Source organism: Heptranchias perlo, chromosome 3, assembly GCF_035084215.1.
Source record: "Heptranchias perlo isolate sHepPer1 chromosome 3, sHepPer1.hap1, whole genome shotgun sequence".
NCBI classification, from domain to species: domain Eukaryota; kingdom Metazoa; phylum Chordata; class Chondrichthyes; order Hexanchiformes; family Hexanchidae; genus Heptranchias; species Heptranchias perlo.
Genome location: NC_090327.1, coordinates 7,124,067 through 7,183,502, shown reverse-complemented (window position 1 = coordinate 7,183,502; position 59,436 = coordinate 7,124,067). Strand labels below are relative to the sequence as shown.

At 50.6% G+C, this 59,436-nt stretch overlaps 2 protein-coding genes across 3 annotated transcripts; one reads left to right on the top strand and one right to left on the bottom strand.

Annotated features, from left to right (window-relative positions):
• Nucleotides 1–24,363: 24,363 nt before the first annotated feature.
• Nucleotides 24,364–33,104, bottom strand: LOC137309930 (zinc finger CCHC domain-containing protein 3-like). Of its 2 annotated transcripts, XR_010960024.1 has the most exons (3): nucleotides 32,727–33,104; nucleotides 27,136–29,863; nucleotides 24,364–25,166 (listed from the first exon to the last, which is right to left on the bottom strand). XR_010960024.1 is itself a non-coding variant. In XM_067977933.1 (2 exons), the coding sequence occupies exon 2, from the start codon at nucleotides 27,829–27,831 to the stop codon at nucleotides 27,436–27,438; it is 396 nt and encodes a 131-aa protein (XP_067834034.1). In that variant the 5' UTR covers nucleotides 27,832–29,863; nucleotides 32,727–33,104; the 3' UTR covers nucleotides 24,364–27,435. The 2 variants fall into 2 exon arrangements, 1 of the variants encoding a protein (XP_067834034.1); XM_067977933.1 differs by having other exon boundaries at nucleotides 24,364–29,863.
• ttc19 (tetratricopeptide repeat domain 19) lies at nucleotides 32,822–55,148 on the top strand. The gene is made up of 10 exons (XM_067977922.1): nucleotides 32,822–33,048; nucleotides 34,052–34,143; nucleotides 38,725–38,835; nucleotides 42,906–42,944; nucleotides 43,553–43,609; nucleotides 44,432–44,493; nucleotides 44,988–45,082; nucleotides 45,906–46,060; nucleotides 52,223–52,385; nucleotides 53,590–55,148. Exons 1-10 carry the CDS (start codon nucleotides 32,880–32,882, stop codon nucleotides 53,742–53,744), a joined length of 1,098 nt encoding a protein of 365 aa, XP_067834023.1. The 5' UTR covers nucleotides 32,822–32,879; the 3' UTR covers nucleotides 53,745–55,148.
• Nucleotides 55,149–59,436: the final 4,288 nt, after the last annotated feature.

Sequence of the window (59,436 nt, the reverse complement as noted above, 5' to 3'; positions counted from 1 at the left end):
TTTTTATTGTCATTAATAATGTAGTCCTTTAATTTGATCCCACGCATGAAAGGGCCTATTGTTGAGGTTATTGTTCAGTACCTGCCCTACAGTGACATGCCTAACAAGCAAATTTGCTGAGAATTTGCTGTAACAGGGCAAAGAACTTTAGTTAGATTTGCCCTTTGCCCGTTTAATCTCCACGAGACTTTGTGCCGCAAATTGCTGGAAGTGGAGATGGAAACGGTGCGGTGCCCCCTACAGGGCATCTGGGACCTGAGTGAACAGGGTAAGCAACTGAGTATCTCCTGACTTTGGCAGCATCTTCTTCCTTGGTAAAGACAGATGCAAAGTACTCATGTAGTACCTCAGCCATGCCCTCTGCCTCCAAACGTAGATCTCCTTTTTGGTCCCTAATCGGTCCCACCCCTCCTCTTTTGAATTCCCTTTTATGTTGGTCGCCAGTCTCTCTCTTTGCCCCTCTTATTTCATTTTTCACTTCCCCTCTGAACTTTCTATATTCAGCCTGGTTCTCACTTGTGTTATCAACCTGACATCTGTCATACGCCCCTTTTTTCCGTTTCATCTTACTCTCTATCTCTTTTGTCATCCAGGGAGCTCTGGCTTTAGTTGCCCTACCTTTCTCCCTCGTGGGAATGCGACTCGACTGTACCCGAACCATCTCCTCCTTAAAAGGCCACCCACTGTTTAATTACAGTTTTGCCTGCCAATCTTTGATTCCAATTTACCCGGGCCAAATCTGTTCTCATCCCACTGAAATTGGCCCTCCTCCAATTGAGTATTTTTACTTTAGAGTGGTCCATGTCCTTTTCCATAGCTAATCTAAACCTTATGATACTATGATCGCTGTTCCCTAAATATTCTCCCATGGACCCTTGCTCCACTTGGCCCACCTCATTCCCTAGAAGCAAGTCCAGCAATGCCTCCTTCCTCGTTGGGCCGGAAACGTCCAGGTCAAGAAAGTTCTCCTGAACACATTTCAAAAATTCCTCCCCATCTTTGCCCCTTACACTATTACTATCCCAGTCTATATTAGGATAGATGAAGTCCCCCATTATCACAACTCTATGGCTCTTGCACCTCTCTGTAATTTCCCTGCAAATTTGCTCTTCTATATCCTCACCCTTTAATATCTGAGTAATGCCAGCTGCTTGCCCCTGATTTCAGCCCATTTGCATCACCTCCTACATTAATCACAACAGTGACTGCGAGTTCAGTGGGGGAGGGGGGGGGTTGCGGGGAGCAGGGAGGGGGGGGGTTGCGGGGAGCAGGGTGGGGGAGCCTCGAGCTAACATAGCCCCTCTGGAGTTAGGCCTGGACTATTTTAACTACTGTGCCTCCTCATCATCCATCTCACCAGTCAATGAGTCTCCTGCCTGTATCCCGGCAGGAATCAGTCCCTAGCCTTCGGGCAGAGGTGGATGTCAGGCGGCAGGGGGCCGTTGCCAGGGACTCGCGGTCATAGACCCCCAACTGGCAAACGAGTGCGTTGGAGTGGGGGGAGCAGGCGGTCCAGGGGCGATGGCAGTCGGGGACGGGGAAGGCTGGGATCATTGGGGTGGGGACCCCAAGGTTCCTTGTGGGGCTCGGTGGGAGCACTCCTGCTTGTTTTCTAGATCACCTGACAGCCCTCTTCTCGGCCTGCTCCTGCTTGGCGCCAGGTCTCCCTAACGAGGCTGGGGGTTGCCAATCCTCCAGGGTTGCCTAATTCTGCCTAAACTTAATTAGGAATTAAAGTTTAATCTCCAGGACACTGCTGCGAGCAACATTCGAGGGAAAAAAAAATCATAGGGGTATTAAAAAGATGGTGTTTTATTCATTTTCTTTGAACGCTTTTGTATATTAGTTATAAAAAGTTATTAGAGGAACAAAGGCTGTTTGACGGACAGTCAAGAACCATCCAATCGGGTAATGAAGAGTCCGTTCATTTTTCCGATTGGCCGTGGGAAGGCGGGGCTCCGCGAGGGTTGACGTGTCGGGCGACCAATGGCAGGAACGTTGGGGGGGGGTGGCGGGGGGGGGGGTTGGAGGCGGGAGGTCATGTGATGAAACCTCCAGGGACATGCCCAGCCAGAGTTGGCGACCCGAAGCGATGCCAGCACCGAGCGCCAAACGTGTCTGACCCCGAGCTTTTCACAGGTAGATGGCTCGTGCCTCTCATTTCACACGTTTCTCACAGATAGCCTCCTCACTACTGGCTTTAGAAGGAAAATTAAACAAACTTCTTAAGGCCCAACACTGCCTGAGAACACGCCCGTTAAAAAAAGGCACGGGGTGCGCCAGTCCCACGCGAACAAGGTGTGTACCACGCTGCCGACATCTTAACTCTGCCAGTATCCTAGAAAGAAACAACTTGCAATTATATAGCGCCTTTCACAACCTCAGGACATCCCAAAGCGATTTACAGCCAATGACGTACTTTCAAAGTGCAGTCACTGTTGTAATAATGTAGGAAAATGGGGCAGCCAATTTGTGCACAGCGAGATCCCACAAACAGCAACGTGATAATGACCAGATAATCTGTTTTAGTTGGTTGAGGGATAAATATTGACCAGGACACCGGGGAGAGCTCCCCTGCTCTTCTTCGAAATTGTACCACAGGATCTTTTACGTCCACCTGGGAGGGCAGCGGGGCCTCGGTTAAGCATCATAGAGTCATAGAGTCATAGAGTTATACAGCACGGATAGAGGCCCTTCGGCCCATCGTGTCCGCGCCGGCCATCAAGCCCAGTCTAATCTAATCCCATATTCCAGCATTTGGTCCGTAGCCTTGTATGCTATGGCATTTCAAGTGCTCATCCAAATGCTTCTTGAATGTTGTGAGGGTTCCTGCCTCCACAACCCTCTCAGGCAGTGAGTTCCAGACTCCAACCACCCTCTGGGTGAAAAAGTTCTTTCTCAAATCCCCTCTAAACCTCCCGCCTTTTACCTTGAATCTATGTCCCCTTGTTATAGAACCCTCAATGAAGGGAAAAAGCTCCTTAGTATCCATCCTATCTATGCCCCTCATAATTTTGTACACCTCAATCATGTCCCCCCTCAGCCTCCTCTGCTCCAAGGAAAACAAACCCAATCTTCCCAGTCTCTCTTCATAGCTGAAGCGCTCCAGCCCTGGTAACATCCTGGTGAATCTCCTCTGCGCCCTCTCCAAAGCGATCACATCCTTCCTGTAGTGTGGCGACCAGAACTGCACACAGTACTCCAGCTGTGGCCTAACCAGTGTTTTATACAGCTCCATCATAACCTCCTTGCTCTTATATTCTATGCCTCGGCTAATAAAGGCAAGTATCCCATATGCCTTCTTTACCACCTTATCTACCTGTTCCGCCGCCTTCAGGGATCTGTGAACTTGCACACCAAGATCCCTCTGACCCTGTGTCTTGCCGAGGGTCCTCCCATTCATTGTGTATTCCCTTGCCTTGTTAGTCCCTCCAAAGTGCATCACCTCGCACTTTTCCGGGTTAAATTCCATTTGCCACTGTTCCGCCCATCTGACCAACCCATCTATATCGTCCTGCAGACTGAGGCTATCCTCCTCGCTATTTACCACCCTACCAATTTTTGTATCATCAGCGAACTTACTGATCATACCTTTTACATTCATATCCAAGTCATTAATGTAGACCACAAACAGCAAGGGACCCAGCACCGATCCCTGTGGTACCCCACTGGCCACAGGCTTCCAGTCACAAAAACAACCTTCAACCATCACCCTCTGCCTTCTGCCACTAAGCCAGTTTTGTATCCAAAGTGCCAAGGCACCCTGGACTCCATGGGCTCGTACCTTCTTGACCAGTCTCCTGTGGGGGACTTTATCGAAGGCCTTACTGAAATCCATATCTGAAAGACGGCACCTCTGTGTAGCTCATCCTCAGTACTGCACTGGGAGTGTCAGCCTGGATTTTGTGCTCAAGCCTTTGGAGTGGGACTTCGGCCCATGACCTTCTGACTCAGAGGCGAGAGTGCTGAACCAAGGGCTGACACCAGGTCGATGCTCCTCCCTCAACCAACATCCCCAAAAGCAGATTATCTGCTCACTCGTTCGTTTGCTGTGTGTTATAATTGCTTACGCAGCAACACTTGGAAAGTAATTTATTGACAGTGAGGCACCTTGGAGCGTCCTGAGGCCATAAGAATTCTTTCCTCAGCTCATTACAGATATCCCACCCAGCTAGGGTCCCTCCCTCAAGTGTCTTTGAAGCTCCCCTGGAGCAGTCGCACCTTGTGTGAGGCCTTTGTTTGCGTTCTATCTGGATTAAAGTTCTCAGACAGAAACTTGTGAGTCATAAAAAAGGTGTGGAGGGTTGGAGAATGAAACTATTTCTTATCACAGTACGGGGTGGTTATGTTACCAGACTAGTTATCCAGAGACACGGGATTTCAAATCCCACCAGCGCAGTTTGGGTTTTGGGCAAGGTTTTTCATCGTAACGACGCCAGCACACTGGGAAGCGGTGGGGACGAGCAGAGAGTTGGTTGGAGAGGCTGTGATGGAAGGTTCGATCACATTCTGTCCGGCTTACACCCGGTCCCCTAGTTTAATTTCAGCAGGAAATCTAGTCTCAGGTCCTTAAAATAATGAAACCATCCCATGAACAGCAAAGTAATATCAAGCCCTGTTTTATAACGAGAAATAATAAGTAAAACAGAACAAGGAGTACAAACTAGTCTCTTCATACTGAATGATTTTCAGTGAGAGTTAGGATTTGAAAGGTTAGATCAAACTCCTTTGCTTGATTCCATAACTCAATAGTGCCACCTATAGCTGCCAAACTCAAAAAGACAATTCATTATAGTTATCATTTATCTTAAGTCTTATTCAGAAGCTTTAAAGTCCTCAATATTTCCTTCCAGAATTTATTATGTTACTTTATTTCAGAAGCGCAGCTGACAGGAACGGGAGTAGGCCATTCAGCCCCTCGAGCCTGTTCCGCCATTTAGTTCGATCATGGCTGATAACTCCATCCACCCGCCTTGGTTCCATAACCCTTAATACCCTTTGCCTAACGAAAATCTCAGTCTTGAAATTTTCAATTGACCCCCAAACTCAACAGCTTCTTTTGGGGGGCGGGGGGTGGGGGGCGACTGATAATCTTGCAGCACAGAAGGAGGCCATTCGGCCCGTCATGCCTGTGCCGGCTCTTTGAAAGAGCTGTCCGATTTATGTCTGTTGGCGACATTGGCATTGTTGATGTACCTCCTCTGCCAGGATCTGCTTGGGGTTCTACCAGGATCCGTCCATAGGGGTTGCCAACCCTCCAGGATCGCCCTGGAGTCTCCAGGAATTGAGGATTAATCTCCTGGACACTGCTGCGAGCAAAACACTCGGGAGAAAAATCGTTGGGGCGTTAAAAAAAAATTATACGTTTCTCTCATTTTCTTTGAACGCTTTCATTTATTAGTTCTACATCTATTAGAGATGGGGGGAAAAAAGAGGTTGTTTGACCAGGCGGGATCGTTGGAGGCGGGAGGTCATGTGATGAAACCTCCAGGAATACGTCCAACCAGAGTTGGCAACCCTATCCTTACACCATCAAACGAGCAGATTATTTCTCACAACATTCTTTCACACAACAGAGAGACCTGTTGTAACTATCACTAATTACCACAGCACATAATATGTCTCAAAGACACCATTTGATGTGGGGTCTGAAGTGGCATCTTGAAGGCAGGTACGAACTCGAACTTGCTTTAAAAGTTGTGCCTGATCATGTATCCAACTCTCCTGTACGAACAACTCCTCAGAAAAGAAGAAACAAAGATTTGTTGCTGTACCAGGAACATCCTTCCTTACATATATTTGCCTTGGAGGCGGTGCAGCGAAGGTTCACTAGATTGATTCCTGGGATGAGAGGGTTGTCCTGTGAGGAGAGATTGAGTAGAATGGGCCCATACTCTCTGGAGTTTAGAAGAATGAGAGGTGATCTCATTGAAACATATAAGATTCTGAGGGGGCTTGGCAGGGTAGATGCTGAGAGAATGTTTCCCCATGGCTGGAGAATCTACAACTTGGGGGCATAGTCTCAGGATAAGGGGTCGGCCATTTAAGACTGAGATGAGGAGGAATTTCTTCAATCTTTGGAATTCTCTACCCCAGAGGGCTGTGGATGCTCAGTCATTGAGTATTTTCAAGGCTGAGATGGATAGATTTTTGGACTCTAGGGGAATCAAGGGATATGGGGATCGGGCACGAAAGTGGAGTTGAGGTAGAAGATCAGCCATGATCTGATTGAATGGCGGAGCAGGCTCGAGGGGTGGTATGGCCTACGTTTTCTTATGTTCTTATCAGATGACCAACTGATTGGTCTGTATCAGGCAGACAAAAAGGACTTTTGAATTGATGCTGAACCAATGGGTTTACCGATCACTCTGTGCCACGAGAAGAAGCCAAGGTTTTACTGAATCATTCTAGATATTGAATGACTCGAAGAGGAGCAGGGGAGTTCTCCCCAGTGCCCTGGGGCCAACATTTCAACCAATAGCACTAAAAAAACAGAATATCTGGTCATCATCACTTTGCTGTTTGTGGGACCTTGCTGTGCGTAAAATGGCTGCCGCAGTTACAAAGCAAAACCTCTAAAGAGGAGAGAGAAAAGTTGGGAGACAGACAGAAAGACACTTAGGACAGACTGAAGTTGCATCTCTTTCTAATACAACTTTGCAGGGTTTTGTCTTCTGTTCTGCCTCTCGCTCACTCCTCCTAAAATGTCTGTCTGTCCTGGTTGGTGTTTGCTGCAGGGTCCAAACTGCCCCCGTGTTTGTTTCCCCGTCTGTTGTTGAGCAGGGGAGAAAAATTCCAGGCATTTGTTTCTACCTGGGTCACTTTTTTGTTGCAGTTTATAAAGCAGATGAATCTAAAGAGTCAAAGATTGAGAGACAAACTTTATACAAAGCCACAACAACAACTTGTAATATACAATATAATATACTTATATATACATCTTTATTTATATTATCCATTTATTATATTTTATATATATTTAGATAGTACATAGAATACAGCTTAGAAACAGAAACAGGCCATTTGGCCCAACTAGGTAAAGAAGTTTCTCCTGAATTCCCTATGTTACAATAACTTTTATATATATATATGTTTATATATTTATGTATTAGTACTACAACGAGCCCCCATAAGGGTTGTGGGGAAAGAGTGGAGGGGGGGGGATGGGACTAATTGGATAACTCTTTCAAAGAGCCGACACAGGCATGATGGGCTGAATGGCCTTCTCCTGTGCCGTACCTACTATACTATGAACAACAACTTCAACGCCGTGAACCTGAAACAAAATGGCCGCCAGTAAGGCAGCCATTTCACTGAGTGGCAAGGCGGCCATTTTAAAGAAAATAGCTGACCTGAACCTGAAACAAAATGACGCCAATGAGGCAGCCATCTTACTGAGGGGCAAGGCGGCAATGGCCACCAGTGTCCCAGTGATCCCACGGTGTTCCAGTAGTCCCACAGTGATCCCACTGTGACCCCAGAGTGTCCCTGTGATCTCACAGTGAACCTATTGATCCCACAGTGTACAAGTGATCTCACAGTGTACCAGTGATCTCACAGTGTACCAGTGATCTCACAATGATCCCACACAGTGCACCCAGTGATTCCCACGGCGATCCCAGAGTGTCCCAGTGATCCCACGATGCATCCAATAATCCCACAATGATCAAACAGTGTCCCAGTGACCCAGTGATCGCACAGTGACCCAGTGATCGCACAGTGACCCAGTAATCGCACAGTGACCCAGTGATCGCACAGTGTCCCAGTGATCGCACAGTGTCCCAGTGATCGCACAGTGACCCAGTGATCGCACAGTGTCCCAGTGATCGCACAGTGACCCAGTGATCGCACAGTGTCCCAGTGATCGCACAGTGTCCCAGTGATCGCACAGTGTCCCAGTGATCGCACAGTGTCCCAGTGATCGCACAGTGACCCAGTGATCGCACAGTGACCCAGTGATCGCACAGTGTCCCAGTGATCGCACAGTGTCCCAGTGATCGCACAGTGACCCAGTGATCGCACAGTGACCCAGTAATCGCACAGTGACCCAGTGATCGCACAGTGTCCCAGTGATCGCACAGTGTCCCAGTGATCGCACAGTGACCCAGTGATCGCACAGTGTCCCAGTGATCGCACAGTGTCCCAGTGATCGCACAGTGACCCAGTGATCGCACAGTGTCCCAGTGATCGCACAGTGTCCCAGTGATCGCACAGTGTCCCAGTGATCGCACAGTGTCCCAGTGATCGCACAGTGACCCAGTGATCGCACAGTGTCCCAGTGATCGCACAGTGTCCCAGTGATCGCACAGTGTCCCAGTGATCGCACAGTGACCCAGTGATCGCACAGTGTCCCAGTGATCGCACAGTGTCCCAGTGATCGCACAGTGTCCGAGTGATCGCACAATGTCCCAGTGATCGCACAGTGACCCAGTGATCGCAGTGACCCAGTGATCGCACAGTGACCCAGTGATCGCACAGTGTCCCAGTGATCGCACAGTGACCCAGTGATCGCACAGTGTCCCAGTGATCGCACAGTGTCCCAGTGATCGCACAGTGACCCAGTGATCGCACAGTGTCCGAGTGATCGCACAGTGTCCCTGTGATCGCACAGTGACCCAGTGATCGCACAGTGTCCCAGTGATCGCACAGTGTCCCTGTGATCGCACAGTGTCCCAGTGATCGCACAGTGTCCCAGTGATCGCACAGTGTCCCAGTGATCGCACAGTGACCCAGTGATCGCACAGTGACCCAGTGATCGCACAGTGTCCCAGTGATCGCACAGTGACCCAGTGAGCCAACAGTAACCCAGACACAAACTCACATGAGCCGCATGGATGCAGCCTGTGGTGTAGGCCTCGGCCAGTCCCCAGCGCAGAGAGAGCTATTTGTCCAAGCTTTCCTCCTCCCTAAATTTCTCTTTCCACATCTTGATGTTGCAGCATTTCCACAAAAAAATCCTCTGGAGGGAGAGAGAGAGAGAGAGAGAGAAAAGGAATTGATTAAAAACAAAGCAAGAGATTAACAAGGCACAGCAAGAGCCCAGAGCTCCCTCACACACACTCACTCACTCATTCCGTTACATGGGCAATCTCTCAGCTATAAGTCTCTAATCCATAAATCCACACCAACTAAAGTTAAGTCTAGTAATTAGCTGCGTAAGTACCCTTTTAATGACGAGATAATTGTTAACGATGCCAATCAACCTCTCTTGCCCAGAAAGTGAACAATTAGAAGTGTGGAGTCTCATTCCTTTAGGTTGTGAATTGTTTTAGATTCTTAAAATGTCAACTCTTAAATTTTAAAATGTTTTTCTTACTTTTCCTTTCTGTTTTTTTTTTCTCTCTCAATCCAATCTTTCGTTCCCTCTTTATTTCTCTTCCTGTACCTGATTTGATATTGAGTTCATCCTGCGATTCTCCAATTCTGGCCTCTTGTGCATCCCCCGATTTCCTTCGCCCCTTCCATTGGCGGCCGAGCCTTCAGCTGCCTAGGCCCTAAGCTCTGGAATTCGCTCCCTAAACCTCTCCGCCTCTCTCTCCTCCTTTGAGACGCTTCTTAAAACCTACAACTTTGACCAAGCTTTTGGTCACCTGCCCTAATATCTCCTCATGTGACTCGATGTCAAATTTTGTCTGATTGCACTCTTGTGAAGCGCCTTGGGACATTTTACTACATTAAAGGTGCTATATAAATGCAAGTTGTTGTTGTATTATGTAGGCAAACATGCAGCACAGAAGATAAATGAACCGCTAATTTGCTTTGGTGACGTTAGTTCGAAAATAAATGCTGGCCAGGACACTGAAACTCAGAGGCAAATTTAGGAGAAGTGCCTGAAAGTTGACTGGCTTGCTCGTGACCCTCCGTTGAGGTTGGCACATGAATAATACCTGTTTGGGTAAGGTTGTACCGTCCACGAAACCAAAGAGTCAACATGTTCAGGAGTGGAAGGGACAGGGAGAGAGAATTTCCAGAGAAAATTCGTGAGGGAAAGAAAAATAAGAAAAACACAAGTGTTCAAAAATGGAGAGAGCAAAGTAAGACAGAATATAGGTGGTAATATCTGGAGAGTACGCCAGTGGTGGAGACCTAGTAACGAGCGAAAAATTCTGGATGAAGTGGCAAGAGAGGTTCGCCACGGTCAGTACATACTCACAATACTACTTGTAATTAAAAAATACATGATCAGGCTTTTTTATGAGTTGATTGATAAACTCATAAAGATTTAATTTGTGCGATCATGAATTTATTTTGTTAAAAACTTGAGAAGAATTCCTGTCAGGAATTCATTCTGTCCGCAAAATGTGCAGCAGTTGGCCGGCTTGCCGATTCGTTACTTCCACCACAGGCACTTGAAATACTTCTCTGCTATTTGCTCCTTCGCTAATCTCCCCTCTTCTCCGCTGGCCTTCCTCCTCCCCTTCCCTCCCCATCCGTAACCCCTTTTTCTTGCACCAGTAGGTAGGGGCAGACTGTATGTAGCATCCCTAGTGCCACGATGTCTAAGATCATAAGACCATAAGACCATAAGACTATAAGAGATAGGAGCAGGAGTAGGTCATTCGGCCCCTCGAGCCTGCTCCGCCATGTAAGATTCTCAAAATTCACAGATCCCCCAAAACTCGGAGGAAAACCCTAAAGAAATTCACCTTTTTCCCTGAGTATGGATAAACTTTGGCCATTGACCAAAATCCTAAGATGGAAGGATAGGTGAGAGGTCACCAGACGAATCAACAACACACACATTGAATGTGGGAGAATTACTGCTTCAGACATGTCTCTGTTTTAATGCAAAACCTACAGCAGGTGGTCAACACTCACTGCCATTGAAAGAGGCAACTGCTCCAGACGTGGTGGGGCCATGTCTTTGTTTTAAAGCAAAACCGATCAACACCTAGGACGTTGGATACAAAAGGAAGCCTTGTGTGACAAGCTCTACAAATCGGAATTAACAATGACCCATCGGGAGAAGCAATTGCAACATGATGAGGGACCATCAAAAAGCCATCAAAGATTCTTAAGGACTTTGTAAGAACTGTTTAAACAGACATGAAGTGTTTTTTTAAAGTGATGAAGACCATTGCAAGAGAGGGATCTAGAAGTGGAAACTCGAAACCTCTCTCACTCTCTCTCTCTGGCTCTTGCTGGCGCTGGTGTTCTGCTTCTCTTGTTCTGCCTGTCTCTGGAAGGAAGAGCAGCTTCCAGCGAACAACAAGGCGAGGGGGCAACAGGAGAGCAGTTCGACAGGGAAGGTCAGCAGCTCTGGAAGCAGGCCAACACACAAGAAGAAACCAGAGCAACAGCCCCAGTGACCATCAGACACCTCGCGGCAACAAGGGCCTTACGAAACAACCAACCGAATATTGCCACCAACCAACCGGGTAATATTGGGCCACCGCGACCAAAGAAAACCAACTCGGGAGAAAACCGAAGATCCGTAAAGTTTCCACTCTACGATCTATTTCTGACTTAACGCTGGATGAATTACTGTCAAGGATTCGTTTGGTGAGCATTATCTCTGGCCCTTTAGAGTCCAACTTAGCTAGTACAGTGGGATTGGGAGGGGTGAGGTCTCTTTCTACTGTAATTTCCCTCGTGTGTACCGAAGTGTTCCCCATTTTATTAGAGTGTTAAGATTGTTGTGTTGTATTTTCTCTTTTGAATAAAGGTCAAAGTTTCTTGCACCAAAACCAGTTGTCTCTGCACTTTTGTCACAACCCCCAAATAAGTCCAAGGTCTGTAACCCAGGGAGTGGGAGCGATTCGAACTGCTCAGAAGTCAGAGGCGAAGCTGACACACACCACCACCCCCGACAGCCATTCAAAGAGATCATGGCTGATCTGATTTTTACCTCAACTCCACTTTCCCGCCTTTTCCCCATATCCTTTGATTCCCTTGCTGATCAAAAATTTGTCTAACTCAGCCTTGAATGTATTCAATGACTCAGCCTCCACAGCTTTCTGGGGTAAAGAATTCCAAAGATTCACGACCCTCTGGGAGAAGAAATTCCTCCTAATTTCCGTCTTAAACGGGCGACCCCTTATTCTGAGACTATGCCCCCTAGTTTTAGATTCCCCCATGAGGGGTAACATCCTCTCAGCATCTACCCTATCGAGTCCCCTCAGAATCTTGTATGTTTCAATAAGATCTCCTCTCACACTTCTAAACTCCAATGAGTATAGACCCAACCTGTTCAATCTTTCCTCATAAGACAACCCTTCCATACCCAGAATCAGCTAAAACCACAGGACAGTATTCCTGCTATGCACGACTCAACTGCACATTGAACTTGCTGAGGCCTCTGCTCCTCTTAAAAGCAACTGACCCAGAGATTCATTCAAATATTAACATGCAAAGCCGAGTTGAGGCCCCATTTCCACTTGGGAATGGAACTGCTCCATCTTTTGGAAGTCGGTGGAACTGCAGGCTTGAAGCTTTAAGAAAAATAACAAAGGGACAATTTTACAAAAAAATGCGTTTGATTTGAATGGATTGGAAGTTGTGGGAAGCGCAGGCCCAAGTTCCAGAAATGTGCTTCCCTCTGGGAGAAGTTCAGCACTGGGAGCACAAACACTCAGTGTAATCCGTTGGTTGTAAACAACAACAACTTGCGTTTATATAGCGCCAAAATGGTATGGGGAAAGGTCGGGGTGATGGAACGGCGTGGATCGTGCTTTGAGAGCTGAAAGAGGTTCCACAGGCTAAATGGTCTTGTGTTCGCAGAAACAACAGGCTCCTTCCTAACAGCCGAGACAGTCGTCTCATTTTCCCGACGGTTTGTAATTAACAAATACAAGAGCCACAGCAGAAAAAAACACAAAATTACAAGAACCCCTCGTCAGGGCGATTGGTGGAAAGGGAAAACTGGGGAGAAAGATTTTGTGTCAAAATATTGCTGAATAATGAAAGTGAAGGAATAAGGCAATATTGACAGAAGAGAGTGCAATGAAAACTAAATCGTCAATGACTCCCTCTTGAGGTAATTAGATGAATGTTAAGTTTTGATCATCCATTCGATCTAACATGGGAAGGAGATGAGTTGAGATTGGTTGCTACGTCATTAAGTACCGTTACCAATGAAAAAGGCAGCAATGCCATCATAGATGTTTGGTCTACTTTTGTTTGCAAACCAGGGGCTGGTGTGAACGCGGTCCCCCACTATCACAAATTCTACAGTCGAGCATCCCGCATTTGGGGACATCACAAGCATCAGCACACCCAGAGTGCAATGGGCTAGCCTCGTCCTGGGAAAACTATCTTTTTTAAACTTCAAAATATACTTTATTTCATAGAATTTAAAGATACACACAGTTCAATGTAAATATCACAATTCAAAACCAAAACAATTACAATTTAAACACAGTTCATTTCTTATGATTCATGGTGTACAGTACAAGGTGGGGTGGCCTTATACAGTGGCCTTTCCCCATAGAGTCTTTGCAATGGGCTAGCCTCGTCCTGGGGCCCGGCCTTTTTTTTATATTTCAAAATAAACTTTATTCATAACATTTGTAATGGTACATACAATGCAATTCAAGTCACGCATCAAACAATACAATACAGGTCATACAATTTGCAAAGGTACATACAGTACAATTCAACGGTCCTGGTACAATCAATAGTTACGCAGCATACATTGTAAATACAGTTCATGGCACCCTAGGGTGCCTCATTGCATTACAGTTGTTACCAGTTACAGATACAGTACATTTCGTTACGTTCATTTATCATTTTACATTCTATCCCGAGGGGTTTTTCCCTGATCTCAGCCCCTCGGTGTACAATGGTGGGAGAGCTCGAAACGGCCTTTCCCCATTGGGCCTTTGCGCAGGTCGCACCTCGCCTCAGTGCGCTCCCGCAGTACGTACTCCTGGACCTTGGAATGTGCCAGTCGGTAACGCTCGGTCGTGGACAGCTCCTTCAGCTGGAAGACCAGCAGGTTTCGGGCGGACCAAAGGGCCTCCTTCACCGAGTTGATGGTCTTCCAGCCGCAGATGATATCTGTCTCGGTGTGCGTCCCGGGGAACAGCCCGTAGAGCACGGCGTCCTGTGTTACTGAACTGTTGGGGATGAACTGGGACAGATACCAACACATCTCTCTCCACACCTTCTGCGGGAAGGGGCAGCCCATCAGGAGGTGGAAGACGGTCTCCTCCCCGCCGCAGCCTCGAGGGCAGCTCGCGCTGGCGCTGAGATTCCGTGCGTGTTGGAAGGACCGCACTGGGAGGGCCCTTCTCACCACCATCCAGGCTACATCCTGGTGCCAGTTGGTCAGTTCCGGTAATGAAACGTTCTGCCAAATGGCATCGACCGTCTGGTCGGGGAAGAAACCGATCGAATCCACCCTGTCAGTTCCTTGCAGGTCTCAGAACGTTTCGTACCGACCGCTGTCTGACGGCCTTGTGGTCGAAGGGATTCCTCCTCAGGAACTTCTCCACCTGGGACAGGTGGGGGGGACGGTCCAGCTGGACGGGACGTCCAGCGTCTGCTCAACTAGCGTGGCCAGACTCAGTCTTCTCAGTGTGATGGACAGGTAGAAACTCAGCACGTAGTGACAATTGGGGCTCAATCTTGAAATGGTGGCGGGTTGGCAGTAGTTGGGGGGGGGGGGGGGAGGGGAGAGAAAGAGAGAGAGCGAGACCTTATCCGGCGCTGGAACAGAAGATCTGGGGGGGTGGGGAGAATAGAAGATCGGCGGGGAGAGGGGAAGATCGGGGGGGGGGGAGAGAGGGGAAGATCGGGGGGGAGAGAGGGGAAGATCGGGGGGGGGGGAGAGAGGGGAAGATCGGGGGGGGGGGAGAGAGGGGAAGATCGGGGGGGAGAGAGGGGAAGATCGGGGGGGAGAGAGGGGAAGATCGGGGGTGGAGAGGGGAAGATCGGGGGGGAGAGAGGGGAAGATCGGGGGGGAGAGAGGGGAAGATCGGGGGGGGAGAGGGGAAGATCGGGGGGGGGGAGAGAGGGGAAGATCGGGGGGGAGAGAGGGGAAGATCGGGGGGGAGAGAGGGGAAGATCGGGGGTGGAGAGGGGAAGATCGGGGGGGAGAGAGGGGAAGATCGGGGGGGAGAGAGGGGAAGATCGGGGGGGAGAGAGGGGAAGATCGGGGGGGAGAGGGGAAGATTGGGGGGGGAGAGAGAGGAAGATCGGGGGGGAGAGGGGAAGATCGGGGGGAAGAGGGGAAGATCGGGGGGAAGAGGGGAAGATCGGGGGGGAGAGGGGAAGATCGGGGGGTAGAGGGGAAGATCGGGGGGGAGAGGGGAAGATCGGGGGGGAGAGGGGAAGATCGGGGGGAAGAGGGGAAGATCGGGGGGAAGAGGGGAAGATCGGGGGGAAGAGGGGAAGATTGGGGGGGAGAGGGGAAGATCGGGGGGGAGAGGGGAAGATCGGAGAGGGAGACAACGGACATCGGAACGGGGGCTGCAGGTGACATCGGTGGAAAGATAGGTTGATTTTGTTCTTTAACTTTGGATAATGGTTTTTTAATTAATTAATTAATTTTATTTTTTCCTGATCCGGCCCGGGTTTCACCAGGTGTGAATCAGAAGCCGTGGGAAAACAGCCCAGGTAAGTTTAAAATCGGTTTAACTATCTACTATGTCAGAAATAAAGTATCTTAAGTACCTCAATGAGGTACATTTGGTTCTTTAACTATCATCCTGCCGGCTTTAATTGCTGGCGGGACTTCCGGACTCGGGAAGCGCACACGGACGGGTCTGTGGGAAACCCGGAAGTCGGCGGGATGGAGCCGGCTTCCGAACCTGCTCGGGATTTTCGCCATTTTCCCAGACCCCCGCCCGCTCCCAACGCACCCACAATTTAATTTTAAAATTGACCCGTTGGTGTTTGCCTACTGGGGCTCTACACACATCCTGAGGCAGCCACACACAGAGGTGGCCATCAGGATCAGAGCGGTGTTGGGGACGCTCTTCCCCCCTTTGTCTGGGGTCTTGTACACGGTGGCCCTGCAGACGCGTTCTACCTTGGATCTCCAGACAAAGTGGAAGATAGCTCGGGTGACTGTGACGGCGGAGTTGTGGGGAATGGACCAGACCCCTGGTCACGTAGAGCAACACCGCGAGTATCTCACACCTTATCACCAGGTTCCTGCCGGTTATGGAGAGGAATCGTCCCACCCACATACCAAGCTACTGTTTGGCCTTGGCGATTCGCTTTTCCCTGTTCTTTGCGCAGGCCAGGGACCCCCCCCCCCCCCCCCCACCCCCGAACCAGATCTCCAGCACCTTCAGGTAGTCGGACCTGACGATGAAGGGGACAAGGGATCGGGTCTCCCACCTACCAAAGAACGTGGCCTTGCTTTTATTTCGGTTCACTCTGGTCCCCGAGGCCATCTCGAAACGATCGCAGATGCCCATCAGATTGTGGACCGACTGCTGGTCGGAGCAGAAGACGGTGACGTCATCCATGTACAGGGAGGCCTTAACCTGAGAGCCTCCCCCCATACCTGCGTCCTTCCTGATGGACGCGGCAAATGGCTCGATACAACATACAAACAAGACCATGGAGAGAGGACAGCCCTGCCTGACTCCAGATCTGATCGGAAAGCTCTCTGACTCCCACCCGTCGATTAGGACTGCGCTATGGATGTCCGTGTAGAGCAGTCGGATCCAATCACGGATTCCTCCCCAAAGCCCATTTTGGAGAGCACGTCCATCGTGTACATGTGGGATATTCTGTCAAAGGCCTTCTCCTGGTCTAGGCTGATGAGGCAGGTGTTCACCCCCCTGTCCTACACATAGGCGATCGTATCCCTGAGCAGCGCAAGGCTATCGGAGACCTTCCTGCCGGGTACAGTACAGGTCTGATCCGGGTGGATCACCCGCTCCAGAACAGACTTGAGCCTGTTGGCAATGGCTTGGGAGAGAATCTTGTAGTCAACATTTAGCAAGGAAATGGGTTGCCAATTTCTGATTTCTTCCCTCTCCCCCTTCCGCTTGTAGATGAGGGTGATGATTCCTTTCCTCGTGGACTCTGACATACTGCCCGCCTGAAACATACCCCCGGACACTTCCAGTAGGTCTGGGCCTATCCAGTCCCACAGAGCCGAGTACAACTTGACCGGTAAACCGTCACTTTCGGGAGTTCTACTCTTCTCGAAGGACTGGACGGCCTTTGTCAGATCGTCCAAAGAACGTGGCCTTGCTTTTATTTTGGGGTACGGTAGCATCGTGGTTATGTTACTGGACTCGTAATCCAGAGGCCTGGACTAAAAATCCAGAGTCATGAGTTCAAATCCCGCCACGGCAGCTGGCGAATTTAAATTCAATTAATTAATTAAATTCAATTAATTAAATAAAAATCTGGAATTAAAATACTAGTGTCAGTAATGATGGCCATGAAACTACCGGATTGTCGTAAAAACCCATCTGGTTCACTAATGTCCTTTCGGGAAGGAAACCTGCCGTCCTTACCCGGTCTGGCCTATATGTGACTCCAGACCCACAGCAATGTGGTTGATTCTTAATTGCCCTCTGAAATGGCCTAGCAAGCCACTCAGTTGTAAAATCTCGCTACGAAAAGTCATAATAAGAATAAAACCGGACGGACCACCCGGCATCGGACCACTAGGCACCGGACACGACAACGGCAAAACACCAAGCCCAGTCGACCCTGCAAGGTCCTCCTTACCAACATCTGGGGACTTGTGCCAAAATTGGGAGAGCTGTCCCACAGACTAGTCAAGCAACAGCCTGACATAGCCATACTTACAGAATCATATCTTTCAGCCAATGTCCCAGGCTCTTCCATCACCATCCCTGGGTATGTCCTGTCCCACCGGCAGGACAGACCCACCAGAGGTGGCGGTACAGTGATATACAGTCAGGAGGGAGTGGCCCTGGGAGTCCTCAACATTGACGCTGGACCCCATGAAATCTCATGGCATCAGGTCAAACATGGGCAAGGAAACCTCCTGCTGATTACCACCTACCGTCCTCCCTCAGCTGATGAATCAGTCCTCCTCCATGTTGAGCACCACTTGGAGGAAGCACTGAGGGTAGCAAGGGCACAAAATGTACTCTGGGTGGGGGACTTCAATGTCCATCACCAAGAGTGGCTCGGTAGCACCACTACTGACCGAGCTGGCCGAGTCCTGAAGGACATAGCTGCTAGACTGGGCCTGCGGCAGGTGGTGAGCGAACCAACACGAGGGAAAAACTTACTTGACCTCGTCCTCACCAATCTACCTGTCGCAAATGCATCTGTCCATGACAGTATTGGTAGGAGTGACCACCGCACAGTCCTCGTGGAGATGAAGTCCCGTCTTCGCACTGAGGACACCATCCAACGTGTTGTGTGGCACTACCACCGTGCTAAATGGGATAGATTCAGAACAGATCTAGCAGCTCAAAACTGGGCATCCATGAGGCGCTATGGGCCGTCAGCAGCAGCAGAATTGTATTCCAGCACAATCTGTAACCTCATGGCCCGGCATATTCCTCACTCCACCATTACCAACAAGCCAGGGGATCAACCCTGGTTCAATGAGGAGTGTAGAAGAGCATGCCAGGAGCAGCACCAGGCGTACCTAAAAATGAGGTGCCAACCTGGTGAAGCTACAACTCAGGACTACATGCATGCTAAACAGCGGAAGCAACATGCTATAGACAGAGCTAAGCGATTCCACAACCAACGGATCAGATCAAAGCTCTGCAGTCCTGCCACATCCAGTCGTGAATGGTGGTGGACAATTAAACAACTAACGGGAGGAGGAGGCTCTGCAAACATCCCCATCCTCAATGATGGCGGAGTCCAGCACGTGAGTGCAAAAGACAAGGCTGAAGCGTTTGCAACCATCTTCAGCCAGAAGTGCCGAGTGGATGATCCATCTCGGCCTCCTCCCGATATCCCCACCATCATGGAAGCCAGTCTTCGGCCAATTCGATTCAATCCACGTGATATCAAGAAACGGCTGAGTGCACTGGATACAGCAAAGGCCCCGACAACATCCCAGCTGTAGTGCTGAAGACTTGTGCTCCAGAACTAGCTGCGCTTCTAGCCAAGCTGTTCCAGTACAGCTACAACACTGGCATCTACCCGACAATGTGGAAAATTGCCCAGGTATGTCCTGTCCACAAAAAGCAGGACAAATCCAATCCGGCCAATGACCGCCCCATCAGTCTACTCTCAATCATCAGCAAAGTGATGGAAGGTGTCGTCGACAGTGCTATCAAGCGGCACTTACTCACCAATAACCTGCTCACCGATGCTCAGTTTGGGTTCCGCCAGGACCACTCGGCTCCAGACCTCATTACAGCCTTGGTCCAAACATGGACAAAAGAGCTGAATTCCAGAGGTGAGGTGAGACTGACTGCCCTTGACATCAAGGCAGCATTTGACCGAGTGTGGCACCAAGGAGCCCTCGTAAAATTGAAGTCAATGGGAATCAGGGGGAAAACTCTCCAGTGGCTGGAGTCATACCTAGCACAAAGGAAGATGGTAGTGGTTGTTGGAGGCCAATCATCTCAGCCCCAGGACATTGCTGCAGGAGTTCCTCAGGGCAGTGTCCTAGGCCCAACCATCTTCAGCTGCTTCATCAATGACCTTCCCTCCATCATAAGGTCAGAAATGGGGATGTTTGCTGATGACTGCACAGTGTTCAGTTCCATTCACAACCCCTCAAATAATGAAGCAGTCCGAGCCCGCATGCAGCAAGACCTGGACAACATCCAGGCTTGGGCACATAAGTGGCAAGTAACATTCGCGCCAGATAAGTGCCAGGCAATGACCATCTCCAACAAGAGAGAGTCTAACCACCTCCTCTTGACATTCAACGGCATTACCATCGCCGAATCCCCCACCATCAACATCCTGGGGGTCACCATTGACCAGAAACTTAACTGGACCAGCCATATAAATACTGTGGCTACGAGAGCAGGTCAGAGGCTGCGAGTGACTCACCTCCTGACTCCCCAAAGCCTTTCCACCATCTACAAGGCACAAGTCAGGAGTGTGATGGAATACTCTCCACTTGCCTGGATGAGTGCAGCTCCAACAACACTCAAGAAGCTCGACACCAACCAAGATAAAGCAGCCCGCTTGATTGGCACCCCATCCACCACCCTAAACATTCACTCCCTTCACCACCGGCGCACTGTGGCTGTAGTGTGTACCATCCACAGGATGCACTGCAGCAACTCGCCAAGGCTTCTTCGACAGCACCTCCCAAACCCGCGACCTCTACCACCTAGAAGGACAAGAGCAGCAGGCACATGGGAACAACACCACCTGTACGTTCCCCTCCAAGTCACACACCATCCCGACTTGGAAATATATCGCCGTTCCTTCATTGTCGCTGGGTCAAAATCCTGGAACTCCCTTCCTAACAGCACTGTGGGAGAACCGTCACCACACGGACTGCAGCGGTTCAAGAAGGTGGCTCACCACCACCTTCTCGAGGGCAATAAATGCTGGCCTTGCCAGCGACGCCCACATCCCGTGAACGAATTAAAAAAAAGTGGCCGATCCATCCTCTCCCGCTGTGATAGACAGGAAGGACTGGGAGGCCGTGCTGTCTGTGGGCTTCATGTCGTACAGCCCGGCATAAAAGGATTTGCTGATCCTCAGTGTGTCGGCCTGCGAGGACGTCAGCGAGCCGTCTTCCTCCTTCAGGCTGCTGATCACAGAGGTCTCTTTGTGCAGCTTCTGGAAGAAGAAGTGTGAGCACTTCTCGGCCTGCTCCTCGGAGCGGACTCTGGACCGGAAGATGATCTTTGAGGCCTCGGAGGGGAAGAGCGAGGCTTGCTGGCCCTTCACCTCTCGGAGTTCCTCCCTGACATCAACCCCCATTGACTGCAGCTGGAGCAGATCCTGCATGCATTTCTGGAGTTGTGACAATTCCCTCTGCCTCTCTCTTACCTTCTGAACACCTTTGAGGATGAAGAACCTCTTGATGTTGGCCTTGATCGCTTCCCACCAGTGCACCGTGGAGTTGAAGAGGGGTTTCACGGTTCTCCAACGTGTGTAATCCCTCTCTAGTTCCTCAATGTTCTCCGGGGTCAACAGTCTCACGTTCAGCTTCCATATCCCCCTGCCCGCCCTCTGGTCCTCCTGTGATTGACAGTCGGTCAGTAGGAGGCAGTGGTCAGAGAAGAACACCGGCTGGACGTCGGTGGATCTGACCTTGAGCATTGGGGACACAAAAAGGAAGTCTCTCCTGGAACGGACGGACCCGTCTGGCCTGGACCAGGTATATCTCTGCGGCACTCCGTCTGCAGGGTTGCTGAAGGCATCGCGAAGCTTTGCGTCATCCACCGCCTCCATCAGGAGTTTGGACGTGGTGTCCAGTATACGGCCGCCCCTGCTGGATTGTCCAGCCTCATTGATGATGCAGTTGAAGTCTATGGCCCGAGGAACGATTATCGTTGCCTCCCGCCCAGATCGACTGCCCCTGGGCCCATATGTGTGAACACTGCAGGTAGTTGCTAAGGTGATCCTGCACTCCTGCAAGAACAGACGGTCCCTCTTGACCCTGAACAGATAGTCCAGGATAGCGGCACATCGCGTAGTCGATTTGATGCTATGAATGATTATGGATTCAATTTTAAATCCATTTTAAAATACAAAGGAATCAAAAACATTCAGGTTTTACTATTGCATCAGTCGGGGGTCTACGTTACTGTCCATTTGAGACCCTGGGTCCAGATTCTGCATTTATGTGGTGTGAAGGAACTTCTGGACGGTCCTTGGGCTGAGGAAGGAGGCCTGTCCTCCATTGGGGGAGGGTCCTCGTTCGGGGGTCGACGGTGGGGTCCCATGGGGCGGTGTGTCCGTGAAATCCACAACCAGGTCCGGCTCCTCGTTCGACACCGGGGGATCGCTCTCTGCGTCCATCGTGCTGCTCCGGTTTCCTGGAGTTGGGGGATCTCGCTCTCCGCGTTGCTGCTCCCGGTGCCCTGGAGTTGGGGTTATCTGGGCACGGCGCTGCTCCCGGTGCCCTGGTGTTGGGGTTGTCTGGGCACGGCGCTGCTCCCGGTGCCCTGGAGTTGTGGTTATCTGAGCACGGCGCTGCTCCCAGTGCCCTGGAGTTGGGGTTGTCTGGGCACGGCGCTGCTCCCAGTGCCCTGGAGTTGGGGTTATCTGAGCACGGCGCTGCTCCCAGTGCCCTGGTGTTGGGGTTGTCTGGGCACCGCGCTGCTCCCGGTGCCCTGGTGTTGGGGTTGTCTGGGCACGGCGCTGCTCCCAGTGCCCTGGAGTTGGGGTTGTCTGGGCACGGCGCTGCTCCCAGTGCCCTGGAGTTGGGGTTGTCTGGGCATGGCGCTGCTCCCAGTGCCCTGGTGTTGGGGTTGGCTGGGCACGGCGCTGCTCCGGGTGCCCTGGAGTTGGGGTTGGCCGGGCACGGCGCTGCTCCCGGTGCCCTGGTGTTGGGGTTGTCTGGGCACGGCGCTGCTCCCGGTGCTCTGGAGTTGGGGTTGTCTGGGCACGGCGCTGCTCCCGGTGCCCTGGTGTTGGGGTTGTCTGGGCACGGCGCTGCTCCCGGTGCCCTGGTGTTGGGGTTGGCTGGGCACGGCGCTGCTCCCAGTGCCCTGGAGTTGGGGTTGTCTGGGCACGGCGCTGCTCCCGGTGCCCTGGTGTTGGGGTTGTCTGGGCACGGCGCTGCTCCCGGTGCCCTGGTGTTGGGGTTGGCTGGGCACGGCGCTGCTCCCAGTGCCCTGGAGTTGGGGTTGTCTGGGCACGGCACTGCTCCCGGTGCCCTGGTGTTGGGGTTGTCTGGTCACGACGCTGCTCCCGGTGCCCTGGTGTTGGGGTTGGCTGGGCACGGCGCTGCTCCCAGTGCCCTGGAGTTGGGGTTGTCTGGGCACGGCGCTGCTCCCAGTGCCCTGGTGTTGGGGTTGGCTGGGCACGGCGCTGCTCCGGGTGCCCTGGAGTTGGGGTTGGCCGGGCACGGCGCTGCTCCCGATGCCCTGGTGTTGGGGTTGTCTGGGCACGGCGCTGCTCCCGGTGCCCTGGTGTTGGGGTTGGCTGGGCACGGCGCTGCTCCCAGTGCCCTGGAGTTGGGGTTGTCTGGGCACGGCGCTGCTCCCGGTGCCCTGGTGTTGGGGTTGTCTGGGCACGGCGCTGCTCCCGGTGCCCTGGTGTTGGGGTTGTCTGGGCACGGCGCTGCTCCCAGTGCCCTGGAGTTGGGGTTGTCTGGGCACGGCGCTGCTCCCGGTGCCCTGGTGTTGGGGTTGTCTGGTCACGACGCTGCTCCCGGTGCCCTGGTGTTGGGGTTGGCTGGTCACGGCACTGCTCCCGGTGCCCTGGTGTTGGGGTTGTCTGGTCACGACGCTGCTCCCGGTGCCCTGGTGTTGGGGTTGTCTGGGCACGGCGCTGCTCCCAGTGCCCTGGTGTTGGGGTTGTCTGGTCACGACGCTGCTCCCGGTGCCCTGGTGTTGGGGTTGTCTGGGCACGGCGCTGCTCCCAGTGCCCTGGTGTTGGGGTTGGCTGGGCACGGCGCTGCTCCGGGTGCCCTGGAGTTGGGGTTGGCCGGGCACGGCGCTGCTCCCGGTGCCCTGGTGTTGGGGTTGGCTGGGCACGGCGCTGCTCCGGGTGCCCTGGAGTTGGGGTTGGCCGGGCACGGCGCTGCTCCCGGTGCCCTGGAGTTGGGGTTGGCCGGGCACGGCGCTGCTCCCGGTGCCCTGGAGCTGACTGTTGCTGCTCCAGGTTCCTGGAGTTGGAGCGCGTTGTCGGTGTCACAGGTCACCGCTGCATTTTGCCTCTTCCTTTGATGAAGGTGGGGTTTCCCCCCCTTTCCTTGGTCATCATCCGAGGAGCGGTCGTTGTTGTCTGTTGGGGACTCTAAGCTCCTCTTGCCGCTGGCCACACCTTTGGTGTCCGTGCCTCTGGTCCTGCGGGACTTCCTCTTTTTCTTTGCTTGTATCATCCATCCTTCATCTGTCCCTGGTTTGCCTTCCATTGACTGCGTTCTCAGGGGTAGTTTCAGGGCTGGGTGTCGGGGTTTGGTTGATTTCCTCGACACTCCCTTCCTGCTCCTTGTCCTCCTCCTGGTCACTGGCCCTTTCACGTGGGACCACAGCGGGGGGGAGGGGTCTGGCCTCCTTAGGGGCAGCTACGATAGCTGCTCTCTTCTCCTTCGTCACCTCGCCCCTCGCTGCCCGTGCATAGCTCAGTTTGCAATTTGGGCAGCCTCTCCGCACAGGTGACCAGCCTCTCCGCACAGGTTGCAGCACTTGGCTTCCTTCCCCTTGTCCCTGAAGGCCAGCGAGAAAGAAACCGTCTTCACCTCACTGGAAAAAGGCTTTAGACCGGTCCCCGGCCAGCATTGAGATCCACCTCTACGTCAGTAAATATCAAACAGGTTATAACTGGTTCTACTCATCCTGGAACCCTTTTATTATTTCAAAATATACTTTATTTCATAGAATTTAAAGATACACACTGTTCAATGTAAATATCACAATTCAAAACCAGTACAAATCAAACCAAAACACGACAGATCGTACACCAAGCGAACTTAAAATTACAATTCAAAACCAGCAGGTTTCAGGCGGTCCAAAGGGCCTCCTTCACTGAGTTGATGGTCTTCCAGCCGCAGGTGATATCTGTCTCGGTGTGCGTCCCGGGGAACAGTCTGTAGAGCACGGCGTCCTGTGTTACTGAACTGTTTGGGATGAACCGGGACAGATACCAACACATCTCTCTCCACACTCTTTGCGGGAAGGGGCAGCCCATCAGGAGGTGGATGATGGTCTCCTCCCCGGCACAGCCCCGCGGTGGCGCTGAGGTTCTGTGTGTGTAGGAAGGACCTCCGCGACTGGGGTGCTGCTCCCCGTTGCCCAGAGTTGGGGGACCTTGCTCTCCGCATCACTGCTCCCGGTTGCCCAGAGTTGGGGGCCCTTGCTCTCCACGTCGCTGGTCCTGGTTGCCTGGAGTTGGGGGACCTCGCTCTCCGCCTCGCTGCTCCCCGTTGCCCAGAGTTGGGGGACCTCGCTCTCCGCCTCGCTGGTCCTGGTTGCCTGGAGTTGGGGGACCTCGCTCTCCGCCTCGCTGGTCCTGGTTGCCTGGAGTTGGGGGTGCGTTGGGCACATCGCTGCTCCCGGTGCTCTGGAGCTGGGTGTTGCTGCTCCCCGGTTCCTGGAGTTGGAGCACAACAGTTGGTGTCGCAGGTCACCGTCACCTTTTGCCTCTTCCTTTGATGAAGCTACGACTGCTGCTCTCTTAGAAACATAGAAATATTTACGGCACAGAAGGAGACCATTCAGCCCAACATGTCTGTGCCGGTCGAAAAAGAGCCATCCAGCCTAATCCCACTTTCCAGCACTTGGTCCGTAGCCCTGTAGGTCCCGGCGTTTCAGGTGCATATCCAGGTACTTTTTAAATGAGTTGAGGGTTTCTGCCTCTACCACCCTTTCAGGAAGTGAGTTCCAGACCCCCACCACCCTCTGGGTGAAAATCTTTTTCCTCCGCTCCCCTCTAATCCTTCTACCAATCACTTTAAATCTATGCCCCCTGGTTATTGACCTCTCTGCTAAGAGAAATAGGTCCTCCCTATCCACTCTATCTTGGTCCCTCATAATTTTGTACACCTCAATTAAATCTCCCCTCAGCCTCCTCTGTTCCAAAGAGAACAACACCAGCCTATCCAATCTTTCCTCATAGCTAAAATTCTCCAGTCCTGGCAACATCCTCGTAAATCTCCTCTGTACCCCCTCTAGTGCAATCACATCTTTCCTGTAATGTGGTGACCAGAACTGTACACAGTACTCAAGCTGTGGCCTAATCAGTGTTTTATATAGTTCCAGCATAACCTCCCTGCTCTTATATTCTATGCCTCGGCTAATAAAGGAAAGTATTCCATATGTCTTCTTAACCACCTTATCTACCTGCCCTGCTACCTTCAGCGATCTGTGGACATGCACTCCAAGGTCCCTCTGTTCCTCTACACCTCTCAGTATCCTCCCATTTATTGTGTACTCCCTTGCCTTGTCTGACCTCCCGAAATGCATTACCTCACACTTCATAGACTGAACTCCATTTGGCATTTTTCTGCCCACCTGACCAGTCCATTGATATCTTCCTGCAGTCTATAGCTTTCCTCCTCACTATCAACCACACGGCCAATTTTTGTATCATCTGCAAACTTCTTGATCAAGCCCCCCACATTCCAAATCATTAATATATATCACAAAAAGCAAGGGACCGAGTACTGAGCCCTGCGGAACCCCGCTGGAAACAGCCTTCCAGTCACAAAAACACCCGTTGACCATTACCCTTTGCTTCCTGCCACTGAGCCAATTTTAGATCCAATTTGCCACTTTCCCTTGGATCCCATGGACTTTTACTTTTTTGACCAGTCTGCCATGTGGGACCTTGTCAAAAGCCTTGCTAAAATCCATGTACACTACATCAAATGCGCTACCCTCATCGACCCTCCTTGTTACCTCCTCAAAAAATTCAATCAATCACACGAACTTCCCTTAACAAATCCATGCTGACTGTCCTTGATTAGTCCGTACCTTTCTAAACGATGGTTTATACTGTCCCTTAGAATTGATTCCAATAATTTGCCCACCACCGAGGTTAGACTGATTGGCCTGTAATTACTCGGTCTATCCTTTTCTCCCTTTTTAAACAATGGTACAACGTTAGCAGTCCTCCAATCCTCCGGCACCATGCCTGTAGCCAGTGAGGATTGGAAAATGATGGTCAGAGCCTCCGTTATTTCCTCCCTTGCTTCTCTTAACAGCCTGGGAGACATTTCATCCGGGCCTGCTGATTTATCTACTTTCAAAGATGCTAATCCCCTTAACACTTCCTCTCTCACTATGTTTATCCCATCCAATATTTCACACTCCTCCTCCTTAACTACAATCTCTGCATCGTCCCCCTCTTCTGTGAAGACAGACGCAAAGTATCCATTAAGAACCATACCCACATCGTCCACCTCCACACATAGGTTACCTTTTTGGTATCTAATAGGCCTTTCTCTTTCCTTAGTTATCCTCTTGCTCTTTGTGTATTTATAAAACATCTTTGGATTTTCCTTGATTTTACTTGCCAGTATTTTTTCATGCCCTCTCTTTGCTTTCCTAATTTCCTTTTTAATTTCACCCCTGCACTTTCTATACTCCTCTAGGCTTTCTGCAGTCTTGAACTCTCGGTGTCACTTTTTTTGCCTTATCTTACCCTGTATGTTCCTTGACATCCGGGAGCACTGCCTGGCCTCTCGCTGCCCGTGCGTAGCTGTGTCTGCGGTTTGGGCAGGTCTTGTACAGGTGACCAGCCTCTCCGCACAGGTTGCAGCACTCGGTCCCCTGACAGTCCAGTGTCTGGTGGCCCTCCTTCCTGCAGATCACCACCTTGCACGAAGCCACTTTGTGCCCGGGTTTGCCGCAGGATCGGCGCACTCTGGGCTGCCCCGGGTACACCGCGTACCCTCGACTCGTCCCAATCGCAAAGCTTGATGGTGGGTGAATGATGTTTCCATCAGCGTCCACCCTCAGCTTCGCCTCGATGCTCCTCTTGCTGGTCCAGATCCCGTGCATGTCCTCGATGTCGATGCTCCACTCCGTCCACGCATCGCTTGAGGAACATCAGCACATCCGCGACGGGCACGTGCGGGTTGAACATGTGGACCGTTAGCGTCCGTTCCTTCTCCTGCGGGAGCGCGGAGAGCGGTTCCGCGTTGAGGAGCGACAACGGCGCCTCCTTCCCCTTCTCCTTGAAGGCCTGAAATATCTTCAGGCATCTTTCGACGTTCTTGAATGTCATGTCGAAATATCCGCTTCTCGGGAAGTCCTGCAGGCAGAAGATGTCCGCTGGCTCCAAACCACGGGCTCCCAACAGAACCTTCCTCACAAAGACGTCCCGTTGCCGTGGCATGGGTCCTTCACCCGTCTTTGCGGTCAGCCTGGCCGTGTTGCGCACCCCGTGCTCCGATGCTCTGGAGCCTCTGGGCGCGATGTCACCTGCGAAGAGACACCGTCTTCACCTTACTTGAGAAAGTCGTTAGACCGGTCCCCGGCCAGCACTGAGATCCACCTCTTCATCTGTAAAGCTACAAACAGGTTATAACTGGTTCTACTCATCCTGCTCGTCCTGGGAGATCCGCCTTCGGGATCTCAGATTCTCCCCTGCCCACTGCCACTCCCCTCAATCCTGATCCAATGTGACGCCTCTGCCTGATAGTCATCCTTACCCAATGCACCGCATCCATCGGGTGAAGACATGCCTCACAGCCACTCATTGGTCTGTCGTTCCCCCCGTTGCAGGAGAAGAGAGCAAAAAATACGAGGGAGAGGGCTGGAGGTGGGCCGCCGCAGATTGTGGAGCAGAGATCCGGAAGAGGCCACGGAGATCAGTGGCATCTCTGCATCCTTGACCATAGGGGATGGAGAGACTGGGACTTCGCAGCTGCCTGGTGACAGAATTAAAAATATCTCCAACCCACATCTCATACAGTCATGTAGACTTGATTTCAGCAACGAGTGAAACATGATCAGCGTAATTATACTGAGCGGCAACATTTTTACATTGCCAATACGAATTCATCCCCGACTCTTCTCTCCTCCAGGGCCTTCTTGCAGCCCGTGGACTTTCCTTACGTCATTTCCTCAGAGGAGATGATTCCTTCTGAGGGGGCACCGTCACAGGACGTATTACCAGGCACCAGCGGAGATACTCGCAGTTCGGTGGGTCCTGTTAGAGAATTAGGTGGGATCTCACCTGGTGAGTCACAGTTCACAAGTGAGCACGAGCAGAGAGTGGTGGCAGGGACAGCTGCGGAGAGTCCGCGTCAGAGGGCGTGCTCCTGTCCAAGCCTCTCCCACACACGGCACTCTCCTGCACTTGAGTTTTTTCCCATATGAAGTATGGAATGCTCAGTGTACCTGCTGCTTACATGAGAACAAACTCCCGCCTCCAGCGCACTCTCAGTGTAACAACCTGCCTTCCCATCTCACTGGTCCATGTTCAGGCCTGTTTTACAGTCTCCAACTTCTCAATATCTGCGTCTAACTGTCTCTGCAAGTTTCCTGGGTGGATTGGTTTGCAGGTGGGAGGAGGAAGGAGTAAGGGAGTGCTGTTCTAACTGGTGTAAGATTCTCAAAATTCACAGATCCCCCAAAACTCGGAGAGAAACCCTAAAGAAAAGGACTTTGGACTCTTTTCTAACCATTTCAGGGTGATGAAATATTGGGCCGATTCACACACGCGCCACACCAGGAAGCATCAACCAGGGAAAAGTACTTTCGAGGAATCCACGTCTTTTAAGGGACTTAAGAATTCTGGGAATTCACCTTTTCCCTGAGTATGGAAAACTTTGGCCATTGACTAAAATCCTAAGATGGAAGGATAGGTGAGAGGTCACCAGACGAATCATCAACACACACAGTGGAATGTGGGAGAATTACTGCTTCAGACGTGTCTCTGTTTTAATGCAAAACCTACAGCAGGTGGTCAACACTCAGTACTAATTCGAAAGGCAGTCGGCCATTGAAAGAGGCAACTGCTCCAGACATGGTGGGGCCATGTCTTTGTTTTAAAGCAAAACCGATCAACACCTAGGACGCTGGATACAAAAGAAAGCCTTGTGTGACAAGCTCTAAAAATCGGAATTACCAATGTCATATCGAGAAAAACAATTGCAACATGATGAGAAACCATCAAAAGACATCAAAGATTCTGAAGGACTTTGTAAGAACTGTTCAAATAGACATGAAGTGCCTTTTGTTTAAGTGACGATGACCATTGTAAGAGAGGGATCTAGAAGTGGAAACTCGAAACCTCTCTCACTCTCTCTCTCTGGCTCTTGCTGGCTCTTGTGTTTTGCTTGTCTTGTTCTGCCCGTCTCTGGAGGGAGAGCAGCTTCCAGCAAAACCAACGACCCCTACGTGAGAGAACCGGTCATCCAGACCTGCAAGGGCAAAGGATTGTTCAGTTCAGTTCAGCCAGGAGTTTGACAGCTCGGGAGGCGACAGTTCAACAAGGCGAGGGGGCAACAGGAGAGCAGTTCGACAGGGAAGGTCAGCAGCTCTAGAAGCAGGCCGACACACAAGAAGAAACCAGAGCAACAGCCCCAGTGACCATCAGACACCTCGCGGCAACAAGGGCCTTACGAAACAACCAACCGAATATTACCACCAACCAACCGGGTAATATTGGGCCACCGTGACCAAAGAAAACCAGCTCGGGAGAAAACCGAAGATCCGCAAAGTTTCCACTCTACGATCTATTTCTGACTTAACGCTGGATGAATTACTGTCAAGGATTCGTTTGGTGAGCATTATCTCTGGCCCTTTAGAGTCCAACTTAGCTCGTATAGTGGGATTGGGAGGGGTGAGGTCTCTTTCTACTGTAATTTCCCTCGTGTGTACCGAAGTGTTCCCCATTTTATTAGAGTGTTAAGATTGTTGTGTATTATTTCCTCTCTTGAATAAAGATCGAAGTTTCTTGCACCAAAACCAGTTGTCTGCTGCACTTTTGTCACAACCCCCAAATAAGTCCAAGGTCTAGAACCCAGGGAGTGGGAGCGATTCGAACCGCTCAGAAGTCAGAGGCGAAGCTGACACACACCACCACCCCCTACACTGGGTCGTTGGAGGGAATGACAAACATAAGAGACAGAGCGAGAAATTCAGAGAAGGAAGCAGAACGAAACAGCGAGAAAGAAAGAAGGTCAGAGAAAAAGAATGGGAATGGGAACTGGGGGGTGAAGGGCTGAAACCAGCCCCCGGCTTAGAGTGAGTCAGTAGCTGATCTGTGTGTGGGCTGTAACACACACCAGGGTCTAATTTACATCCCTCTTAACCCAGCGACACCGCGGCCGGTCTCTGAATGGGCATCGGGCCCTGCGCATTTCATGAAGTGGGGACCTCACAAGGTGTAATGTTTTAAAAGGAAAATAGTAAACGGGTAGTAAGAGGAGGGGTGAGGCTGATTAGGGACCAAAAAGGAGATCTATGCATGGGGGCAGAGGGCATGGCTGAGGTACTAAATGAGTTCTTTGCATCTGTCTTTACCAAGGAAGAAGATGCTGCCAAAGTCACAGTAAAAGAGGAGGTAGTTGATGGGCTAAAAATTGATAAAGAAGAGGTACTAGAAAGGCTACCTGTACTTAAAGTAGATAAGTCACCCAGTCTGGATGGGATGCATCCTATGTTGCTGAGGGAAATAAGGGTGGAAATTGCGGAGGTACTGGCCATAATCTTCCAAACATCCTTAGATACGGGGGGTGGTGCCAGAGGACTGGAGAATTGCAAATGTTACACCCTTGTTCAAAAAAGGGTGTAAGGATAAACCCAGCAACTACAGGCCAGTCAGTTTAACCTCGGTGGTGGGGAAGCTTTTAGAAACGATAATCCGGGACAAAATTAATAGTCACTTGGATAAATGTGGATTAATAAAGGAAAGCCAGCACAGATTTGTTAAAGGCAAATCGTGTTCAACTAACTTGGTTGAGTTTTTTGATGAGGTAACAGAGAGGGTCGATGAGGACAATGTGGTTGATGTTGTGTATATGGACTTTGAAAAGGCATTTGATAAAATGCCACGTAATAGGCTTGTCAGCAAAACTGAAACCATGGAATGAAAGGAGCAGTGGCAGCATGGATACGAAATTGACTAAGTGACAGGAAACAGAGAGTAGTGGCGAATGTTTGTTTTTCGGACTGGAGGGAGGTGTACAGTGGTGTTCCCCAGGGGTCGGTACTGGGACCACTGCTTTTCTTGATGTATATTAATGACTTGGACTTGGGTGTACAGGGCACAATTTCAAAATTTGCAGATGACACAAAACTTGGAAGTGTAGTAAACAGTGAGGAGGATAGTGATAGACTTCAGGAGAACATAGACAGGCTGGTGGAATGGGCGGACACGTGGCAGATGAAATTTAACGCAGAGAATTGCAAAGTGATACATTTTGACAGGAAGAATGAGGAGTGGCAATATAAACTAAATGGTACAATTCTAAAGTGGGTGCTGGAACAGAGAGACCTGGGGATATATGTGCACAAATCTTTGAAAGTGGCAGGGCAGGTTGAGAAAGTGTTTAAAAAAGCATACGGGATCCTGGGCTTTATAAATAGAGGCATAGAGTACAAAAGCAAGGAAGTTACGTTGAACCTTTATAAAACACTGGGTCGGCCAAAACTGGAGTATTGGGTCCAATTCTGGGCACCGCACTTTAGGAAAGATGCTAAGGCCTTAGAAAGGGTGCAGAAAGGATTTACTAGAATGGTTCCAGAGATGAAGGACTTCAGTTATGTGGATAGACTGGAGAAGCTGGGGTTGTTCTCCTTAGAGCAGAGAAGGTTGAGAGGAGATTTGATAGAAGTGTTCAAAATTATGAAGGGTTTAGATAAAATAAATTAAGAGAAACTGTTCCCATTGGCGGAAGGGTTGAGAACCAGAAGACACAGATTTAAGATGATTGGCAAAAGGCGACATGAGGAAAACTTTTTTACGCAACGAGTGGTTATGATCTGGAATGCGCTGCCTGAAAGGGCGGTGGAAGCAGATTCAATCGTGGCTTTCAAAAAGGAATTGGATAAATATTTGAAGAAGAAAAATTTGCTGGGCTATGGCGAAAGAGCAGGTTAGTGGGACTAATTGGATTGCTCTTACAAAGAGCCAGCACGGGCTCGATGTGCCGAATGGTCTCCTTCTGTGCTGTAACCATTCTATGAAAAGGAAATGAGGATTCTGTGAGGTTGCATCCCCTTTGAATCCCTGAGGTTTCCGCACCTTTATCTCCCTGAAGTGCCTGTCTCTTTAATTACCTGGGGTGCCTGTCACTTTAAATCTTCAGGTGCCTGTCCCTTTAAGTCTCTCTCCCTCTCGCCTCCTAGTCACGTGCTGCTGTACGGTTTCCCCGCGTTTCACTTCCTGTTTCCGACCGGTGGGTGATTCATTTCCGCTCGGTTGCCGTGGAGATGTTGCGGCCCGCTGGGTTCCGGGGCCTGAGCTCCGGGCGGCGGGTCTGGGCCCGCGGTCCTCGGACAGTCCCCGGCTCCCGGCCTCAGGGCCCCGTCCCGGCTCGGCCGGCAGCGGGATCCAGGAGCGGGGGCCCCGCCCCGGGGAACCTCGGCTGGGCCGGACTGGGTAAGAAAGGGAGGGATCCGCAGGCCGCCCCCCACGGACCCCTCCCCCTCCCCGACACAGACTCCTCCCTCCCACAGACCCCTCCCCTCCCTACAGACTCCTCCCCCCACAGACCCCGCCCCTCCCTACAGACTCCTCCCCCCACAGACCCCGCCCCTCCCTACAGACTCCTCCCTCCCCTCCCACAGACCCCTCCCCTCCCTACAGACTCCTCCCCCCACAGACCCCGCCCCTCCCCGACACAGACCCCTCCCCCTCCCCGACACAGACCCCTCCCCCTCCCCGACACAGACCCCTCCCCCTCCCCGACACAGACTCCTCCCCCCGAGACCCTCCCACTCCCTACAGGCCCCTCCCCGACACAGACCCCTCCCCCTCCCCGACACAGACCCCTCCCCCTCCCCGACACAGACCCCTCCCCTCCCTACAGACTCCTCCCCCCACAGACCCCTCCCCTCCCTACACCCCTCCCCTCCCTACAGACTCCTCCCCCCACAGACCCCTCCCCTCCCTACAGACTCCTCCCCCCACAGACCCCTCCCCCCACAGACCCCTCCCCTCCCTACAGACTCCTCCCCGACACAGACCCCTCCCCGACACAGACCCCTCCCACTCCCTACAGACACCGCCCCGCCCTGAGACCCTCCCGCTCCCTTCAGACTCCTCCCCGACACAGACCCCTCCCCCCACAGACCCCCTGACCCTCTCGCCCCCCCCCCCCCCCCCCCGAGACCCTCCCACTCCCTACATACCCCCCCCCCCCCAACAGACTCCTACCCCGGCCCCCGCAGACCCCACTGTCTCTCCCTCTCCCCCTCCCCCCACAGACCCCCCCCCCCCCCACTCCCTACAGACTCCTCCCTGACACAGACCCCGCCCCTCCACTGTCTCTCCCCCTCCCCCCACAGACCCTTCCCCCTCCCCCCAGAGACCCTTCCCCTCCCCCTCCCCCCCCCCCCCCCCCCACCCTCTCCTCTGACTTTTTTTCGATTTTATTCCCCAGCTTTTCTTGCCGCCACGAGATTGTTCGAACACGATGAGAAAGAGCGGCAAAAAACTGAGGACCGGATTATCCTGCTGATCAAACAGGCGAAGGTCGGTCAGTCTCTCACCTCCTCCTTGTACCGGATTGATCCACTGCACCAGATACAAGTGACCTTGCGTGGCCCCTGGAACAATTTCCCCTTGGGTGACCCTAACTCCCCTGCCCCCATCACGTGCTGGGTGAACCTCCTCTGCCAGCCCTTTGGGTCAGTGCATTTTGTGCGTTCACTCCCCAGGGTCGTGGGAACGTTACAAATCTGGAAAACTTGCCCCCCAAAAGGCAGTGTATGTTGGGAGGCAATTGGAGCTTTCAAGACTGAGATCAGTAGATTTTCGGTGGGTAAAGATATCAAGGGATATGGATCAGGGGTGGATAAATGGAGATGAGGTACAGATCTGCCATGATCTGTGGCTCAGTGGGTAGTACTCTCGTTTCAGAGTCAAAAGTTTGTGGGTTCGAGTCCCACTACACAGTCTTGAGCACGTAATCTAGGCTGACACACGCAGTGCCAGTACTGAGGGAGTGCTGCACTGTCGGAAGTGCCGTCTTTCGGATGAGATGTTAAACCGAGGCCCCGTCCGCCCCTCTCAGGTGGATGTAAAAGATCCCATGGCACAATTTCGAAGAAGAGCAGGGGAGTTCTCCCCGGTGTCCTGGGCCAATATTTATCCGTCAACCAGCATCACTAAAATAGATTATCTGATCATTATCACTTTGCTGTTTGTGGGACCTTGCTGTGCGCAAATTGGCTGCTGCGTTTCCTACATTACAACAGTGACTACACTTCAAAAGTACTTTGGGATGTCCTGAGGCTGTGTAATGCGCTATAGAAATGCTAGTCTTTTATGATCTCATTGAATGGCGGAACAGACTCGAGGGGCTGAATGATCTCCTCCTGTTCTGATGTACGGTGGAGCCCTCGCCTGCCACTTCCCCTTGACATTCAACGGCATTACCATCGCCGAATCCCCCACCGTCAACATCCTGGGGGTCACCATTGACCAGAAACTTAACTTGACCGGCCACATAAATACTGTGGCTACAAGAGCAGGTCAGAGGCTGGGTATTCTGTGGCGAGTGACTCACCTCCTGACTCTCCAAAGTCTTTCCACCATCAACAAGGCACAAATCAGGAGTGTGATGGAATACTCTCCACTTGCCTGGATGAGTGCAGCTCCAACAACACTCAAGAAGCTCGACACCATCCAGGACAAAGCAGCCCGCTTGATTGGCACCCCATCCACCACCCTAAACATTCACTCCCTTCACCACCGGCGCACTGTGGCTGCAGTGTGGACCATCCACAGGATGCACTGCAGCAACTCGCCAAGGCTTCTTTGACAGCACCTCCCAAACCCGTGACCTCTACCACCTAGAAGGACAAGAGCAGCAGGCACATGGGAACAACACCACCTGCACGTTCCCCTCCAAGTCACACACCATCCCGACTTGGAAATATATCACCGTTCCTTCATTGTTGCTGGGTCAAAATCCTGGAACTCCCTTCCTAACAGCACTGTGGGAGAACCTTCACCACACGGACTGCAGTGGTTCAAGAAGGCGGCTCACCACCACCTTCTCAAGGGCAATTAGGGATGGGCAATAAATGCTGGCCTTGCCAGCAATGCCCACATCCCATGAATGAATTTTAAAAAAAATCCTTCTCCTTTCTCAGTATCCTCCTCTCCTTCATCTCATCTCACCTCTCCTTCATCGAATCATAAAAATTTACGACACAGAAGGAGACCATTCGGCCCATCGTGTCTGTGCCGGCCGAAAAAGAGCTATCCAGCTTAATCCCATTTTCCAGCATTTGGTCCGTAGCCCTGTAGGTTACGACACTTCAAGTGCACATCCAAGTACTTTTTAAATGAGTTGAGGGATTCTGCCTCTACCACCCTTTCAGTCAGTGAGTTCCAGACCCCCACCAGCCTCTGGGTGAAAAAAATTTATCCTCAGCTCCCCTCTAATCCTACCAACTACTTGAAAACTGTGCCCCCTGGTCACTGACCTCTCTGCTAAGGGAAATAGATCCTTCCTCTCCACTCTATGCTTCCCATAATTTTATACACCTCAGTTAAATCTCCCCTCAGCCTCCTCTGTTCCAATGAAAACAACCCCAGCCTATCCAATCTTTCCTTGTAGCTAAAATTCTCCAGCCCTGGCAACATCCCTGTTAATCTCTTCTTTACCCTCTCTAGTGCAATCACACCTTTCCTGTAATGAAGGTAAATCAGTGCCAGAGCAGTGGGAGGCGTTCAAGGGGGAGATTCAGAGTAAACAGAGTCCCACTCTTTCTTTGTGGGAACATCAAATCTAGAGCCCCCGGATGTCAAGATAAGGCAAAAATGGAAAGCTTATGTCAGACACCGAGAACTCAATACTGCAGAAGATCTAGAGGAGTATAGAAAGTGCAGGGGTGAAATTAAAAAGAAAATTACGAAAGCAAAAATGGGGGTATGAAAAATATTTGCAAGTAAAATCAAGGAAAACCAAAAGATGTTTTATAAATATCTAAAGAGCAAGAGGATAACTAAGGAAAGAGTACGGCCTATTAGAGACCAAAAAGGTAAACTATGTGTGGAGGCGTAAGATGTGGGTATGGTTCTTAATGAATACTTTGCGCCTGTCTTTATAAAAGAGGGGGATGATGTAGAGATTGTAGTTAAGGAGGAGGAGTGTGAAATATTGGATGAGATAAACATAGTGAGAGAAGAAATATCAAGGGGATTGGCATCTTTGAAAGTCGATAAATCACCAGGCCCGGATGAAATGTATCCCAGGCTGTTAAAAGAGGCAAGGGAGGAAATAACAGAGGCTCTGATCATCATTTTCCAATCCTTACTGGATACAGGGGTGGTGCTGGAGGATTGGAGGACTGCTAACGTCATACCGTTTAAAAAGGGAGCGAGGGCTAGACCGAGTAATTACAGGCCAGTCAGTCTAACATCGGTGCGGGCAAATTATTGGAGTCAATTCAGAGGGACAGGATAAACTTGTGGTCTAACTAGTGTTTTATACAGTTCCAGCATAACCTCCCTGCTCTTATACTCTATGCCTCGGCTAATAAAGGAAAGTATTCCATATGCCTTCTTAACCACCTTATCTACCTGTCCTGCTACCTACAAGGATCTGTGGACATGCGCTCCAAGGTCCCTCTGTTCCTCTACACCTCTCAGTATCCTCCCATTTATTGTGTATTCCCTTGCCTTGTTTGCCCTCCCCAAATGCATTACCTCACACTTCTCCGGATTGAATTCCATTTGCCACTTTTCTGCCCACCTGGCTAGTCCATTGATATCTTCCTGCAGTCTACAGCTTTCCTCCTCACTATCAACCACATGGCTGATTTTTGTATCATCTGCAAACCTCTTAATCATGCCCCCCAGATTTAAGTCCATATCATTAATATATACTACAAAAATCACAGGACCTAGTACTGAGCCCTCCGGAACCCCACTGGAAACAGCCTTCCAGTCACAAAAACACCCATCGACCATTACCCTTTGCTTCCTCCCACTGAGCCAATTTTGTATCCAATTTGCCACTTTCCCTTGGATCCCCTAGGCTTTTACTTTCCTGACCAGTCTGCCATGTGGGACCTTGTCAAAAGCCTTGCTAAAATCCACGTAGACTGCATTAAATGTGCTACCATCATCGACCCTCCTTGTTACCTCCTCAAAAAATGTAATCAAGTTAGTCAGACACGACCTTCCCTTAACAAATCCATGCTGACTGTTCTAAATGACGATTTATCCTGTCCCTCAGAATTGTTTCCAATAATTTGCCCACCACTGAGGTTAGGCTGATTGGCCTATAATTACTCGGTCTATCCCTTCCTCTCTTTTTAAACAACGGTACAACGTTAGCAGTCCTCCAATCCTCCGGCACCACGTCTGTATCCAGGGAGGATTAGAAAATGATGGTCAGAGCCTCCGCTATTTCCTTTCTTGTTTCTCAACAGCCTGGGATACATTTCATCCGGGCCTAGCGATTTATCTACTTTCAAAGATGCTAATCCCCTTCATACTGCCTCTCTCACTATGTTTATCCCATCCAATATTTCACAATCCTCCTCCTTAACTACAATCTCTGCATCGTCCCCCTCTTTTGTGAAGACAGACGCAAAGTATTCATTAAGAACCATACCCACATCTTCTGCCTCCAGACACAGGTTACCTTTTTGGTCTCTAATAGGCCCTACTCTTTCCTTAGTTATGTATTTATCTCCATGTATTTATAAAACATCTTTGGGTTTTCCTTGATTTTACTTGCCTGTATTTTTTCATGCCCTCTCTGTGCTTTCCTAATTTCCTTTCTCATTTCACCCCTGCACTTTCTATACTCCTCTATGGAGTATTAAGCCTGTCTTGCCTTAACCTTCATCTTTCCTTCTCGCTTATCCTCCCCTTCTTCCTCCTGTTTCTCCGCTTTTTCTTCCTCTCCCACCCTCCTCCTATACACCTGCTTGTGGTTAATGGTAACCCCCTGACCAATTCAGTTCATAGCTTGCAAGCCTGCAATTGGTGACTGTGCTTGCCTCTCTTCAGACTCTGATATCCCGGTTTGGTGTAAATGAGGAGGGGGGTGGGGATGATTGGGGCCTGTTAACGCCATCTGACTCTCTGCAGTTGAGTGCCATGAAGGGGAATCTGGAGGATGCTGATCGGATGCTACACCAGGCCCTCCACCTGGCCCAGCAGTCCCACAACAACCAGGCCATCACCTACACCTATATTCAGGTAAGGACGGGGTCCCGCAGTGCTCGAGGAGGCGGGGTGGGGGTGTCGTCCCATCTTACCAGTGGGGCCGCTGATTATCGCCGTCAGTCGCTCCCTTTAGTTGTCCGGAGACCTGCTCCACACGGGAGTTCGTTCCCACTGCCCTCGCCTGGTAACGAGACCGAGGACCGGAACGACGAAGCTCCCTCGCGATTGGGTCCGGACCTCTGTGTCTCGCGCACATGTCTGCGAAGGCAGGGCGAGCTTCCGCCAGGCGAGGCCTCCTTTTGGTTCGGTTTTGGAAGCTGCTTTACTCCACCGTAGCCAATACGTACAGAACTCTGCGAGCGACAGACACTTGTTACAATCAGTCTACCACCTGTTCGTGTACGGGCGCTAGACCTGCCCCATCTTAAGTTTCTTAAGTGTCAGCTGTGGCTCGGTGGTACCTCTCGGCTCTGAGTCGGAAGGTTGTGAGTTCAAGTCCCATTCCAGGGAGTGCCGCACTGTCTGAGGTGGGCCGTCTTTCGAATAAGACGTTAAACCTTTCTTTACTCTGAGTGTGGTGAGAATGTAGAACTTGCCAGGAGTAGTTGAGGCGAATAGCATAGATACATTTAAGGGGCAGCTAGATAAACACACGAGGGAGAAAGGAATAGAAGGATATGCTGATAGGGTGAGATGAAGTAGGGAGAGGGGATGCTTGTGTGGAGCATAAACTCCAGCAAATGGAAACATCTTCTCTACGTCAACCCTATCAAACTCTTTCATTATACATTGCGGTGATCGAGATGTCCCTCAAGTTGTGCTGCATCTACACCAGCACTGAGCAGTGAGTACTCGAAATGTGGTCTGACCAAGGTTCTGTACAAGTTTAATATAACTTCCCTGCTTTTCAATTTTATCCCTCTAGAAACTAATCTCACTGCTTGGTTTGCTTTTTTTATGGCCTTGTTAACCTGTGTCGTTACTTTTAGTGATTTATGTATCTGCACCATTCTGTCCTTGAGCCCAGGGCCAAAGTACTCCCCTCCGCATACATTCACATGCCCCGTGTCTTCCTGGTGTTTCTGTCGGGATTTTTAACTCTCGACTGTCCTGAGAGCTCTAACTTTTGGGAGGGTGCATGCCCTATCTGTCAGCTGTGGCTCAGCGGTAGCACTCTCGCCTCTGAGTCAGAAGGTCGTGGGTTCAAATCCCACTCCAGAGACTTTTCCAGCTGTCGTTCCGGTTCGAATCCCGTCGGTCCGATTCCACCCCGCCCACGTGAGCCGAGACCACCCTGGTCACCGTGACATCCTCTGCGTTGTTGTGACTCTGGTACGTCGCCCCTCTTTCCCCTGAACCCCTCATACTCGACCACTCCCCTCTTACAGCCACCTCCATGTTGAGCAGATTGACATCACTCGCCTCCACCCAGACTTGGTGGTATCCTGCATCAGGTACGGGTAGTGTAGTGATTATTGTTACTGGACCAATAATCTCAGGTACGGGTAGTGTAGTGATTATTGTTACTGGACCAATAATCTCAGGTACGGGTAGTGCAGTGATTATTGTTACTGGACCAATAATCTCAGGTACGGGTAGTGTAGTGATTATTGTTACTGGACCAATAATCTCAGGTACGGGTAATGTAGTGATTATTGTTACTGGACCAATAATCTCAGGTACGGGTAGTGCAGTGATTATTGTTACTGGACCAATAATCTCAGGTACGGGTAGTGTAGTGATTATTGTTACTGGATCAATAATCTCAGGTACGGGTAGTGCAGTGATTATTGTTACTGGACCAATAATCTCAGGTACGGGTAGTGCAGTGATTATTGTTACTGGACCAATAATCTCAGGTACGGGTAGTGCAGTGATTATTGTTACTGGACCAATAATCTCAGGTACGGGTAATGTACTGATTATTGTTACTGGACCAATAATCTCAGGTACGGGTAGTGCAGTGATTATTGTTACTGGACCAATAATCTCAGGTACGGGTAGTGTACTGATTATTGTTACTGGATCAATAATCTCAGGTACGGGTAGTGTAGTGATTATTGTTACTGGACCAATAATCTCAGGTACGGGTAATGTAGTGATTATTGTTACTGGACCAATAATCTCAGGTACGGGTAGTGCAGTGATTATTGTTACTGGACCAATAATCTCAGGTACGGGTAGTGTACTGATTATTGTTACTGGATCAATAATCTCAGGTACGGGTAGTGTAGTGATTATTGTTACTGGATCAATAATCTCAGGTACGGGTAGTGCAGTGATTATTGTTACTGGATCAATAATCTCAGGTACGGGTAATGTAGTGATTATTGTTACTGGATCAATAATCTCAGGTACGGGTAGTGTAGTGATTATTGTTACTGGATCAATAATCTCAGGTACGGGTAGTGTAGTGATTATTGTTACTGGATCAATAATCTCAGGTACGGGTAGTGCAGTGATTATTGTTACTGGACCAATAATCTCAGGTACGGGTAGTGTAGTGATTATTGTTACTGGACCAATAATCTCAGGTACGGGTAGTGTAGTGATTATTGTTACTGGACCAATAATCTCAGGTACGGGTAGTGCAGTGATTATTGTTACTAGACCAATAATCTCAGGTACGGGTAATGTAGTGATTATTGTTACTGGATCAATAATCTCAGGTACGGGTAGTGTAGTGATTATTGTTACTGGATCAATAATCTCAGGTACGGGTAGTGTAGTGATTATTGTTACTGGATCAATAATCTCAGGTACGGGTAGTGTAGTGATTATTGTTACTGGACCAATAATCTCAGGTACGGGTAGTGTAGTGATTATTGTTACTGGACCAATAATCTCAGGTACGGGTAATGTAGTGATTATTGTTACTGGACCAATAATCTCAGGTACGGGTAATGTAGTGATTATTGTTACTGGATCAATAATCTCAGGTACGGGTAGTGTAGTGATTATTGTTACTGGATCAATAATCTCAGGTACGGGTAGTGTAGTGATTATTGTTACTGGATCAATAATCTCAGGTACGGGTAGTGTAGTGATTATTGTTACTGGATCAATAATCTCAGGTACGGGTAGTGTAGTGATTATTGTTACTGGATCAATAATCCAGAAAACATGAGTTCAAATCCCACCCTGGCAGTTTGAGAATTTGAATTCAGTTTGGAAAAGAAATCTGGAAATAAAAACCTGGAATCAGTGACAGTGACCATGAAGCTTTGGAATGCCACAAAAACCCAACTGTGGGCAAAGAGCAGGGGAGTGGGACTAATTGGAAAGCTCTTTCAAAGAGCTGGCACAGGCATGATGGACCGAATGGCCTCCTCCCATGCTGTACCATACAATGATATGAACTGCTTCACTGATGTCCCTTTCGGGAAGGCAACCTACTGTCCTTACCTGGTCAGGGCCTATATGTGACTCCAGTCCCACACCAATGTGGTTGACTCTTAATTACAATTGGAAGTGACCTAGCAAGACTCCTGGTTGTACCAAACCACTACCAGCAGGTTTCAGGAAGGCGGCTCTCCGCCACCTTCTCAGGGCAACTAGGGATGGGCAATGAACGCCAGCCTTACCAGTGGCGTCCACATCCTGAGAATGAATTTGTTTTTAAAAATTGGCACACTTAGCAATGCTCTCCCGAAACCCCTCCCCTCGGTACCCCTCGCCCCGCCTTTACAGGACGTTAAAGCCCCCAACGCTCTCCCGAAACCTCTCCCCTCGGTACCCCTCGCCCCGCCTTTACAGGACATTAAAGCCCCCAACGCTCTCCCGAAACCTCTCCCCTCGGGACCCCTCGCCCCGCCTTTACAGGACATTAAAGCCCCCAACGCTCTCCCGAAACCTCTCCCCTCGGGACCCCTCGCCCCGCCTTTACAGGACGTTAAAGCCCCCAACGCCTTCAGTGGCCTCTTGCTGTGCAGTGCTCGTTCTCTGCCTCTGTGAAGCTGCTCGGTCTGTTTACTGGGTCATGGACTCCGTGGGCGTGTCGGTCTGTACCCGCTCGGATATGCTGACTGTCTACGATGTCTCTGGTCTGTGTGCACCGTCTTCATCTGATGCCGGTTTCTCTCTCCCTGCAATCCTCTCTGCAGATGGCGAATCTGGCTTTCCTCCGAGGGGACCTCCTGAATGTAAGTGAGCAACCGATCGGCCCTTGTTTAGGGTGGGATTCCCTTGGGTGGGGGTGGGGGGGTCCAGTGATTGGGGGCCTGTTACCACCCAGAGCTGGGCCTCCTCCTCCTGCTCTTTGAGTTTTTTTCTTACCCCTGGTGCAGCGAATCAAATCTTGGCCTCGACGTTCGCTAAGGAGCGGCCGGGTGCTGCTCGACTGGGAGGGGAAATCACCTGAGACCTGCTTGTCCCTCTACAACTGGCATCGCTGGAGGCTCAGGAGCAGGACCTTGGCCCTCACCCCAGACTGGCCCACAGGCCCCAGGCCCGGCCCCCGGCTTGGCTCCCTTGGTCCCCGGGCCCACACATCTCGGGGGCCCCGTGGAGCACGGCCCAGGGTCACAGACCCTCTCATATTCCAGCCCCCTTCTCCCAGAGGCTGTGCGTTTTACACCTCGCCGATCAGCCGGGCTCGTGAGATCCCGTCCGACGAGAGTGAGGCGCAAGTACACGGACCCGTCTGTTCCACACTCCCTGTTCTCTCGCCCCCACCCCCCCAACCCACGGTGTTGCTCCAACTGTATATTTAAACACTCGGTTCTCACCTGCTCTACCTCTTCACTTTCAGGCCGAGAAGCTCTTCAAAGCAGCCATGAGTTCCCTGCTGGGATCTGGGATGCAGCAGGTAAGTGTCGGGCAGTCAGTGCCTCGCAGACCCAACAGTGCCTGAACTGAGTGACATGCCTGGGCCTGGGGTGGGGTGGGGTGGGAGTTGAGAGGTGACACTGGGAGGATGGGGTGGGCGGGTATGGGGTGGCGGTGAGGTGATCCTGGGTTGAGGGGCGGGGGGAGGTGACCCTGAATTGGGGGGAGTTGACCCTGGATTGGGGGGAGGGGGAGGTGACCCTGGGTGCAGGGCACCTGATCCCCCTTGGCCAGGCATGGGGATGGGAAGTGACCCTGTGGTGTGGGGTGGGAGTTGAGAGGTGACACTGGGAGGATGGGGTGGCTCTGGGGTTTGGGGGGGGCGGAGAAAGAGAGGTGACCCTGGTGGGGGGGGGAGGGGGAGGTGACCCTGGTTGTGGGGGGGGGAGGGGGAGGTGACCCTGGTTGTGGGGGGGGGAGGGGGAGGTGACCCTGGTTGTGGGGGGGGGGGGGGGAGGGGGAGGTGACCTTGGTTTGGGGGGGGGGGGGGGAGGTGACCCTGGTTGGGGGGGGGGGAGGGGGAGGTGACCCTGGTTGGGGGGCGGGGGGAGGTGACCCTGAATTGGGGGGAGGTGACCCTGGGTTGGAGGGTGGGCGGAGTTGACCCTGAATTGGGGGGAGGTGACCCTGGGTTGGAGGGTGGGCGGAGTTGACCCTGAATTGGGGGGAGTTGACCCTGAATTGGGGGGAGGGGGAGGTGACCCTGGGGGCAGGACTCCTGATTCCCCCCTTGGCCAGGCCCGGGGATGGGAAGTGACCCTGTATCTGTGTGATGTGTGACTCCAGTCTCTCTCTCCCTCAGGATGACAATGCGGTGATTGAGATGTCCCTCAAGTTGTGCAGCATCTACGCCAGCACTGAGCAGTGAGTTCATCCACAGGACACCAAACCAGCTTCCTCACATCTTCATGGATTCGTTCCCGTTCACTTCCTCACAGGGTTCAGGGTCGACAGGAGTCGAGGGTCACGGCCCGATGATGGCTGATCTGTACCATAACTCCATTTACCCGCCTTTGCTCCGTATCCATCGATTTCCTTACCCAACAAAATATCTATCGGTCTCAGTCTTGAAAGCTCCAATTGAGCCCCAGCCTCGAGGGGGAGAGAGTTCCAGATTTCCACTACCCTTTGTGTGGAAAAGTGCTTCTTGATTTCACTCCTGAACGGCCTGGATCTAATTTTAAGATTATGTCCCCTAGTTCTTGATTTCCCCCACCAGAGGAAATAGTTTCTCTGTCGAATCCCTTCAACATTTTGAACACCTCGGTCAGATCCCCCCCCCCCTCGACCTCCTGTTTAACCTGTGTGGGCGTAGCTGTGGGTGACTTTGTTGCTTGTCCCTTTCCTCCTTGTTGCAGGCACCATTTAGCGATTGAGGGATACAAGTGGTGCATTGAGACGCTGGAGGAGAAAGTTCAGAGACAGCAAGCTGTTCCCGAGGAATCCCTGTCGGGTAAGAGTGTCAACTGATGGGATTGATTCTGCTCTCTGTGCTCAGGCTGCCATCTGCAGGTTAAACCCCAGTATATCCTGGGTCACAATGGGGTCTGATTCCATCCACCACCTTAAAACACCCACTCCCTCCGCCACCGGCGCACAGTGACTGCAGTGTGTACCATCCACAGGATGCACTGCAGCAACTCGCCAAGGCTTCTTCAACAGCACCTCCCAAACCCGCGACCTCCACCACCTAGAAGGACAAGGGACAGCAGGCACATGGGAACGACACCACCTCCAGGTTCTGCTCCGAGTCTCACACCATTCCGACTTGGAAGCATATCGGCTGTTCCTTCATCGTCGCTGGGCCAAAATCCAGAACTGCCCTACCTTGAACTCCAGGTACTTGAGCACATAATCCAGGCTGACCCTCCCAGTGCAGTACTGAGGGAGTGCTGCACCAACGGAGGTGCCGTCTTTCGGATGAGACGTTAAGCCAAGGCCCCGTCTGCCCTCTCAGGCGGACGTAAAAGATCCCATGGTCGTTATTTCGAAGAAGAGCAGGGGAGTTCTCCCTGGTGTCCTGGCCAATATTTATCCGTTAACCAGCATCACTTAAACAGATGATCTGATCATTATCACATTGCCGTTTGTGGGATCTTGCCGTGCATAAAATTAGCTGCCGTGTTCCCTACATAACAACAGTAATTACACTTCAATAAAATACTTAATTGGCTTTAAAGCGCTTTGGGACGTCCTGAGGTTGTGAAAGGCGCTGTATAAATGCAAGTCTGTCTTTGAGTGAAATTACTGTGGTTTTTTACCGGTTTGTTTCTCAGCTGAGCAGAAGGACAACACCCGCCTGTTACTGGGGATGAGCCTGGACTCGTGCGCTCGCTACATGATGGGCCGGAAGCAGCTGGAGTTAGCGGAAAGTCTGTACGAGAAGGCACTAGCAATCTCTCGGCAGGTGCAGGGGGAGAGTCACCCACAGGTACCTTGATGGCGGAGGAACTGCAGCAGGTGTCGGGTAACTGCCCCCTCCCTCTCCCCCCCCCCCCCCCCCCCCACGTGCAACCCCTCCCCTCACCGCCGCATGCAACCCCTCCCCTCCCTTCCCCCCCACCCAGCGCACGCCTGGTGGATACAACTATCAGGAATGGCTGAACAGGCTGGGGCTCTCTTCTCTAGAAAAGAGAAGACTGAGGGGTGACCTGATAGAGGTCTTTCAGATTATTGTATTCCCAGGAATTTAGAAGATTAAGGGGTGATTTAATCAAATTTTTCAAGATATTAAGGGGAACTGATGGGGTAAATAAAGAGAAACTATTTCCGCTGGTTGGGGAGTCTAGGAACAGGGGACATAACCTAAAGATTAGAGCCAGGAGTGAAGTTAGGAAACATTTCTACACACAAAGGGTGGTAGAAGTTTGGAACTCTCCTCTGCAAACGGCAGTACTGGTGGCTACAGGCCTGTCACTTTATAATGGGTACAGTACTGATGGTTACAGGAACAGTAATGAAAGTTTTTGCGATAAGGAGGGATGGTGAATGGTGTAACTATTTCACACAGAGAGTGGCGAACGTTTAGAATGTGCTGCCCAGGAAAGGATCTAGGCCCAGAGCTTCAGGAATTGGAAGTAGTTGGACAGACATTTAGTGAGAAACTCAATTGAGGGATATAGGGAGGGAACTGTGTCTCATCGTAGCCCCTCCCGCGAGTACCCTAACTCTCCCATCGAAGCCCCTCCCTCCAGTACCCTAACTCTCCCATCGAAGCCCCTCCCTCCGGTACCCTAACTCTCCCATCGAAACCCCTCCCTCCAGGACCCTAACTCTCCCATCGAAACCCCTCCCTCCAGGACCCTAACTCTCCCATCGAAGCCCCTCCCTCCGGTATCCTAACTCTCCCATCGAAGCCCCTCCCTCCAGGACCCTAACTCTCCCATCGAAGCCCCTCCCTCCGGTGCCCTAAATCTCCCATCGAAGCCCCTCCCTCCGGTACCCTAACTCTCCCATCGAAGCCCCTCCCTCCGGTGCCCTAACTCTCCCATCGAAGCCCCTCCCTCCGGTACCCTAACTCTCCCATCGAAGCCCCTCCCTCCGGTACCCTAACTCTCCCATCGAAGCCCCTCCCTCCGGTACCCTAACTCTCCCATCGAAGCCCCTCCCTCCGGTGCCCTAACTCTCCCATCGAAGCCCCTCCCTCCGGTACCCTAACTCTCCCATCGAAGCCCCTCCCTCCGGTGCCCTAACTCTCCCATCGAAACCCCTCCCTCCAGGACCCTAACTCTCCCATCGAAGCCCCTCCCTCCAGGACCCTAACTCTCCCATCGAAGCCCCTCCCTCCGGTGCCCTAACTCTCCCATCGAAGCCCCTCCCTCCAGTACCCTAACTCTCCCATCGAAGCCCCTCCCTCCAGTACCCTAACTCTCCCATCGAAGCCCCTCCCTCCAGTACCCTAACTCTCCCATCGAAGCCCCTCCCTCCGGTGCCCTAACTCTCCCATCGAAGCCCCTCCCTCTGGTACCCTAACTCTCCCATCGAAGCCCCTCCCTCCGGTACCCTAACTCTCCCATCGAAGCCCCTCCCTCCAGTATCCTAACTCTCCCATCGAAGCCCCTCCCTCCGGTGCCCTAACTCTCCCATCGAAGCCCCTCCCTCCGGTACCCTAACTCTCCCATCGAAGCCCCTCCCTCCGGTGCCCTAACTCTCCCATCGAAGCCCCTCCCTCCGGTACCCTAACTCTCCCATCGAAGCCCCTCCCTCCGGTACCCTAACTCTCCCATCGAAGCCCCTCCCTCCGGTGCCCTAACTCTCCCATCGAAGCCCCTCCCTCCGGTGCCCTAACTCTCCCATCGAAACCCCTCCCTCCAGGACCCTAACTCTCCCATCGAAGCCCCTCCCTCCGGTGCCCTAACTCTCCCATCGAAGCCCCTCCCTCCAGTACCCTAACTCTCCCATCGAAGCCCCTCCCTCCGGTGCCCTAACTCTCCCATCGAAGCCCCTCCCTCTGGTACCCTAACTCTCCCATCGAAGCCCCTCCCTCCAGTACCCTAACTCTCCCATCGAAGCCCCTCCCTCTGGTACCCTAACTCTCCCATCGAAGCCCCTCCCTCCGGTACCCTAACTCTCCCATCGAAGCCCCTCCCTCCGGTACCCTAACTCTCCCATCGAAGCCCCTCCCTCCAGTACCCTAACTCTCCCATCGAAGCCCCTCCCCCCGGTGCCCTAACTCTCCCATCGAAGCCCCTCCCCCCGGTGCCCTAACTCTCCCATCGAAGCCCCTCCCTCCAGTACCCTAACTCTCCCATCGAAGCCCCTCCCCCCGGTGCCCTAACTCTCCCATCGAAGCCCCTCCCTCCGGTGCCCTAACTCTCCCATCGAAGCCCCTCCCTCCGGTGCCCTAACTCTCCCATCGAAGCCCCTCCCTCCGGTGCCCTAACTCTCCCACCGAAGCCCCTCCCTCTGGTACTCCGGCTACATTTTAAACATCCCTAATGTGTTTCTCTTTCCAAATATCTCTTCCTGTTTCAAATGTAGTTTTCTGTAATTTAAATTCATGACCTGACTTTATTTGAAGTAATATTCTGGGGTTTCCTTATTCTTATAATTTAATATTTTACTCAGTGATCTGCGGAGTTGCTCAAGGATGAATATCAAAATGTATATCTTCCCCCTGCCACTGTCACTCCCCTCCTTTCTCACTGATTCTTTGCCTCCTTCTCTCTCTCTCCCTCTGTGCCTCTCACATACTTTATTTCCCTGTCTGTCTTTATTTTAAGATCCCAAATTTTTCAGATGGGTTCAGTGCCCTTTCTCATAATTCACTCACCCAAAAATAAAGCCACTCTCCCTCCCTCCAAAAGTACTGGAGAAACTAATGAGACTAAAAGCTGATAAATCCCCTGGACCTGTTGGCCTACATCCTAGACTGCAGAGATAGTGGACTCTAGAATGGTCCCAGCGGATTGGAAGGTAGCAAACGTAACACCGCTATTCAAGAAAGGAGGGAGAGAGAAAACAGGGAACTACAGGCCAGTTAGCCTGACATCAGTCGTCGGGAAAATGCTGGGATCCATTATTAAGGAAGTGGTAACAGGACACTTAGAAAATCATAATATGATTAGGCAGAGTAAACATGGATTTATGAAAGGGAAATTGTGTTTGACAAATCTGTTAGAGTTTTTTGAGACTGTAACTAGCAGGGTGGATAAAGGGGAACCAGTTAATGTAGTACATTTCGATTTTCAAAAGACATTCGATAAGGTGCCACATAAAAGGTTGTTATGCAAGATTAGGGCTCATGGGGTTGGGATATTAGCATGGATAGAGAATTGGTTAACGGACAGAAAACAGAGAGTAGGGATAAACGGGTCATTCTCAGGTTGGCAGGCTGTAACTAGTGGGGTGCCGCAAGGATCAGTGCTTGGGCCTCAGCTATTTACAATCTATATTAATGACTTAGATGAAGGGACCGAGTGTAATGTATCCAAGTTTGCTGACAATACAAAGTTAGGTGGGAAAGTAAACTGTGAGGAGGACACAAAGAGTCTGCAAAGGGATAGCGACAGGTTAAGTGAATGGGCAAGGTGGCAGATGGAGTATAATGTGGGGAAATGTGAGGTTATTCACTTTGGTAGGAAGGATAGAAAAACAGAATATTTTTAAAATGTTGGTGTTTAGAGAGATTTGGGTGTCCTCGTATAAGAAGCACAAAAAGTTAGCAGGTACAGCAAGCAATTAGGAAAGCAAATGGTATGTTGGCCTTTATTGCAAGGGGTTTAGAGTACAAGAGTAGGGAAGTCTTATTACAATTCTACAGGGCTTTGTTGAGACCTCACCTGGATACTGTGTACAGTTTTGGTCTCCTTATCTAAGGAAGAATATACTTGCCTTAGAGGCGATGCAATGAAGGTTCACTTGATTTGATTCCTGGGATGAGAGGGTTGTCCTCTGAGGAGAGATTGAATAGAATGGGCCTATATAGAATCATAGGAAGGTTACAGCATGGAACGAGGCCATTCGGCCCATCGAGTCCGTGCCGGCTCTATGCAAGAGCAATCCAGCTAGTCCCACTCCCATAGGAACAGGAGTAGGCCATTCAGCCCCTCGTGCCTGCTCCGCCATTTGATAAGATCACGGCTGATCTGTGATCTAACTCCATATACCTGCCTTTGGCCCATATCCCTTAATACACTCCCCCGCCCTATCCCTGTAGCCCTCCAAATTTTTTCCCATCAAGTACTTATCCAGTTCTCTTTTGAAGGCCAGGATTGAATCTGCCTCCACCACCCCCTCGGGCAGTGCATTCCAGACCCTAACCACTCGCTGTGTGTAAAAAAAAGAAGTTTTTCCTCCTGTCACCTTTGGGTCTTTTGCCAATCACCTTAAGTCAATGTCCTCTGGTTCTTGACTCTTCCGCCAATGGGAACAGTTTCTCTCTATCTACTCTGTCTAGACCCTTCATGATTTTGAATACCTCTATCAAATCTCCTCGCAACCATCTCTGTTCCAAGGAGAATAACACCAGCTTCTCCAGTCTATCCACATAACTGAAGTCCCTCATCCCTGGAATCATTCTAGTAAATCTCCTCTGCAACCTCTCTAAGGCCTTCACATCTTTCCTGAAGCGCGGTGCCAAGAACTGCACACAGTACTCCAGTTGTGGCCGAACCAGTGTTTTATAATGGTTCATTATGACTTCCATACTTTTGTACTCTATGCCTCTATTTATAAAGCCCAGGATCCCGTATGCTTTTTTAACCACTTTCTCAACCTGCCCTGCCACCTTCAACGATTTGTGCACATATACCCCCAGATCTCTCTGTTCCTGTGCCCCTTTTAGAATTGTGCCCTTTAGTTTATATTGCCTCTCCTCATTCTTCCTACTGAAATGTATCACTTCACATTTCGTCTGCCACGTGTCCGCCCATGCCACCAGCCTGTCTATATCCTCTTGAAGTCTATCACTATCCTCCTTGCTGTTTACTACCCGTCCAAGTTTTGTGTCATCTGCAAATTTTGAAATTGTGCCCTGTACACCCAAGTCCAAGTCATTAATATATATCAAGAAAAGCAGTGGTCCCAGCCCTGACCCCTGGCGAACACCACTGTACACCTCCCTTCAGTCTGAAAAACAGCCGTCCACCACTACTCTCTGTTTCCTGTCACTTAGCCAATTCTGTATCCATGTTGCTGCTGCCCCCTTTATTCCATGGGCCGCAATCTTGATGATAAGGTTACCGTGCGGCACTTTCTCAAACGCCTTTTGAAAATCTACATACACCACATCAACAGCATTGCCCTCATCTACCCTCTCTGCTATCTCATCAAAACACTCTATCAGGTTAGTTAAACGCGATTTGCCTTTAGGGAGAACCAGCATGGATTTATTAATCAATCCACCCTCGTCCAAGTGACTGTTAATTTTGTCCCGGATTATCATTTCTAAAAGTTTCCTCTCTCTCTCTCGAGTTCAGAAGAATGAGAGGTGATCTCATTGAAACATATAAGATTCTGAGGGGGCTTGACAGGGTAGATGCTGAGAGATTGTTTCCCCTGGCTAGAGAGTCTAGAACTAGAGGGCATAGTCGCAGGATTAGGGGTCGGCCATTTAAGACTGAGATGAGGAGGAATTTCTTCACACACAGTGTTGTGAATCTTCAGAATTCTCTACCCCAGAGGGCTGTGGATGCTGAGTCATTGAGTATATTCAAGGCTGAGATGGATAGATTTTTGGATCCTAGGAGGAGAATCAGCCATGATCTGATTGAATGGCGGAGCAGGCTCGAGGGGCCGAATGGCCCACTCCTGCTCCTATTTCTATGTTATGTTCCATTTTGGGATTTTGCCTCCACTACACTGTGTGGGAGCCCATTCTGTTCACTGATCACTCTTTGCGTGGAGAAGACCTACGGCATGTGGCATGGACGCATTTTCTGCCCATCCCTAGATGCCCTGAGAAGGTGGTGGTGATGGTGATGGGCTTCCTTCTTGACCCTCTGCAGTGTAGCAGTTTGATACGACTGTGTTGTTATATTATTCCTCCCAGTGCCAGCCCATTATCCTGCGTTCAGTCATTTTCCTGTTCCCTGCATCTCCTGAAGAGTCTTTGTCCTGACCGTTCTTCCCCGTCTCTTTCCCTCTCTGTCAGACAGTGGTGCTGATGAACGACCTCGCCACCGTACTCGACATGAAGGGGCATCACGACCAGGCCTACGAATACGTCACAAGGGCCTCCAAATTGGCAAGAGAGACTGGCCACCCGGATCAGTACGTGATCCTCAGTAACTTGGCCGGGATTCTCATGCACAGAGGTAATGTCGGCGTTAAACCAGCGACCCCTGAGCACAGGAGAGGGACTCACCCCGTCGGGACCGGGAGAGGGACAGGACCCCACCGGGACCGGGACTGGACTGGACCGAACCCCGCCGGAACCGGGACAGTATTTCTATCTGTTCAGATTGTTGTTTATTTATTTTGCCCTCAGTATTTACTGCCCCTCCCGAGTTGCCCTGAGGACATTAAGAGGCAACCACATGATGTGGGACTGGAGCCGGGTGTAGGCCCAGACCGGGTATGGACGGCAGGTTCCCTTCTCTGAGGGACATTAATGAACCAGTTGGGTTTTTCTGACCGTTTTCATGGTCATTTTCCTGGTGCCAGCCATAAATTACCAGATTGAATGAATTCAGTTTCCCAACTTGCCCTGGTGGTATTTGAACCCACGAGCTCTGTGTTGGGAGTCGAGGACCAGAACCACTGGACTCGGTACCTGTGGATCCAGCTGTGAAATATGCCTCGTGTTCTGACTGAATTCCTGTGCTTATGTCTTTCCCAGTGGTGTTTGGTCCCGTTCTGATTGTCTAATGACAACATCAACTTGTATTTATATAGCGCCTTTAACGTAGTAAAACGTCCCAAGGCGCTTCACAGGAGCGTAAATCAGACAGAATTTCACACCGAGCCACATAAGGAGATATTTGGACAGGAGACCAAAAGGGGCTTGAAGGGGCTTGATCGGGTGGATGCGGTAAGGATGTTCCCAAGGATGGGTGAAACTAGAACGAGGGGGCATAATCTTAGAATAAGGGGGCTGCTCTTTCAAAACTGAGATGAGGAGAAACTTCTTCACTCAGAGGGTAGTAGGCCTGTGGAATTTGCTGCCCCAGGAAGCTGTGGAAGCTACATCATTAAATAAATTTAAAACAGAAATAGACAGTTTCCTAGAAGTAAAGGGAATTAGGGGTTACGGGGAGCGGGCAAGAAATTGGACATGAATTTAGATTTGAGGTTAGGATCAGATCAGCCGTGATCTTATTGAATGGCGGAGCAGGCTCGAGGGGCCGATTGGCCTACTCCTGCTCCTATTTCTTATGTTCTTATGTAAAAGCTTGGTCAGAGATAGGTTTTAAGGAGGAGGGAGAGGTAGAGAGGTTTAGGGAGAGCATGAGGTCTAGGCAGCTGAAGGTGGGTTTTATATCTTTATTCACCACTTGTTTCCTTCTGCTCTTCAAACAGGGAACTACAGTGAAGCGAAACAGGTCTATGAGGAGGCGTTGAAACAAGCAGAGTCAAAGGCGGACAAAGCGGTGATAGAACGTATCCGCGAGGGGATGGAGGAACTGGAGGAGAAGACTCAGAGCTCCCGAATGCTCAGGGAAACCAGCCCTTAAATTGAAGAATTCACACTGGACGTTCATGCTGGCGACCAAAATGATTCCTGGGAGGCAGTACTGTGAGAGTGCTGCACTGTCATAGGGTCAGTACTGAGGGAGTGCTGCACAGTCAGAGGTGCTGGCTTTCGGATGAGACGTTAAACCGAGGCCCCGTCTGCCCTCTCGGTGCCTGGCACTGTTTCGAAGAAGAGCAGGGGAGTTCTCTGACTGTGTATCATTGGTTGTACAGTGCTATGGGATGTCTTGAGGTCATGAAAGGCCCAATATAAATATAGAAATATGTATTCTTTACATAAATTAATCAAAAACAAATGCAGTAGCTGAGTCACTGTCTGGTGAGGGGGGAGTGTGCTTCAGTTCTGAAGAATCACAGGATCTGTACAGAGAGGCACAGCTTCAAACAGCTGTGGGAGAGAACTGCAGACAGAGTCTCAGCACAGGCCGGCAATGAAGCCTGGGGCTTTCCTGCTCAGTGTGTGGGGCTCAGTACCACACCGGGGGAGGTCAGCTGCTGTTGGGAATGTATTTTAGTTAAGATGTTGGTTGTCCTGTTGTTGGGGCTGAGATTTCTCGACCTGCGCTACAGGCCCCCGCTCCTTGCTGGAAACGGCCATCCTTGGCACCAGCCCTTTCATCTCACCCTCCTGATGTGGAAGCTGAATTTTGGGGTTATTTGCTGTTCCATTGCTCAGCCAGCAGGTGGTGATGTTTGTCCAGGTATTGGCTGAGCTCCTTCTGTGTCCCTCCAAGCAGCCTGTGTAACTACAAGCAGCCTGCTTCTGGTCAAACGCAAATGCTGCTCAAACCTCCGGTCTCAGCGAACCTGATTAACGACGAACAACTCCATGTGCAAACTCAGACAGATCGAGGGAAAAGGCACGTGATAGAGGAGAGGGCAATTGCGTGCAAGTGAAATTTCAAGGGAAGGGGCAATTAAAGGGGAGTGTCACAATGGGGGACAATTAATCAGGTTGTTGGAGAGCCTTAAAAGGCATCTCAACCCAAGAGCAGCCTTTACTAAGACTGGAGGGACAGGGGATTAAGAAGTGTCAGGGGTAGGGTAGTGTAGTGGATATTGTTACTGGACCAGTGATCCAGAGAACGCGAGTCCAAATTCCAACCAGGCAGTTTGAAAATTTGAATTTGGTTTTAAAAAAAAAGCTGGGAATAAAAAGCTGGGGTCAGAAAGAGAGACCGTGAAGCTGTCGGATTGTCGTTAAAAACCCAACTGGTTCACTGATGTTCCTTTCGGGAAGGAAACCTGCCGACCTTACCCAGTCTGGGCCTATATGTGACTCCAGTGCCCACTCCAATGTGCTTGATGTACAGTTGTCAGGGACACGAGGGCTGGTCCTGCCAACGGTGCCCAGACCCCAAAAATAAATAAATATAAAATGAAAAGAGATGCAGGCTGTTTATATGGGTAATAATTACAAGGAGCCCTAAATTATATTATATGACACAATTGTGATTTGCCTGTAGTAGAATTATAGAATCACGGCCATTCGGCCCATCGTGCCTGTGCTTGCTCTTAGTGTGGTCACTTGGAAGCAGTCAATTCAAAGAGGAAATAGATGTAATCGATCTCTGTCAATGTCACTTCAATGGCAGACGAGTCACCTCTGTCTGGGTGGGCGGCTTAATGAGTGTTAGGAGCAAAGTTCCCCCAGATACTAATATTGATTACTGGGCAGTGAGAAGGTGATGGAGGATGCTACCGGGACTTGATGGTTTGACTTACAGGGAGAGGTTAGACAGACTGGGACTTTTTTTTCCCTGGAGAGTAGGAGGTTAAGGGGTGATCTTATAGAAGTCTATAAAATAATGAGGGGCATAGATAAGGTAGATAGTCAAAATCTTTTCCCAAAGGTAGGGGAGTCTATAACGAGGGGGCATAGATTTAAGGTGAGAGGGGAGAGATACAAAAGGATCCAGAGGGGCAATTTTTTCACTCAAAGGGTGGTGAGTGTCTGGAACGAGCTGCTAGAGGCAGTAGTAGAGGCGGGTACAATTTTGTCTTTTAAAAAGCATTTGGACAGTTACATGGGTAAGATGGGTATAGAGGGATATGGGCCAAGTGCAGGCAATTGGGACTAGCTTAGTGGTATAAACTGGGCGACATGGACATGTTGGGCCGAAGGGCCTGTTTCCATGTTGTAACTTCTATGATTCTATGATTCTATCAGTTGAGATTTCTGATCCATTGATGTTGTAACAATCATTTCAGCTGCGGTGTGTCTCATGCTGGATTTGATGGACTTTTTCCCAGTTCACCAGCTCCCCTCTGGCTGTACGGCTGAATGGAATTCAGGAGAAACTTCTTTACCCAGAGAGTGGTGAGAATGTGGAACTCACTACCGCAAGGAGTAGTTGAAGCAAATAGCATAGATGCATTTAAGGGGAAGCTGGATAAACACATAAGGGAGAAAGGAATAGAGGGACATGCTGATAGGGTGAGATGAAGTAGGGAAGGAGGAGGCTCGTGTGGAGCATAAACACTGGCTTGGGCCGAATGGCCTGTTTCTGTGCTGTACATTCTGTGTGATATGTTACTGAAGGACTCCATGGGCTTTCAGTCCCACACAAACTTGTATCATACATGTTGGTCCAAAGTGAAAATGTAATACTGCAGAGAATGGCTGAACTGTGAGATATTTTATCCATAGAATCATACAGCATGGAAGGAGGCCATTCGGGCCATCGTACCTGTGCCGGCTCTTTGAAAGATATCCAATTCCCTTTTGAAAGTTACTATTGAATCTGCTTCCACCGCCCTTTTCAGGCAGCGTATTCCAGATCATAACAACTCTCCTCTCGTTCTCCTCTCCCACTCTCAGGCCATCTTTAGCCGCTCCCCTCTTGTTTATATTGCCTCTCCTCATTTTTCCTTCCAAAATGCATCACTTTACACTTCTCTGCGTTAAATTTCATCTGCCATGTGTCTGCCCATTTCACCAGTCTGTCTATTTCCTCCTGAAGTCCGTTACTATCCTCCACGTTGTTTACTACATTTCCGAGTTTCGTGTCATCTGCAAACATTGAAATTGTGCTCCCTATACCTAAGTCCTTGTCATTAATATATATCAAAAGGAGCAGTGGTCCTAATACTGACCCCTGGGGAACACCACTGCTTCCCTCCAGTCTGAAAAACAACCATTCACCACTACTCTCTGCTTTCTGTCCCTGAGACAATGTTGTACCCACGCGGCCACTGTCCCTTTAATTTCATGGGCTTCAATCTTGATGACAAGTCTATTATGTGGCACTTTATCAAACACCTTTTGAAAATCCAAAAAAACAACACGAACCACACCACCCTCATCAACCCTCTCTGTTACTTCATCAAAGAACTCAATTGTGTCTGACAAACTTGATTAGCCTTTAAAAACCTATGCTGACTTTCATTTATTAACCCATATTTTTTCCAAGTGACAATTCATTTTGTCCCGGATTATTGTCTCTAAAGGTTTCCCCATCACTGACGTCAGGCTGACAGGCCTGTAATTGTTGGGTTTACCCCTCTCCCCTTTTTTGAACAGAGATGTAACATTTGCAATCCTCCAGTCCTCTGGCACCGTTCCCATATCTAATGAAGATTGGAAGATTGTGGCCAGAGCCTCTGCAATTTCCACCCTTACTTCCCTCAGCAACCCCTGCATCCTGAGAATGATTTAAAAAAAGATCTTGCTCTCTGAATGGAGGGAGTCACGGGCTGGAGGTCTGAGATTCCTGACTGAAGTCAAACAACACAATTGGAAAGCAGAGGGCTATTGGCGACTACATGATGGATTGCTGTGACCCTCTGAGCCCTCGCCCGGTGGTAGGTAAGGGGGGAATCTCACAAAGCGAGCAGAGAGCTCCCCCACCCAAGGGGGGGTTTGCACCACATGTGAAGCTCCAGACCAGACACATTCCAATCTCCTGGACGGAGCAATGGACAGTCAGGAAACTGCCCTGTGAGGCCAGGGATTTACATAGAAATTACAGCACAGAAACAGGCCATTCGGCCCAACAGGTCTGTGCTGGTGCTTATGCTCCACATGAACGTCCTCCCGTCCAACTTCATCTCGCCCTATCAGCATATCCTTTCTCCCTCATGTGTTTATCTAACTTCCCCTTAAACGCATCTATAGTATTCGCCTCAATTACTCCCTGTGATAGCGAGTTCCACATTCTCACCACTCTCTGGGTAAAGAAGTTTCTACTGAATTCTTTATTAGTGATTACCTTATATTTATGACCACTGGTTTTGGACTCCCCACATGTGGAAATATCTTCACTCTGCCTACCCTATCAAACCCCTTTTAATTTTTAAGGCCTCTATCAGGTCACCCCTCAGCCTTGCCTTTTTTATAAAAGAGAAAAGAGTCTCAGTCTGTTCAGCCTTTCCTGATAGTTATAACCTCTCAGTTCTGGTATCATCCCTGTAAATCTTTTTTTGCACTTTCTCCAGTGTCTCTCTATCCTTTTTGTAATATAGAGACTAGAAATGTGCACAGAACTCTTAGTGTGCAGAATAACTGACACTTAGCAAAGTGCAAATTCCGAGAAATCTACACCAATTGCACGAGAAGATCTACACAACAATTTGCATTTAAATAGCGCCTTTAACATAGTAAAAACGTCCCAAGGTGCTTCACAGGAGCGTAATTAGGCAAAAATTGACACGAGCCACTGAAATATTAGGACAGGGGTAGGTTTAAAAGAGCCTCTTAAAGGAGGAGAGAGAGGTGGAGAGGTTTAGGGAGGGAATTCCAGAGCTTAGGGTCTAGGCAGCTGAAGGCACGGCCGCCAATGGTGGAGCGATTAAAATCAGGGATGTGCAAGAGACCAGAATTGGAGGAGCGCAGAGATCTCGGAGGGTTGTAGGGCTGGAGAAGGTTACAGGGATAGGGGCGAAGTTATGGAGGGATTTGAAAACAAGGATGAGAAATTTAACATTTTACACCCTTTTAAAGAGTCTCCTGGCCCAGAGAAGGTTCGACGAGCAGAACCCAACTTCCACTGCGAGTGGATCCTGGTCAATGAGCACAGCCCTGCCCCCAGGCCCTGCCTGCACCCAAGCCCAGAGGCCTGAGGAATACAGCTCCCCAACTCCAGTCCATACATTGTTATAGTGTTTCTCAGAGAGACCAAAGTGTTCCTGGTTGGGTTGTGACGGAGCCCTGCTTCTGTCACATGGTCACCGAGTGTTCTTAACGCTGTTTAAATGGATAACCGTGCAAAGTCCCACAACATGGGCTTTGCATCACACACAGAGACACAAGTGGAGGCGTCAGTGCCCAAATCAGACTTTTATTGAAGATTCCACAATGTTCCACAGTAATTTGTGCAGGTGCTGAATACAAGATATCGTCACAAAGCAAACATTAAACTACTCAAACCGAGGCCTTTCAGCAGAGACGTAAGATAATCGTTCCAGGAGATAAACCAGCCGGTCCCCTCCTCCCATAGCCCAGCACCGACTCCCCTTGAAATACCCCCTCCCCCATAGCCCAGCACCGACCCCCCCCTTAAATACCCCTCCCCCATAGCCCAGCACCGACCCCCCCCCCTTAAATACCCCCTCCCCCATAGCCCAGTACCAACCCCCCCCCTTAAATACCCCCTCCCCCATAGCCCAGCACCAACCACCCCCTTTAAATACCCTCCCCTATGGCCCAGTCCCAACCCTCCTTTAAATACCCCC

Coding starts and splice junctions, on each gene's coding strand:
- LOC137309930 (XM_067977933.1), bottom strand. CDS start 27,831: ATGCCACGGCAACGGGACGTCTTTGTGAGGAAGGTTCTGTTGGGAGCC.
- ttc19 (XM_067977922.1), top strand. CDS start 32,880: ATGTTGCGGCCCGCTGGGTTCCGGGGCCTGAGCTCCGGGCGGCGGGTC. Junction 33,049..34,051: donor CCTCGGCTGGGCCGGACTGG/GTAAGAAAGGGA, acceptor TTTATTCCCCAG/CTTTTCTTGCCGCCACGAGA. Junction 45,083..45,905: donor TCCCGAGGAATCCCTGTCGG/GTAAGAGTGTCA, acceptor TTTGTTTCTCAG/CTGAGCAGAAGGACAACACC.